Genomic DNA, 68,047 nt, shown 5'->3' on the forward strand with positions numbered 1-68,047 from the left:
TATCCTATTTATTAGAAGTAAGTCATGAGCTCCAGACCTTCAAGGGGAGAGGTACACATGGGTGTGAATCCCAGGAGACAGGGATAATTGGGAGCCATTTTAGAAGCTGTCTACCACAAGGAGGAAAAAGCAATAAAAGGACAACAGCTAGGACAGCAGTTACCTTTGAGAGGAAGCAGAGGGCAGAGAGGCAAGAAGCATGCACATAAGTTATTTGTAATGTTTTAGTCCTTGGGCAGGTGGTGGATTTATAGGCGTTCATAGTGGGCTGTTTAGAGACAAGCAGAAGAGAGTGTCATGAACTAAGGAGTATGTGCAGTCCAATTCTGTTCACCTGAGTTCCTAAAATAATAAACATAAAAATTGAGAACGACTCCTGACCTTGATCTGAGCCTCTTCCCTGCACTCAGCTTGGTCTTAGGTTAACACTGTCTTCAGCCTGATCTTCTACCTTCCCCAAATTAACCACCAGCCCTCATACATGTTGACCCCAGCTCTAGCACTATTATTCTGCTATAGTTTGTCTTGAGTCTCCAGAGTTTTGTTCTCTGAATCCATTGTCATGGAGCACACCTGTAGACTCCTGTGTGTGGAGCTGGTAGGAATGGTGTGTAGAGGGGCTTGGGGACCAGGAAGTGGGGTAGGGCATGGATCTGCCTGACAGGGACACAGTGGGCCCACAATACAGGTTTTGTGGCAGGAGTCCCCACTCAAGAGTCTGCTAGCTCCCTCCATGGCAGAGGCTGGGCCAAGTCCTGGAGGTTCCTCTTCCTTGAGTTCCTCCCCTGACCCCAGCTATTCCTAGTATCCAGATATGCCTGAATCTAAAATCATATTTGACACCCTACAAATTAAGTTCCCAAAACAATGGAGAATTTTATTGAATGTTTCTTGGGAATAAATATGAAAGTGGGTTACATCACACATTATAATCCTATAACTCTTCTTGAAACATCCCTCTTGTTCTCCAAACTTCCCCTCTGATAGACATTGTCATATTTCTCCCCCTCTGATCCTCACATTCCTCTTCACTTTCTGACCCACATGAAATCTGATTTCTTCTGGATCATTCATTAATTCATTCATTCCTCTAATGTTTATTTAGTGACTACTATGTACTAAATGCCAGGAACACAAAGATGAATATAAAACATGATTTGTCTCCCCCAGTGTTCACAATCCTAGAAGAGAATGCATGCAAAGTGGTACTTAACATTTTTTGTTACTCAATGTTTTAAACAGATAAAATACACATAATTAAAACACACATAAAAAGTAAAATGTCTCCTTGATGCCCACACAACTTCAATAGGCTTAACTTTTTTATCTTAGTTTTTGTACATTCTGCCAGAATGTCTTTTTGTGAATACAAGCAAATATGCACATTTATTGTTATTCTGCATCCTCCTCTTTTTTTTTTTCTTACCATAAAGGGGAAGCATATTACCCACACTGTTCTGTGTCTCGATTTCCATTCAATATGATCTCTTATAGATATGTGATAGCCAATATATGCCAACTTAACTGGGCCACAGGATGCCCATAATTTAGTCAAACATTCTGTGAGGGTGTTTTCAAATGAGATTGACGTTTAAATTTAAAAGTAGACTGAGTAAAGCAGACTGCTCGTCTTCATGCGGGTGGGCCTCATTCAATCAGTTGAAGACCTGAAAAGAATAAAAAGGATGTCTCTTCCCTGAGTAAGAGAAAATTTCTTCTTCTTGATGGCCTTTGAACTAGGATTTGCCTTTTTCCCCTGCCTTTAGACTCTGAGATATCAATTCTTCCTGTGTCCTGAACCTGCCAGCCTTTGGATTTGACTCTCCTAGTTTCCAGTTTGCTGACTCATTCTGTAGATCTTGCAACTTGCCAGCCTCACTCATCACATGAGCTAATTACTTCTTATAAATCTCTATCTGTATCATCTATACCATCTGTCTCTATATCATCTCCCCTTAGTTTCTCCAGAGAATCTCAACTAATGCAAGATTTTTCTATATCAATACATTGAAAATTTCCTGTTTTTAAATCCATATAAAATTCTATTGTCTGTACAAAATGTAATTAATCAGTCTTCTATTTGGACATTTAAGTTGTTTCTAACCTTCTGTTATAGCAATATAACAGTTCTGTTAGTAGCAATAATGTAAAAGTGAAAAACCTCATACATTCATAGTTCAGTATTCTTTGCAAGCATATCTGCATGACCAGTGCCAGAACTGGGTTTGTTAGGATGAAGAATATGTGCATTTGTGATCTTGATATTGCAAAATTTCCTCCAAAAGGGCATGGTTCAGAGCAGAGGCTGAAGAGTGATGGCCCATTGCCCTGCTTTGGTTTGCACAGTGTCATGTTTTTACAAAACTAACTGCTAATTTTTATATTGATAAGGATGTGAGGCAACTGGAACTCTTTTACTCTACTGATGGAGTATGAGTAAAACCATTTCAGGAAACGGTTTAGCAGTTTCATATGAAATTAGACATATGCCTATGCTATTGTATTAGTTTGGGTTTAATTGGAGAAGCAAAAAGCATTTGTTACAGGAATTTGGCTTTGGGTAACTGTTAAACAGTCCTGTAAGACTGTTGTTTTACATATGATGGTGGAGCTTAAAAGTCCCCAAGTCAGGCCACTGGGAAGGAAAGATGGATATAAAGTGGGGGAGAGAAAGAACAAGCTGGAATCCATGAACATAAGCTGGAACCTTTGATGGCACACCAGAACTCGTGTTGGTTCCCACTACCTCCAAACTTGATGTGTGTGTCCTGTAGGAGAGGAGGGTGCCCTCTGTTATCTGGCCCAGGAGTCAAAGAAGCTGGAGGAGGATCTGGGGAAAGGGGGAGTAGGTGCCAGCCTGTTATCCCAGGTCAACGACGTGTGCCAGCAATCAGCAACAAAGTTCATGAGCTGCAAAACTCCTGTCCAGATTTTGCAAGTGTACGGGACACAGCCGCTGCTTTTCTTCCACCCTCCAAATCTCCTGTAAAAATGCCTGTTGTGGCCCACTCTGCTTGGAAAGGAATTCTGGGAAATGTAGTTCACCATAGCTGAGTTGACACATTATACAAGAAAGTTGTATGTTATAGCCCCAGCTATGTTCCATCAATTTCATTCCTCAGTATATACTCGGGAGAAATACATATGGATGCTTATGAAGACAGGTATTAGAATATACAATACAGTTTATACTATTATGGGCCAGGGCTTCTTTTGCTCAATATCATCTGTGAGAATCATTCAAGTTGTTGCATGTATCAGTAGAGGCTGTTCTTCGTCATTGCTATATAATAAGCCATTGTATTGCTTATATATAACCCACAGTATTCTTTAAAATTCATTCTATTGTTGTTGGACACTTGGGTCAGCTTCAGTTTTATTACCGATGGTGCCGGCATGAATATTTGTATACCTGTCTTTTGGTATGTAACCAAACCGGTGGATTGCTGGGTCAAAGCGTTGGCATTTTCAGCTTTATTAGATATGGCCTGGAAGTTTTCCAACAAGGTTACTGTTGTCCAATTTTTATTAAAAAGAATAGAGTCCATAATACCACGTTTGGAGCTGGAATAGGTGTTTTACAGGTGTTCAGTCTGTTCGCCTAAACTGGAGTTGTTCTTAATTCCTTCCCGTACCGCCACAATCTCCAGGGGGCCTATGGCTTCCCTCAAAGCTCTGTTAAGCCCCTCTGCACAGAAAGGCCCAGAAAGGTCTGGGCACCACTCTGATGTTTAGCATCTCTTCTTGGTGCACAGACACACTGAACTGCAACGGCGCAGCCACGTACCATCCAATCTAGCTTCCTCCCGGCACAAAGAATCACATTTTCTCTTGGAAGCTTTCCAGAATCATCTGCAATTACTGTGGCCTTGGGGCCTTCCCTGGGAACCTGTAGTCTCCCCAGGCATGGACAGCTCTGTATTGCAGGACCTTCCAATTGGCTAGTCAGTGAGACTGTCCAGCACCTAGGAGTATGAGTGTTTGGCAGGGACAAGAAACCACAGCTCTTTTTTTGTGGTGTACTTCCTATCCTGAACTGCGAGTACCTGTGATTCCAGAGCCTAGCACAGCAACTTGATCATCATACACACTTAGTAAATATTTGTTTAAAGGAGTTGACAGGGGCACCTGGGTGGCTCAGATGTTAAGCGTCTGTCTTCAGCTCAGGTCATGATCCCAGGGTCCTGGGATCGAATCCCGCATTGAGCCCCGCATTGGGCTCCACATTGAGCCCCGCATCAAGCCCGCATCCGGCTCCCTGCTCAGAGGGAAGCCCTCTTCTCCCTCTGCCCCTCCCCCTGCTTGTGTTCCCTCTCTCCCTGTCTCTCTCTCTGTCAAATAAATAAAATCTTATTAAAAAAATAAATGAGTTGACTGTTAGGAAATGGCCCCAGGCAATGCCCAGTTAGCAGCTAGTCTCTCTGTTTTAAAGAGCCCACCCTGGGGTGAGTTTTGAGGAGAGTTGTCTAGAAAGACATAATAAAGGCAGGCCTTCACTTGGTGTTGAAGGGAGGGTGAATTTTGCCTATGAGAGGAGAGTGGGAAGGGCACTCTACGTAGAAAGATAGCATAAGGAGGGCATCAGGAAATCAATGCCTGCACAGACCCAGAAGGTAAAATCAATGTGAGAAAATAGGGATTGGCGGGCACAACAGCAAGGTGAATGTGCCAGTCTCTGGTCCCAGGCTATATAATGTGAGCCCATGCAGTTAGAGCTTCTGATATTTCAAAAGGGAATAAGAAGGGAAAGAGGGGGAAGAGGAAAAAGAGAAAGAGGAGAGGAGAAAAAGGGAGAGGAGGAAGAAAAAGAGGAGACGAGGAAGAATTAGAATCTTAAAAAAAGCCCCATGTGAGCTAAACAAGATAGATCTGTAGCCTGCTTTGGGCCCGACTGTCTGCCAACTTCAGAGGCTGAAGAATAGAATAGACATGGGAATGCACTTTTGGGGGTGGTGGGGAGAGGATAGTGGGGCACATGGAATTGTGGGTTTGGGTAGTTAGAAAGCATCTGACAGGAGCGGATGGTCTGGGATCAGAATGCGGAAATCTCCCAGTGCCCACGCTGGAGGGCAGCATCTCAAACGCCAGAGTGCTCACCAATCACTCAAAAATGCTTCTAAAAAGTTTGTGAAGCTCTGCTGGACACAGTCCCAGCACACGGAGGTTTTGGAGCAGAGGAAGGTGTGATGGAAACAATAGCTTAGAAAGATTAATTTGCCAACAGTGAGGAGACCAGACACCATGGGATAGGTTAGGGACCATAGGGATCCAGCGGAGAGGATAGGAGCCTTGGCGGTTCCCCAAAGGCGGCGACAGAGGAGGTCCTTCTCGACCCTCAGCCCTGCCATACCATCTCTCCCATAGTTACACTGATTGGGAGACGGGAACCTCGTGCAACGGACAGCTCCCCGCAGGCAGTTTAGGGGCCCTGTCACAGCCTGCGAAATGGGGGAGGGGGACTATTATTCAAGGACAGCCAGGCGCTTGGCCGAGCGGCGGCTGGAACACTTAAAGACCCTGGGGCCACGCCTCTCGCTCCCGGGCTCTTGTGCAGGTGCCCACACATCGTGCAGCTGCGCTGGGCTGGGCGCTTCCCGCTGTCATGGCGACCGCCTCCATGGAGACCAGGAACAGAAGATGTGGTCCCCCGAGGCTCATCCCGCCTGCCTTCTTTGTTCTGATGCTTTTTCGGGCCGGCCGGGCTCCCAGGACGCGTTTCGAGTCAGCGTGAGAGCGCTTCCTCCAAGGAGAGGGATTGGGTGGAAGGGGAAGAGGCTGAAACCCCGGGGGTCGCCGAGTGGGAAGGATGGCGGGTTCCTCAGCTGCGGAACAGGACCTAGCGATGCCCATATCGATGGGCTTGTCGATGCGGGCTTGGAAGCCTAGGGAGAAAGGCGACCTTTAGGTGCCCCTCTATCTCTGAGTTCGCCCTAACGGCCGCTCTAGAAAACAGAAGCCAGGAGAGCCCCCTTCCGAATTGGGGCCCAGGCGGGAGGGCAAACTCCATAGCTGAAGTTGGAACGCAGGCGGGGACTACTCTAGACGCTCCTCCTTCCCTCTCCCCTTTCTGGCCCACGCTGGCCGCGGGCCACAGCTGGCGGCCGGGCTGCCTTCATCGCGAGAACTCGCGGAGCGGTGGATAGGTGTGGGCTGGCCCGGCGCAGCCGCGGGCCCCTTGCACACTGTGGCGCAACGCCTGTTGGCGGTTCTCTGGCGCCCGCTTATTGGTCGGAAGCGTCCTCGCCCCACCCCCTCGGCCGGCCAATGGGCGGGGGTGGGGGGCGTGCCTGTGAGCCGGGCGGCGGCGGTGGCGGCGCGGGGATCTTTCCTCGTGCTCGGCGTTGAGCCCCCGCAGCCGCTGCGACCGCCACGGCTGCGGCCGCGGTGGACCCTGCCCGGGCGGCCCCGGGTGCGCCCTGCACGGTGAGACTGCTTCTCCTCCAGACATCTCCCGGTTCCGCCCCGTTCGCCGAGGTCCCCTCCGGTCCTAGGCAGTTGGTAACTGGGAGCCCACGGAGCTGGGGCGGCGGCTCCGCACTGGGGCAGCACCCAGGAGCGCTCCGTGGCATCTGAGCTGGGGAAATGTCAGCCCGGAAGCCGCGGGTGACCGTTAGGTGGTGGAGCGGGGATATTTTCCGCGGCGCACTGTCGGGGGCACGTGTGACACAGGGCGGGGGCGTAATGGGGTCAGCACCGTCAGCATTCCCCTCCCCCCCCGCTATTGTCACCGCCTCAACGTGTGACCTTGGACAAATAGCCTCTGAGCCTCTCCTGCCTGGACGCCTTCGGGGAGGAGGGCGATGATGTCGGGCAGTGCGGGCTCCTGAGACTCCTGCGTCAGCAGAGGTGAGGGTGGGGAGGGCACAGGATTATCTCTAGGGGACCGAGCTGCAGCCTAGAAGCCCAGGAGGGGTGTGATGGAGGGGGAGCGTCTACCTGCATCTGTCCCCCTAGAAGATGAGAAAGGGGCGGTGATGAGGCACCACACCCACGGGAATGGAGGCATGAGAGGACAGGGTCCTAAATCTGGGCCCCTGATGCCTTTGGGGACTTGGCCAGCACCTCCCCATCACCACAGCAGAAGGGGTTTTATTTAGATTCTGGACTTGGAGCCCTGCTGGACTGAGAAGAGAATCCTTGGGTTGCCTTTACTCTTGAATCTTCGCACTGGCGAGTGGGGGTAGGGGATTTCTCTTCCTAGGGAGCTGAAGAAGGTCAGGGGCAAGTGCCATCCCCTAGACCTGGCCTGGCCTCTACTTTTTGGGGCCTTCAGGTGATGGGCTGAGGGCAAGACCGGGGTGGGACAGGCAATCTGGAGGCTGGAGGGGTCTAAGGTCTCTCAAGCTGGGGCATGGAGGATGGGAAGTTTTGAGGAGGGAATGGACATTTTAGGGAGACACCAGGGTGTGGGATAGTGGGAGTCTCTTCCCCAGTTGACCCCTGCTTGTGACAAAGAGAACACTGTACTTATCCTTGCACTTTTGGCCTGGTGGAAGGAGGAGGAAATGGAGTCACATCCAGAGACAGTGGATATAAAACTGCCACAACTAAACCTGACATCCAGTCTTGCCTTTTTAGGCCTTGTTCTAGGTATGCAGTCCCCTCACTCTGTGCCCAGACCTATGTCAGGTTCTGGGGTCAGCAGGTCAGTGTGGTCTCGGTGGGAACTCTCTTTACAAGCTGGAACTTTTTTTTTTTTTAAGATTTTATGTATTTATTTTGAGAGAGAGACAGAAGGAGAGGGAGAAACACTCTCTGCAGAGCAGGGAGCACAATATGGGGCTTGATCCCAGAACCCTGAGATCATGACGGGAGCTCAAGGCAGACACTTAACCCATGGAGTCACCCAGGTGCCCCTACAAGCTTGAGCTTTAATGGGAGACTGGACAGTGCTGCTGGACTGAATGCTTAAGCCAGGATTTAGCCCTGGGCTATGGTGAGGTGGGCAGCGGAGTCGGGGAGAGTGGAAGGTTGTGGAGTTTTGTGGCTCAGAAAGTCCTTGAACAGGTTGAGAATGGAGCTAGAGGAATGAATGAAAAATGAGGCCTCAAGGGTTTGGGGCTGTGCCCCCAGCCACAAAACAGAGGATGAGCTGGGGCTGGCCCTGTGGTGCCTGGGATCTGGGGGCTGCTTCCGGGGCAGGGAGGTGGTATAGGGGTGCAGCTGTGGGATGGGGGGCCAAGGTGGCATGTTCTGGAGCTCCACTTTGCCACGGACAAACTGTCTTGGCCCTCCCTCCAGTCTGGAGCTTTGGGGCTGGAGTCTAGGGGGCTGAGAACCCTGGGTTTCTGTGTAACTCCATTGGTCCATCTGTTTGCTCCCTTGCCATGTTCTTGGGCCTTCTCATGCCAGAAGTTCCCTGGGCCTGGCTGAGCCCTGCCCTGGATAGGGTAACCTTGAAACAGTCTTTCTCTCTAAAGCTTCGAGGGACCTCAGCTCTCTGTCTCCCAGAGAGAAGGTTCTTTCAGTTTTCCTGAGAGTAACTGAGAGCCAGAGAAGCCCCCAGGGCCCTTGTTCCAGCTTTCCAGCCCTCCCCATCCTGTGACTGTCCATGGTATCACAGGTGGTCTGTTGATAGCCCAGCTAAGCTGGGGAGGGGGTTCCTTTCATTTTTGTTGTTGGGGTGGGGGCATTTCTCACAATATATGCTCCTTTTACATCTTCTCTGATTGAAGGGGACAGACTCTCAGCAGTCTGCTCTCTGGCAATCCCTGGGGGACCCCGCTGGCCTGGGAGTAGGGGAGGAGGAAGGCAGGAAAAGGGAAGGGGGAGGGCAGCCCCTGAATCCTTGAGCTGTTTTCTGAGAAGCCTGAAGTCCCTGGGGCTCCCCCCTGAGGGCCATTCGTGACTGTTCCAGGATTAGCCTGAAGAGCCTCTTTACCAGTGCTGCCCTGAAATTGCTGTTGCTTCAGAAACCGGGCCTTTGGGGTTTGCTTTTGCAAAGATGAGGGCGGAGTGGAGAGCGGTGTCAGAGCTTCAGGTATCAGCTACACCAAACCCTCAGAGGAAGAGGTCACAGCTTATTCCTGTGGCACAGAGGAGGAAACTGAGGCACAGAGATTCGAAGTAACTTCCCATGCCGTCTGAATGTGAACCAAGACTGCCAGGCTCTGGAGCCCATGCTCCTGACCATGGCCTTGCTGTCTCTGTGGGGCTGTGCAGCTTGGGCTGCATTCAGGACTTGGCTGGCATGGGAGGAGGCCTGGGGTCTCCAGGGGAGTTCCTGTGGACACGGCTGCAGCAGGGGGAAGTGGATACCCTCTCTTCCTGCCTCTGATGAGGAATTGTGCTTGGATGAGGGTCTGGCTCCCAGGGGACGGCGACTGACAGGGCTCTCTGCTGAGAAAGGAAGCTTGTTTTTTCCAGCCTCCTCTGGGCCCTTTAAGTCACTTGGCTTCCATCTCAGCGTTCTCACTGCCCAAGGGTTACGGGGGTGCCTGAATGCCTGCTCTGTACTGAGCTCCGGGCAGTGTGTGAGACTCCGAGGCTGGTCTTCCCCTCAGCGGGCATTCCATCTCAAGGGGAGTAACAGATTGTGGCAAGGCCATAATAATGCCCAGTGGGAGGCCGCACTCTGTGAGTTGCGGGGAGGGGAGTACCCTCTTGGGGCAAGAGTTGGCTAAGAGAGTGGGGTGGGGAGTTCCTCTTTCTGAGAGCTTCCTGTGTAGAGTCACTGGCTTTGACATGTCACATCTATCTAGAGTGCTAGCCAAGGCGCATCCTTGGGTTCCCCTTAGTTTGGTCATTCATTCATTGAACAAATATAAACCAGACACAGCTGCTCCCTGCCAGGTGCTGGTCTGGGTCCTGGGGACACAGAGTTTGGCAAAAACATAGTCACTGCCCTGGTAAGGTGGGGAACATGAAGTGATCCCAGAGGTGGCAAAGGGGATCCTTTTAAAGATTTTCAGGTCTGTCTTGGGATAGGAGGGGGACTGAAACTAAGGTATGGGGTGGGGGACAGGAGATTGTTCCTGGTTAAAGGGAGGGCCTAAGTGACACAGGCAGCCAATTGGCAGTGGCTTGGTGGCGAAGACAGAGGGGGCCCTGCATGTCCTGGGTCAGAATATTTGGGGAAGGAGTGCCCTGGAGCCTTTGCCCACCAGCCACAGGTTAAAAGTTTCACCTGGGCCTCCAGGTAGTATCTTGGGTGCTGGGGTGGCGGGGACCTTGTGGACATTGGTCTGTCATTCCCATGTGGCTAGAACAGCTTCTGCTCCCTGTGTTTGGTCATTTTTCACTTGTCCTGAATCCACCGCTTCAGGGGATGGCTAGAGTGGGTGGGGTGGGAGAGGCTTCTCTTCAAGGGTCAGGCTCTCTGGGGATAAGCTGAGCATTCCAGGGCTAAGGGGGTGCCCTTCTGGGACTGACCCCAGATTGGCCCTGACCAGAGATAAGTCAGGGCACAGTTCCCTTCCCTGGACCGTGGCCTGGAGCTAGTTTCAACAGTTGGGGTGGGGGATGGTGGAGTGGCTGCTGGCCTGGGACCTGAGACCCAAACCTTGCCTTTCTCTGTACCTCCCTAGGCCTCCTACCTGGGGACTCTTGAGGTATTTACCCTGCCCATGAGGCCTTTGGGGCTGGGTGGGCTTCTCTCACACTGGGAAGTGAAAAGGGAGTTGAGACCTGCTCCCAGGGCAGCTTGGTACCTAAGAGACCTCAAGGTCATGTCCTCTACAGGCCCAACCCCCAACTGTGAGGCCACCATGTGGTTTCTCTTCTTTCCCTGAATTAGCCGAAGTCATTCATGGATTATTCATCCCTAAATACTTCAGTGGACATCTCTGAAAAATAAGGACATATGTGTCTATACGTTATAATTCCATTATTTCACCTAACAAGATTAGCTTTTCTTTCTTTTTTTTAAAGATTTTATTTATTTATTTGACAGAGAGAGACCCAGCAAGAGAGGGAACACAAGCAGAAGGAGTGGGAGAGGGAGAAGCAGTCTTCCCACTGAGCAGGGAGCCCAATGTGGGTGGGGCTCGATCCTGGGACCTTGAGATCATGACCTGAGCCGAAGGCAGATGCTTAACAACTGAGCCACCCAGGCGCCCCTGCTTTTATTTCTTAATGTCACCATCTAAGATCCATGTGAATGTCCTATTCACATTTCCCAAATATCTCCTAAACGTCCTTTTTCTTTCTTTTTTTTTAAGAACCCCCCCCACCCCATTTATTTTTCCTCTTGTAGCTGATGTGGTAGAGAAAACCAGGTCAGTGTCCCATCGAGTCCGCTGGCTTCTTGGTCTCTTTGTGTGTTAATTTAGAGCAGTGGTTGGCAAACTTTTTCTGTCAAGGGCCAGACAGTAAATATTTTAGATTTTGCAGGCCATGTGGTCTCTGCAACTACTCAAAGTAGCTTCGCTTTAGTGCAAAAGCAGTTTTAGACACCACGTAAACAAAGGAGTGCAGTTGTGTTCCAGTAATATTACAGAAAACAGGCGGCCGCCTCAGGCTGCGGCTCGGCCAGCCCCTATCTAGACCAACTGCTGCTCCTTTATTTTTCTTGCAGTTTGGGGGAAAAACCAAAATGATGGGTCAGTTGTCCTGTAGAACATTCTGGCCTTCTGGGTTTGTTTTGTTGCTTTCCCCAGGCGTCATCTCCTCAGAGATGTCACTCACCTCAGCGTTTTCAATAAGCCAGAAGCTAGGGGTTTCCTTAGATCCAGGTCAGACATTTCAGGTAGGACCCCCTCGTCCATGATGCTGTGACTTCATGCCCCCTCCCCTCAGGAAGCCTCTGTGTGTCAGGTTGTCCCACTGGGAGTGACAGGAGATTGAAGAGTGCGTGTCAGTACATCGCCCTGTTGCACACTTGTTTCGGTCCCCTGATGTGTCCATGGGGCACTGGGCATCTGTGAGCACCTGCTTCCTTGACCTTTGCCCTCAGGGTCGAGATTCCCCTGCCTCCCTGCCTCTAGCTTTTGTTTCTTTGGTGGTTGCAGAATTGTTTAGCATTTGTTCTTTCTTTTGTTGTTGAATAGTGAGAATTCTTCTGTAAAGAAGGGTTTTCCTTTAACCATCAGATGATTTAGTTACCTGAAAGGCTAAGAGGCAGGCTGAATGATTTCTCTTTATTGCCAATTTTCTTTCTTTCTTTTTTAAGATTTTATTTATGTGTTTATTTTAGAGAGAGAGAGCTCCTGCGTGTGGGGGCGTGTGGGGGCGTGGAGAGCAGAGGGGAAGGAAGAGGGACACCAGCAGACTCTGCACTGAATGCGGAGTCTGCCTCAGGACTCTGATCTCACGACCCTGAGATCCTACCCTGAGCAGTAATCAAGCAAGAGTTGGGTGTTTACCCCGACGGCATGACCCAGCCACCCATCCTTATTGCCAATTTTCAGAGAGAAGACTTAGGGTATTGCTACTGTCAGTGGTGACAAATGAGGGTTTGGGTTTGTTTATTTTGGTTTCTCTTTCTGTAATCTCTGTGAATGTTCCAATTTTATGTATTCCATCTGTTTCCATCAGTTGGACTCATTCTTCTTTTTGATGCTTATTAGATGGACCATCAAGGGCCAGGCTGCTCACACAGGCTTCCTGGAGATGCCTCCTACTGCCCCTGCCCTGTGGCTGCCCTGGGGGAGCTAAGCCAGCCCAGTGAATCAGGCCAGAGGCCAAATGTTGCATTGCCATGGGACAGCCCCTTCCCCTGGCCCTGAGCCATCACCTGGAGGGAAGCTCCAAGGGCCCATCTTATGGGGGCCCCCATTCTTACTCTGGATCAAGCATCCTGACCCAGCTGCACTGGGTCTGTAACCTGAATAATGTGGCGTCTGGCTGCAGGAGGGGAGAACCCCTGAGATTACCAGCATGAGAAGTGGCCTCTGAAAAGTGCCAGTCATGTCCCCTTCCTTTCCAAGCCGTCCTTCCTGCCAGCTTCGGGTGGGTTGTGTACTGGCGCTTTGGCACCCAGAAGTTGCAGTTCAGCGCATGCTGGCAAGGCTCTGGGTCAGTAGGGCATCAGGCAGGCATGAGGGCTCTTGGGGAATGTGGGGAGTGGGAGTAGAAGCCCCCCCCATGCGAGAGGGTATAGGCAGCCCTTGGCTGTTGAAAGCAGCAGGGGGTTGGGTCTTAATGTCTTCCCCTGAAGGGAGGTCTCTGCTTTGCTTTCCACCAACCATGGGCCCTTGGGTGGCCTTGACCCCTGCCCTCCTGACTCCCCACCCTTCAGGCTCCTGCTGGTGTCCCCGGAGCATGGGAGGCTGCTGCGCTTGAGCGGCGGTGCCTGGCAGGAGCTGCATCTCTTACCCCGTGGCAGGGCATGGCGGCAGCCAACAAGGGTGAGTGCCTTCCTGGCTGGGCAGGGTTTGCCCCAGTCTTCCAGTGGGCCCTGGCGGGAGGGCTGTTGTTGCATGTGGGGCCTGCATCGGCTGTGTGTGTGTGCGTGTGTGTGTGTGCGCGTGCGCGTGTGCGCGCGCGTGCGCGTGTTGGAGTGAATTACATTACATCAGTGTAATTATACCAGTGTTTGTGCTGGGTCCCGGCACTCACCCAAGCCTTAGCAGGGAACCAGAGACTCCAGCTGGCTCCCTGGTGTGCTGGTTTATGGAGGTGTCTGTCGTCTAGTCCCCATGTTCCAGCTTCCCTGTTCTGCTGTGGGGACTAGGGGGCATTAGAGCCTTGGGGTGAGCCTGGAGGCTGACGGGGTAGGTAGGGCCACAGGAGGCCACAGAAGGGAATTTGGGTTTCATTCAGGGTCCAGAAAGGCTCTTCAAGGGTTTTAGGCAAGGGAGGCCAGGTAAAATTTGAGGGTCAGTTCTGGGGGGAAGCTCAGCAAGGAATGTGTGTGGGGGGGTCAGGCTGCCCCCTCCTGCCTCCCCAGACCAAGCCAGGCCTGGCCTAGTCCCACCAAAAGGGCTCTGGGCAGAGGTCTTGGGAGGCCTAAAGGCTGTGGCTGTGGGCCAGAGAGGATTGGGGTCCTGCTTATGGGAACATGCGCCTCCCCCAGCCCAGGCCCTCCCCACAGCTCCAACTGCTCTGCCTGTCTCAACTCCCTGCCTCCAGGCCTCGGAGAACCGGACCCAGCTAGGAACAGCTGATGGCCTTGTGTGTGTGTGTGTTTGGGAGGGGGGGTGGTTAAGTAGAGGAGGGTAGGGTGTGTCTGGGAGGGGTCTGGGAGGCTCCCCTGGATACCTCCATCTTCCTTGCTGGTGATCAGGGATGAGGTTTAGAGCCTCTTCTAGGTGGGCTCAGTGTGGTTTTTGGCCCCCTTTGTTTCTTCCACCTCCAGAAAGGTCCCATGGAGCCTGCTCCAGTCCCTGCCCTGCTTCTCTCTCAGGTTGGGGTCATCAGGAGGGGCAGGCAGGGGCCTTGGCACTGATAGACCTGGAACCCAAGGCCTGGGGCTGAGTCTGCACTATCTGGGGCTTGCTGAGAGTCTGCAGGACTGCCTCATCTCCTCTAAGTAAGGGGTCATACTAGCAAATCCCTGACACACCCATCCTCAGGGTGCTTATATTTTGTGGGAGGACTGGAAAGGTAGAGGGCCTTAAGCCTCATGACCTCCAATATCCATTAGGATGTGGCTTAGCCCTGAAAGGAGCCCACCCAGTGGGTGCTGAGTGATGTCAAGGGCAGTTGTAGGGGGTGGGGGGGGCATGGGGATGACATGGGGGAGTCGTCTCCTGGGGGTAGAGGAAGCCAGCAGCCCCTGGAGCCCTCTCCTCTTTCTCTTCCCAGGCAACAAGCCCAGAGTCCGGAGTATCCGCTTTGCAGCAGGCCATGATGCAGAAGGCTCCCAGAGCCATGTCCACTTTGACGAGAAGCTGCATGACTCTGTGGTCATGGTCACCCAGGAGAGTGACAGCAGCTTTCTGGTCAAGGTATGTGCCCTCCCCCCACCATCTGCCTTGCTCCCTCGGCCTTTGCCTGGCCTTGCCTGGCTTCCTGGGCCTGTTTGTTTCGTTTGCTTTAAGTGGGCTTCCGAGGCACATCTTGGTCCCTCCCTGGGCCTTGGTTTCCCTGTCTGTAAAGTGGGAGGTAGCAAGACTGCAACGAAATGAGTGCCTTTAGGATGTTACTCCAATAAAGTGGGACAGAGCTGTTGTCATCAGTGTCACCCCAAGAGCAGCGGTGGAAGGTGGTGTTCAAGCTTGAGGTGCCCAAGGCCTGGGTTCAGGTCCAGGCCTGCTGTTCTGGCACTGGGACCCCGGGCAGGTCACCTCAGTTTCCTCTTCTCTGAGATGAAGAACGTTCACACCCCATTGAGTTGGTGCAAGCATGAGGTGAAAGAATGTGTGTGTCATACAGGTGTGACACATAATTTTGCTGATGACAGGGTGTGACTTCTGTTACCCCCCTTTGCCAAACCTCTGGTGGCTTTAGGCTGTCTGTGGTTTTAGTGTTTTCTTATCACCCTGTGTCTCCTGGTGGGAGTCCCACCTCACACACACTCCATCGTGGCTTCTCTGAGTGCTGGGGCACCGGCAATCCCACATTCACTTGGGAGGGGCAGGAGGAAGTGTCTGGAGGGGACAGATTGGTGGCGAGACAGGGAATGAGGCCCTTAGGTTGGACAGTAAGCCAGAGCTCTGGAGATGAGTGGGAATGCCCCAGCCAAGGGGAAGGCATCTGGTCCATCGGGGCCTCCCTGAGGAGGGGCGCAGATTCATCATTTCTGCCCAACTGTAAAATCCTCACTCTTTCCCTACAGCTGGCAACTTCCTCCAGGGAATTAACGGAAGGAACCAAAACTTGAAAGCATAGCTCCCTCTCCCCTGCCTCCCCGTTGCAAAATCCATTGACGTCCGCTAGGGAAAATTTGGAAGCTAGAGAAAACTGTAAAGAAATTTAAGAGCGTACACAATCATACTCTCCAGACAACAACCACAGTTAATAGTTAATATTTTGATGTGTGCCATTTCAGGACTTTTTTTTTTTCCCCTTCATTTCCAAAAACAAAAAGCTGGTATCCCAACAGACATGCTGTTTCTTGCTTGCTTGTGAACCGTCTCCTGTCTAGGTCAGTAAATAATTTTCTATGAGATTTTCAAACTGCCTGATAATTCCATTAAATATATCATCATTGATTTAGCTGGTTCCCTATTCCTGGTATTATGAACGTTTCTATTTTTTACTTAAATTGGGCAGCGATGAATGTTTTTTGAACATCTCTAAGAGTTCCTCTGGAAAATTCTGTAGTTGGTGCAGCTGGACCACAGGGTCACCATTGGCAGGACAGCCAGAAAGGCCTCTTGAGAAATGTGTCCTCCACCTGCAGAGTGTGGGAGCCTCTGGGCTGACCTTTATCATGTGGTGATGTCTGTCCCCCTGAGCTAAGTGCTTCCCGCAGCGAGTCCTAACAAGCCCCGAGGCCTGGACTGTCCGGCCCTTGCCACTGTGAGCACACGCACCCCCGCACCCCCCAGACTGCACTCTGGCTAGCCTGCCTGTTCAGCAGCCACCCCAGCTTGTGTCCCGTCACGCGACTGGACTTAGCAAGGTTGGCATCTGTTTCAGGGGGCACTGCTTGCCAGTTACTGTGTATGAACAATGGAAATGGCTTGGGCCCGGAGTTGGGGCTCTGGGCACACTGATCCTTTGAGTGGTAGGCAGACATCCATGTTCAGGTGCCGGTGGGCCAGCTGGAGACTGACACAGATGGTCTTGTGTCTGTTTTTCTAATTCTATCTCCTCCTCCTTCCTGTGCAATCTGTCTTGCCCATTATCTCCATGCGAGTGATGAGAGGACCAGTGCCCCTGACCCCAGGCTGTTGGTTCTGGGCAGGTGCTGGCAGGGGTGGGGCCAGGTGAATGGCCATCTTGTGGGACTTTGAACTTCCCCTTATGGGCAATTCCAGGTGCTTGCTATGTGGCTATGTGCCACAGGTGGTAGGAGTGGCTAAGAGGCCTTGGGAGGGCTTTATCCAGGCCACACTGTGTGGTGTCCCCGCCAGTCATTGTCTGGCTTCCATGTCCTCATCTATAAAATGGGCTACCATATACTGTGGGGCCCATGAAAGAGATGTTGAGTAGCAAGCTGGAGGGATGAGGTCCTCAGGCAAAGGGCTTGGAGCCACTGGGCTTGGGGTGTGGCCAGGCTGGAGTGCTGGAGGGAGTTAGTTCCCCCTCTGGGATTCCTAAAGCAGCAGGTACAGGGGCTCACAGGATCCTAGGTGGAAGGAGCTGCCAGGCCCTGGGGGAGGCTGAGAGTGAAGGTGCTTCCCTCTCTCCCCCGTCTTCTTGCTACAGGTTGGCTTCCTGAAGATCCTGCACAGGTATGAGATTACCTTCACTCTGCCCTCAGTGCTCAGGCTGAGCAAGGATGTCCGAGAAGCTCCAGTCCCCAGCCTACACCTCAAGCTCCTCAGCGTCCTGCCCATCCCAGAAGGTGTGTCCCCTGCTCAGGGTGCTGGAGGCCTGCTGTCCTCCAGCAGGGCCTGGGTGGAAGTGGGGGTGAGTGCATGGGGTGCTTCCTTTCCCCCTTCCAGGGTGGATGGGCAATTCAGCAATTGGGGGACATGAGGCCTCTTTACAGGCTTGGAGTGTCGCATCTTGGCAGGTCCCATACCCCAGGCCTTGCTCCTGGACAGAAGTCCGTAGGCTCGCACTACTGGCCTGTGCCTGTGCATCACGTGGTAGTTCCCTCAGTAAGGACGGGCTCTGGGCCTCCAGCTCTCCCTCCTGCCTGCCCCTCAAGAAAAATCTGCCAGCGCCCCAGGAATCCTGGGCAGCTACGTCCTAGCACCTGCCAGTCACAGGCTTTGGACTTGGGGCTGCTTCTCCCTCCCCTGCCCCCGCCAAGAGGCTAGGGTGTCAGTTTCATAGTATGCTGACACCCCAGCTTCAGTTTCACGTCCCCCGACTTCCTCTTCAAGACCTTGCCCCTGCGGGGATTTGGCGAGCTCCCTCAGGCCTTTACCTCTTGCCACCTGATCTGCTGAGGGCTTGCCCTATCCCTCTTCCCCATCACCCCCTCTTCCTGTCTGCCTTTTTGGGGAATCAGCGGGCCCTCCTCCTGGAAACCTGAGTTTGACCCTTGGAGCCCTAATGGGGTTGTCCACAGGCTGGAGGCATGTAGAGCTCAGTGAAGAGTGGGAAGTTTCCAAGGCCTGTTTGCACAGCCCTGGGGATGGCGGGGGATAGGTCCTGGGCTGTCCTCGCTCCTTTGGAGGAGGTGGCCAGTCTTGGTGGCAGGTTGAGGCCAGTGACTGCTGGGCGGGGTGGGGTGGGCGGGGGGAGACCATGGAGGTGCTGATGACCTGGGCAGGTTACAGCGTCAAGTGTGAGTACTCGGCACACAAGGAGGGTGTCCTCAAGGAGGAGATGCTGCTAGCCTGTGAAGGAGGCACCGGCACCTGCGTGCGAGTGACAGTGCAGGCGCGCGTCATGGGTGAGCTTTCGAGCCTTGGGTCTGGCTACAGGAGGGGGGTGCCAGCTTGGCTGCAAGGGCTTTCCGCTCTGTCTGAAAAAGGTGTCCTTACCCTGGCCTAGGGTTCGCAGGCGCCTTTCTCCCGACTCTCCTAGCAGAGCCCACAGGGAAGCGTGGGGGGTCTCCTAAGAGTGGGTGGGGCCAGGGCCCAGCCTGGCATTCTGATCTGTCACCTGCCTTGCAGACCGACACCATGGCACACCCATGCTGCTTGATGGGGTCAAGTGTGTGGGTGCTGAGCTAGAATACGACTCGGAGCACAGCGACTGGCATGGCTTCGACTGAGGCCTGTGGCTCTGCGCGCCTTGGGGCCTCACAGCCTTAAACCCCACCTCATCTCCCCGAATGCTGTGTGATGTGGCTTCCTCGCCCCTCCCTGGGGTGGGGGCGGGGGTGGGGTGTCCAGGGGCCTCTCACCTCTGCCTTCATTGTGCCACCTCCCTGCCTCTCCTGTGTCCTCCTCTCCCACTTCCTCCTCTCCGTGTGCCTCAGTCTCCTGCTGGATGAATTGGGTTGAGCCCCCAGGGAGGCTATCTGAGGAGGGGAAGGGGGGGCCTGGGGTGGGTTCTGCCCTCCCCCCACCCCAAGCCATAGGGGCTGTAGCCAGGGCTTGGGAGAGGAGGGCGCTGGCTCTGTGACGCCGTTGTCACTCCCGTTATTGCTGCTGCTGTCTGGCTTTTGCCGTCCTGTGCCCCCTCCCTCTTTCCACTGCTGGCGGAGCTCAGTTGGAGGGAGGCACAGCCCACATGTCCTAACCCCCAGGCCTGTGTTACTTGGTTTTTAAAGGACTGATTGGGATAAAACCCTAAAGAAATAAAACTTTCAGTGGATACCGGAGGCTCGCTAGTGTTTGTTCTCCAGGGCTCTGAAAACACCCAGTCCTCCACAGATGGGCTAAAGAACAATTTTGGCTGTATTATTCTTTTAGTTAGAGATGAGGGCACTCCATGGTATTCTAGCACCTAGCCCCCAAAAAAGTATGCAAGCTAGGTATTTTAAGCCTGGGTATAACTCGCTAGACTTCAGATGGGGATGGGGTCTTCTCCCTAGGCCAGATAGAAGTCTTAGGGAGTAAGTTCTGTTTGGGATGTTTGCGACAGAGACAACAGCACCCCCTTCTGGTCAGTTCCCAGAGCTGCGCAGAGTGGAAAGCACTCTCCCCTTTTTGAACCCAGTCCCTCTCCACTACTCTATTGAGGTCCCCTCTTGTGAGGTACCAACAGGCTATACCTTCACCTTAAGCATAAACGCTTTATTGTCACCTTAGGGTTCTTAGGCAGGTGTGGCAGATGCATGTCATGGGTGGGCAGGGAATGTCCCAATGGCACATTGAGGTGATTGGAGAGCCAGGATCAGCCCTTAGTTCTCCTTCTGTCTCCCTACAGCCCCCCAACCCCTACTGCCCTTTGATGGCTGGGACAGGGTGCAACTGGGTCATTCATGGGCTGCCCTTGGGGTCTTCTTAGAAGAATTAATCTGTCCTGAAGGTTCCCCCCAGCCAGCATCCCCCACATCCTCTCATAAGTGCCTTCATCCTGCATCCTCCTCTTTAGCCTGTTAATTGAGAAAGTTTAAAAATTAACAGTCACACTTGGATGGTCAGTACCACATCCAGGAAGGTCCTCTACCCCTGTGTTACTTGTGCCAGTCTCCAGCCATTTTTCTGCCCCATAGGGCTTCTCTGCCCAGCGCCCTGTGCTGGCTGAGCCTATCAGTCCATGCACTGGGCCCTTCAGGCCCAAGCCCTGCATATCCTCCGTCCTCCTGCTCCCCCTCCCGCAGCAGCCCTGCTCTGCCTCTCCCAGATGCCTCCACCTCCCACCCCTCTACCCTCATCCCCCCCCATCCCCAGTTCAGGCCAGGACTTGGTCTTCTGGTGCATTCTGCCTTCGGGGTCACCCCTTATGGGCGCACCATCTTACAAACCTCTTCTGACTCCTTTATCTCAGCCCTTGCTTGGCAGGGCTCTAAAGCCTTCCAGTCAGCTGCCCCGGGCCCAAATCCAAAGCGAGAGTCTGTCCCCGCCCATCCTGCGACTTCAGCTCCCCGGACAGGAGGGCGGGGGGTGGGAGGGAAGAGGCGCTGACTTCAGAACCAGCAGCTCTGTCCTCCGCAAGCCGACGCCCCAGACCCCCAATCGCAAGAGGGCGGGGCCTGGTACGGGGTCGGGCTGGCACCGTGTCGTCAGTTGGAAAGAAAGTCGATGGCGGCACGCACGGAGCGGTTGGTGCTGACGTCGACGGCGGTGACCTTGATCTCGGTGTCGCCAAACTGCATGGCGGCGCGGATCTCGCGGCGGCCGGAGGACGCGCCCTCGGCGGGCTCCAGCTCGAGGCTGAGCGCGCCGCACTTGCGCACGCCCGGGTCGGTGATGAAGCGCGCGTCCTCGGCGGCGCAGCAGTACAGGTTGATGAGCACGCGCCGCTGGCCCGGCCGCGCGGGACAATAGCTGCGCCGCACCTCCTCGCCCAGGGCTACCGACTGCTCGGCGGCCACGAAGCGCTCGAAGACGTCGGTGCACCAGCGGCGGCCGTCGCGGACCAGCAGTTTTTCGGGCGGGTGGCGCCCGGCCACGAAGCGGTTGAGCACGCCCACGCCGTAGGTGAGCGGCGAGCGGCGCACGCGCACCACGCCCGGCGCCTGCCCGAACAGCACGGCGCCCTTGAGGATGGTGAGGCCCACGTCGTGCGGGACCACCACGCGCAGCCCGCGGGCGCCCAGCGCAGTCTGCACCGCGTGCTGCAGCACAGCCGACTCCGCGAAGCCGCCCACCAGGAACAGCAGCTTCACGCCCTGCACCTCTGGCCTCGCCAGCAGCGCCTCTGCGGGAGGGGGCAGGGTGGGGTGCAGAGAGGAGGGAACGCGGGGTGAGAGCGAGCCCCAGCCTCTGAGGCCGCCGCGGTGTGGCCACAGGCACCTCCCCTCTGCAATCCCGTACCCAGATGGCAACTAGACACTAGCTCCTACACCCTCAAACGGTAGCCACGTTCTGGGGAACATGGAGCGTTTTCATTGAGCGCTTCTGGCAGTCGTCACGGACTCTGCTTCCGTGGCACTCTGCCCCCTTTCCTCTCCCACCACGACGTGGAGGGCGACAAGGATGTGCATTTGCGCGTACGAAGTGCTCCTGCCGACTGTGCACGTCTCTAGATACTTGAGGTCATTTAAATCCCTGGGATGACACTTTTGGGAACCCGGTACTATTACCCCATTTTATAAACAAGGAAACCGAGGCACCTGACCTCGGTCAGAGAAGAGACTACACACATCATCCCGCCTAGTTCTTAATACCCACTACACTGTGTCCTCCAGGTGTTTCAGATGATTCTGGGTCTCATTTCAGTGTATGGGTGTGTGGAGGCTTCCAGGCATTATTTCGAGGTGGAATCATTCCTGCATCGAGCGTGAATGTCGGGGTTAGTGGAGGACTCAGGCAGGCACTCACCTATATGCTGGATGATCCCACTGACCGTGGGCTGAAAGAGCTCGTTCATGGCCTCGCAAGACATCCTGAGCATCCCCTGTGAGGACCATTTCACGAAGTTCACACTGTTGGTGAAGGGGGCACAGGCTTATCGGTGGGGGTCTGGGGTTCTACCCCCCTACTCCAGGCCAATGTGCCTGGGTGCTGACTGCATAGTGTGTGTCCTCCCAGCCTCACTCCCCTAGGGGCTTTAGCCGCCTGCCTGGTCCAGTTCCAGGCATGAAGTCCCAGGATAGGAGCCTCCCTTTGTCTCTGGGCAGAAGAACCAAGGCACACTGGCTGGCACTCTGTGTGTGTGTGTGTGTGTGTGTGTGTACGCGCGCACGCGCACCTGTGTCCACTGTGGTGCGAGGAGGAGAAAGATGTCAGCCCTTCCGCCAGGGCTCAAGATACAGGTCCCAGTTCCCGCCATGGATTCTAACTGGGATGTTCATGCCCCTCTCCTGCTGTCCGCTGGCAAGAAATGCACGCGGGGCAGTGGGGGCAGACTCCCACTGTCCTCTGGGGCCCACGTCCTCCCTTGTGGGGGCCTACCCCACCAGCAAACCCTGCTTGAGTCTGTGGTCCCCAGACCCACCTGCTCCGACGCAGGGCTGTCTCCACGTTGTGGCCTCGCTGTTTGCGGTAGAAGTCGATGAAGGAGAAAGGCAGCGAGATGTTGAGCGCCCCTGCACGGTGCGGGCCTGCAGTGCGTTTGCGGGCCTCGAAGGCGATGGTTAGATCCACCCAGGCTGCTGGCCGTTGCCTTTTGAAGGTGGTGATGAAGTCCTCGCCGAAGATGCGGCCCAGCAGCTGCTCAAAGGCCAGATCCACGCCCACCGCGCCATAGGGACCGCCTGGGGTTTGGCAGGGGTAAAGGGGGGGCATCAGCGCAGACTTCACCGCCCAGGGGGCACAGGCGGGTCTGGGCATGCTGGCTATGAAGGGTGCTGCTGGCTGGCTACTCACCAGATGCCTTGTAGAGCTCCTTGAGGGTGCCATGTGGCTGCTCCAGCTGGTGCACGGTCAGGTCCACCGTGCCTCCTCCGCAGTCTGCCACCACGTAGCGGTCTCCTGCGGCGCAGAGCGTGAGCACACACTCCTGGCCTGCTTTGCACCCTCAACTCTGCCTCTTCCAGATTCACCCAGCACCCAGCCCTGCCCCAGCCCAGAGCCTTGCCTTCAGGGAGGATGGGGGGGTGGCTCTAAGGGGCTTCAGGTGCTTGGACCTTACGCCACCAGGTAGGGGCACCAGGTTTTGGGGGAAAGTGTTTCCAGGACTCTGCAACCATCCGCGGAAAATCCCAAGGAGAAGTGGGAGTTAGGGGGGCGGCTGAGTGGGATGGGGCGCAGGTGACAGTGAGGAGACGGCCAGATTAGAGGCAGCTGATGGAGGAGGAGGGGTGGGATTTTTAGGGTCTGACACCCACTTCGCGAATGTTACCTTGCCCCCATCAGTATATGTTCCCCGCAGGAACCAAGAAACGTCCCTCGGTCCCTCCTTTCCCACCTGCTTGCATCTCTGCCCACAGCTCTCCAACGCCAGACTCCACCAGGAAGGTGCGGCTGTGGCGGGAACGGCGCAGCTGCTCACGGGCTGGGGGTCAAGGTACAGCAGGACGGTGGGGTTAGAAGGAGGTGCCTCAGCTACCATGCTTGGCCCCCGTCCTCTCACCAGCACCCTCCATGAGCATCTGGACCAGCCAGTTCTGAAACTCCTGCTCTACTCCTAACTAGGAGAAGGCAATGCTGAACCTTGAAGGGTCCAGAAAAACCCTATGGGGTAAACTCAGGTGCTGTACCAATAGCTGAGGGGAAGTATTTCTGGCTGCAGGACATTCCCTTAATGCAAGCTGGCTCACAGCAGTGCAAGATTGGGGTAAGACAGTTTGGAGGACCTTGTATGGCCAGGGGAGGAGGTCCTGAGGGGTCCAGGGGGGTCATGGGAGATGGCATCTGGGAGAGTGACTAAGATTGATCATAGCTATCTCAGTGCCCAGTGCAGGCACTGGAGCTTGAGCTTAGTAGCAGGAGCTCAGGGCTATTGTGGGGGGAAGGGGGATGACAGCTGATGTACTAGGATGGGAGAGGTGACTGGTTCAGGGGCTGTTGAAACTCTTGAAGACCACCTTGGATCAGAGTGGGGGCTGGCTTTCTCCTTTGTTAGTACCTGAGTACCTCCCCTCAGGACACGTGGTTTCCCCTACCTTCAGATTCAGGACTGGAACTGAGTCCTACCCTCCTCAGACAATGATCTCCTAGGGCAAGGTGAAATCTCTGTCCTCAGATTGGACTCCCCCAGGTCAAGGCTGTGCCTCCTCCCTCAGACTGAATTCCACCAGAGACGTTTCTGTCCTCTCAGACTGGGCTGGAGAGGGTTGGGGCAGCGGGGGGGGGGGGCGGGCGGGGAAGGTTGTCTCTTCTTCATGTCGGACATGGCTGAGCCTCTGGCCTCAGTGCCCCTCAGACCTCCCAGGGCAAATGTCCTACCATTGGTCAGTGCCCCTGGGGGCAGCTCACCCTGCCGGAAGCTGGAATCGATGGAGCGGCGCTCACCCAGGCGTCCACTGCCCGGAGCCCGGCTGCTTAGGTCCAAGAGCTGGTGTAGACGCAGCTTGCGGCAGTAGACAGAGGCAGCCTCTGGCTCCAGGGCGATGAGTAGTTGCTCTGCATCCTCCCTGGACACCAGGCCAGCCTGGGGATGGGGGGGGGGGGCAGGTCCAGGGAATACCATGGGCCAGGTGTCACACCTAAGACGGCACCTCTGGGAGGGTAGCCAGAGCCTGTGCGGCTCCCAGTTCCTCCCCATCACACCCCACTCATGGTAGGCCTCTCAGGCCCCTCCATGGCACTCAAACTTGGAGCTGCCTCACAGCTACCCTGTGACCAGCCTAGGGAGGGGCACAGCCACAGCAGAGAATACCATGGCATTGCCTAGCAGGAAGAGACCTTAGTGAAAACCTAGAACACCTGGGATCTGCCTCTCCAAGCTGCCCAAGGTGGCCCAGGCTGCAGCACGGTCCCCCTCACAGGTGCAGGATAGCCAGCTGAGCACTGGCTGAAGGTGTTAGCTCAGACCCCAGCACAGTGGGTATGGGGATATAACGGCCAGACGGTGTGTGTGGGGGGTGGTTCCCCTTTGGCTCACTGAACCATTTTCCTTCACCAGGCTGGTGCCAGACAGTAACCACAGGACTCCCCACTCCCGGGAGAACTCTGTTCCCCAAGAATCGATCTAGGCACCAGGAGACAATCAAACAGTGAAATTGCAGGCACCAGGACAGGCCAGCTGAGGGGAGAAAAAGACTTGGGATTCGTTATTTCCTGTATCAGGACAGGGGATCCCTGTGGGAAGTACTTTAGGGTTTTGTGGGATTCCCTGGATTCTGACGAGGTGGGGGTTGGGGATGGGTGGGTGTAGAGACTTCCTGCCCAGGGTCAGCCCTTCCTGAACTGGCAGCCAGGGAACAGTGTGGGAGGAAGCAGGGTGGATAAACCGGCAGGGGGCACGAGGGTGGGGGGTGTTTATTCTGGCTGGGCACAGCCTTGCTTTCATCCTGGTCTCTGCAGGGGGGATGCCCACTGCCTCAGGGTTAGCTCCTTCCGGCGACAGACCTGGTGCCTGGGCATGCCTGGTTGAGGGTTCTGGTATTTTCCAGGGGTGTACCAACAGGCCTTTTAGAGGTCCTAGGGCATCTTGCTCTGGGAGAGTGTGCTCCCCTTCTTCCCCACCCCATCTCACTGGAGGTGGGGGGACTTGAATTGTGCATCGTCTCCCATTCTCCAGACCTTTGGGCATCTTACGGTAGGAAGCCCAGCAAGCATTGGTCCAAATCACCTCCCTCCATAGCTGGCGGCTTCTGTGTCCCAGCTGCCCCCTTCTCTGGAGAACTGCCCTTAGCTGAATGGAAATCATGTCCCTTGGAGAACTTTCTCCCACACCCCAAGGAACCAATGACAGGCTGATAGGGTTGCATGAAAAGCCAGCCACCTTGCCTCACTGTGGTCAGCTGCTGGGTACAGTTCTTCCTCCAGTGCTCTCCATGGGATCAGGCTGAGGCTAGACTCCGGTTGAGACCACATTCCTGCTCAACTCTTTCTCCTGTCCATTTCCCTCACTCTTGCTCCTGAGAGCCCTTTTCCAATACACCCCATGCACAAGAATCCCTATCTTGGGCTCTGCTTCTAGGAAACCTGACTTAAGACACAGGTTAAGCTGGCCTGGGCTGTGCCTCTGCTCTCTGTTCCTGCAGGCTCACACCCTCTCCTGGTAGGAACAACCCTCCAAAATGCCCAGCAGGGGAAGGCCAGAGGTCTTTATGCAATGACTGGTCCAGGGTTATGGGTAAAGGATGGTCTTGGGGGCCTCCCTGGAGCCCTCCCGAGTGACTGCCCCCTGCTCTGCCTGCCCATGCTCACCAGGTAGGCAGCCTCACGCATGAACTGCTTGGCGGGCTGTTTCCAGATGGCGGGGACTGTCAACACCCAACGCACAGTGTCCTTCTCTGGCAGCGATGGGCACTGCTCCCTCAGCTCCTGGAGTAGGAGGGGGCAGTGAGGGGTGGGCTGGCTTGGGTTAAGGGGGTGTCTTCAGCCTTCTTTGTATGGGATCTGGAGGAGCTAATCATGCCTCAGGAAGGACTTCCCAGCTGAACTGGAAGAATTCCTAATGCCCCCCCTCCCCAACACCTGTACGTCCCATGCAGTCTCCATCAGACGGGAAGGCAGGGGCTGGAGAAGATGGCTTCTGAGCCCTGATGGATAGGCTGAGAGGAGACGATGGACCTGGGGGTCCGTGCCCCAGTGGGGAGGGATGGGGTCGCAGCGCACCTGAAGGGCATGCTCCTTGAAGAAGCGCAGGGCGTGGGCGAACACCTCCAGGGCAGGCATTTTCTTTCCATTCACAGCCTCTAGCTGGGTCTTCAGGGTGAGATCCTGGCAGGGACACAGGCAATTCGGCAGAAGGCCATAGCTCTGCCCCCACTTCCTGACCTCTCTGAAAATCACCCCATTTCCTGCTGCTTCGCCTCTAGAGTGTCCCCGCTAATCACACATTAGTTCTGTCTCGTCAGCACCGCCTCTCCTCTAATCCTAGCCCCACCCCAGCCCCGCCCCCACTGGCTCCCAAGCTCCGCCCCCTCAATCCTCGCCTCTCCTTTTACCTTTGCTCCCCTTCCGTGAGCCCCTCCCTTTCCACACATGGCCCCGCCTCCCTGACTGGGGCGGCCCCGAGTCAGGATGTGCCTTACAGTAGCGCTGTGGATCTTCATCTTGAACTTCTCGAAGTAGAGCCAGTCTCGTGCCTCCTCAGGGTCCAGATCGTGGTAGTAATCGCGGGCGGTGTAGCCAAAACTGTGAAAGGCGCCCTCCGGGGTCAAAAGCAGGCAGGTGGGGGTCTTCTGGTGGGCCACTCCTGGGTCCCCGCCCTCCCATTTTCTGTGGAGGCACAGGGCTGTCAGTGTGGTCAGCGAAACTCTCGCTTCGTGGGGTTGGGTACTGGCTTGGGGATCAGCTATGCGACCTTGGGCAGGCCACCTAGCCTTCCTGAGGTTCAGTCTTCTTACACGTAATATGGAAATAATAATAGTACCTACCTCTTAGGGTTCTTGTGAAGATGGTGCTGGGCATCCAGTTAAATCTCCATAAATGGTGTTCATGGCATCCGCCCTATCCCTGGGGCCACAGCACCTATCAACATCCTCAGCTCCTGCTTCCTCCCATGAGGTACACCATTGGACTTCGCCTCCCGGTACTCTTAAGCAGAAGCAAGCCTGCCTAGGTCTGGCCTCCTCATGGACCCCTAGAGGACCCTAGCAGAGGCTTTCTCCCAGCCAGACTATTCGCCCTCCTCCAGGCTGTCTTCCACCGCCAAGCTCCTTCAAGGTATTAATCATTCCTATCTGACCCACCTCGGCAGCTACACCCCAGCTGACTGTACCTCCAGCAGTACCCTAAAACCTGAAACAGATTCCAAACCTCCCCATCTGCAGGTGCCATCTGGATCTCCACCCAGAACTCCCTGTCTAGTTCATTGGCCTGGCAACTTCTTTCTCCCCTTCCTCTGCCTTTTCAGAGGCCCTGACGCCTCTAGGCCAAGCTTATCCCTGCAGGCTTTAGGGGAAGGAACTGGGAATCCAGGCAGAAGGAACAGCATGTGCAAGAGTTTAGAGGTGTGAATGATCTGGGAGAACCAGCTATAGGTTCTATGCAGCCAAAGAAAATCCAGGAACGTTAAAGTCAGCTAAGGAAAAGTGTCAAATGCCATGTCTGAATTCTGTCTTGATGGGTCTTAAGTAGAAGAATGAAGAGTCAGAACCACATCTGCCATTAGAAAGGTCCCTGGTTGATCTTTGTGGTGGCCGCAGTGGTGACCACTGTTCAGCTGCTGGCACATAGCTTTCTGTTCATGCCCAGGGCCTATACACCCTTGCGGAGACTGGCCAGGGCATGATAGCCCAGATCAAGGCTCATGCAGACTTGTTGGAGAGCATCACTCCAAGGAGATCAAGTCCTGTTCCTAGCAGGCACAACTCAGAAGATGAAGCTTCCAGGGCCAGAATCAGGTGGAGGCTCTGACCACTCTGGAGTAGAAGTGATGGATGGAAGTAACGATCCATATGCTTGGAGGGAAAGTCCGTGGTTCCGGGAGAGTATGAGGGCAGACCCAAAGTGGCCAGACAGGAGAAAAAGAAGACAGGACAGGCCAAGCAGTGGGTGCAGAACTGGTGTTTTGTTAATGCTTTGCCCACCTTTGGCCAGAAGAAGGGCCCCAGTGCCAACTCTTAAATCCTTAATCCTGGCTTTCGCTAATAAAGCCACTTAGCCAGTAAAAAAGAGAGAGAGAGGAAGAGATAGAGAGAGAGAGAAAGAAGAAAGAGAAAGGAAGGTCACTGGTCCCCAAGTGGCAACAGCTTGGAAGGGAGGAAAGATGGAGAAGGAAAACTGGAGACGATATTTATTGCTCCCATCCAGGTGAGAGAGGGTGAGGCTGAACTTAGGGGTGGTGCCATGGAAAGAAGGGACTGGGTGTTCCAGAGATATTAGGAAGATAGAGATTACAGGTCTCGGTGGCTGGTAGGGGTGGAGAGGGTATGGGAGGAAGCCAAGATGTCCTCCAGTTACTTCCAGTGACTGTCCCCTCCACAAGACAGAGGGACAGTGTCCTTCCTTGGTCCTCAGCCCCAGCATGGAATCCAGCATGGCCTCAGTCGCTTATGCTGACAAGCCTGCCAGCTGAGATGCCCTGTAGCTCCTAGAGGGCTGTAAGTGCCCGGAGACTGTGTGGCCTTGTGTGGAGATGGATGGAGCAGAGAAAGGGGGAGGATGGTTCCTGTGCATACAACACAGGTCGGTTGTATCTGTGGGGAAGTGACCCTTACGTTTGTCTCTCCATCCACCCTGCCATCTACCCTCCCAGGTCCAGGGGAAGCCCCTCAGCTCCCCTATCCCAGTCTAGGTTAGAGCTTTGGGGTCTTCTAGAAGGCTCTTCCACCTATTGGCTGCAGCTACACTAAGACACATTCAAAGGATCAGGGTCTTGAGGCCTGGAGGGAAGTGTCAAAAAATGGACTATTCAGGGGCACCTAGGTGGGTTAAGTGTCTGCCTTTGGCTCAGGTCATGATCCCAAGGTCCTAGGATAGAGCCCCACATTGGACTCCCTGCTTGGGGGAAGCCTGTTTCTCCTTCTCCCACTCCCCCTGCTTGTGTTCCCTCTCTATGTCTCTTTCTCTCAAATAAATAAATAAAATCTTTTTAAAAATGTGTTGCTCAAATAAAGCTCGGCTACATCAGAATGGGTTCTTTGCACATCTCCTTCCCAACAACTGTGTGACCTGTTACCTCAGTGACCCCTCTGATCCTTCACGTCTTTGACCTCCACTGAGGGGCTCACCCTAGCAATCTGCCTGTCTCCCGCGCACACATCCTAGCACAGGTGTTCAAGGAAGGCTAGTCATCACAGCACTTTTTGTAATAGTGAACAATTAGGGGGAAGAAGCCTCTTAAAACCATCAACAGAAAAATGGGCGAATTATGACACACCTGTACTGTGGGATACTAGGCAACTATTAAAAGAAATTGTGGCTTCAACAGAAGCTGATACAGAGAACAGGTGTGTCAACCAAGATGCATGCTCAGAGCCCAAGGGAGCTTGAGCCCAAGGTGGCTGCCTTGTTTGTGTTGTTTGCTTGGTGCCTTTTCTTTTTCCTTTTCAATGAAAAAATAATGCAGGTGGATTTGAAAGCAAAAGAAAGAAAAAAAGAAAGAGGGAAAGGAAAGGAAAAGAAAAGAAAAAAGAAATGAAATGAAATTGTGGCTTTATGTGTTGACACAAAACATCTACAAAATAATGTTGGAAGTTTAAAGTAAGGCAAGTTGTAGGATATCCCACTTTTATTTCTTTATTTAAGATTTTATTTATTTATTAGACACAGAGAGAGAGATCACAAGTAGGCAGAGAAGCAGGCAGAGAGAGAGGGGGAAGCAGGCCCTCCGCTGAGCAGAGAGCCCGATGTGGGGATCGATCCCAGGATCTGAGATCATGACCTGAGGCGAAGGCAGAGGCTTAACCCACTGAGCCACCCAGGCGCCCCTCCCACTTTTATTTAAAAAAATACATGTATATGTATATATGCGTGTGTACTAGGGATGGAGGGAGCTCTGGGCAGACTCCATGTGGTCCTCAGGGAAAGTCCTTCTGAGACCAGGCCCAGCCCCGGGACTGAGGACCCCTGACCCCATCTCCCAGCCCAGCCACCCTCACCTCATCATGTGGATGGCTTCAGGATCACTGGCGAAGCTGAAAGCATAGCCACTGGAGGTGGTACCAAAGTCGATGGCCACCACCACGGAGAAGGGAGCGTGCTGGGGGGCCCGGGTCTCGGGTTTCTGTGAGGGCGAGACCCAGAGTTAGGCAGCAGCCAAGGGCTGCGCGCCCGAGCCCCTCCTCTTCTCTGGCTGTGTTCCTAACGGGCGCTGCCTCCAGTTACCTGCCCGGGCTCCCCTCCCTTCCCCTCCCCAGGCTCCAGGCTGAGCCCTGAAGCTGCCAACTACCCAGAATCCCAAGGCCTCTCAGGTCGCCCTCTGCAGCTCCTGCTTTCCTCTTTGGGTTCCCGCCTGGCCGGCCTGACGCCACCCCCAGCTCACATCTTCTCAGGGCAGCTCCAGTAACACATGGACCTGTGTGTATTTGACCCCCCAGATGTCTGTGGCCACAGTGAGACAACCAGACGCTGTCGGTTTTATGGCAGAGGAGAAAGGACAGTGCACAGGCCCACTGCGGTTCCTTCCCTCTCCCAGGCCAGGCCTGGGCTCCTGAGAACAAGGGAATCCCGAGGCTGGATCATCAGGCGGAGGCCATCCTGGGTGGGGTGACCCAGGGATTTCGAGGGAGGGTTACATCCTGGATACTTCAAGCTAGTAGTTTCCAAACTAATTTTTAGCAATGTGTCTTGTCTCTCCCAGATATAACTTGTATTCAGGGAGGGCAGTGGTCGACAGGAGGGGGAGCAACTCTGGGAGGCCGAGTGCTCTAAGGACCTGAAGTCACTAGAGGCTCAGAAGTCCCCCAGCCCTAGGCAGGCTCTGGTCCACGGATGGCATCCTGGAGAAGGGCTTTTTGGGTGGTAGTTACGTGGGGCTCACAGGAGTAGAACTGTTACCCCTACAGTCCTAGGTCGCCGGAGGCTAACTCTTCTGGGGGGGACATGAATGGAGTGTGCAGGGGTAAGAGGCATGGTGCCACCCCCAGCCCAGCCCGGTCCCTGCCAGGCCTCTGTCAAACACCAGGCCTTGTTCTCTGGAGCATGACCCATCTCCATAGCACCCAGGCCACCCACCACTGGGAGCCCTGCTCCCAAGCTTACTGGAGACTGCGAGGGTGTGAGTGGGGCAATGCCACAGCTTTCCTGGGTCCTTGGGGAGCCGGGCGGGCTAGGCACGGGGGACCGCTCAGGGCTGGAGCCTGCAAAGAGAGGGCAAGTCACTCTAGCACAATCAGGGTAGGGGTGGGTGACCAGGCCCTGGGAGGTTCTCCATCAGTCCTTGCTGGACTGAGGCAAGGGACACCCTGCAGGGGAAGGGGGACTAGTGGGGGAGGGGAGGAAGGACAAGACTGAGGCAGGGGCAGACTAAGGGTCTGTTATCCATCTGAGGTGACCTTCCCCTACAGGGTAACCCATACCTCACCTGGTGTCTTCCCCAGCATCCCTCACACACAGCAGGGGAGGGAAGAGACAGAGAAGCACTATGGGGGATGGGGGGGAGCGACCTAAGTCCAGAGACAGAAGGGCAGGAGAGATGGGGTAGGTGGAATCCTGGGGTGGAGGGTAGACAAACCAGAAAAGGTGGGGAACTGCAGATGGAACTGAGGCTGAGGTGGGGCTGCTCCGCTCCCCAGTAGAGTTTGGCCAAATGGTTCTAATCAGGACCCGAGGGAGTCTGCCTCCTTCCCATCCTCCCTCCCTCCCTCCACTAAGGGCCAAGCATAGGCCCAGCTGGCTGCTTGGTGAGGATCGAGAAGGGGAACAGTACTTCCCATGGCCCAGCCCTGAGCTGGGGGGTGTCCACAACACTAGGAAGTTGGATTCTGAGCCTCCCTTCCCCATGACACACAGGAACCTGGAGCCGACATTTGGGGGCAGGAGGCCACACTGAAACCCTCTCGCAGGCTCAGGACCGAGCTGGATCTTTGCTGGGAGGGAGCAGAGCACCTCCAGAAGGCAGCCCAGAGCTTGGCTTGGAGGATCAGGCAGCTTAAGGGCCTGCCTGGCTGGTCATACCCTAGGTGTGGGCTGGTGGCTCCTCACCACCACACTGGGCCCTGAGAAGGCCCCTGCCCGGGGTACTGGGGCGCCCTGAGATTCAGGTGTGGGGACAGGAAGGCTGGCCCAGGAGGCTGACAGGGTCTGGTGTGAAGACCCGTGGACATGTTGAACTGGTCTGACAGGCTTCAGGCTGAGCCAGGCCTGGGGCCTGTGTTCCTTCAGCAGCTGTCCTGCCTTGTGCCCTACTAGGTCCCCACTCTCCCTGGCGTTGGGGTACCCCAGGAACATATGTGAGGCATGAGGGGACTCTAAGAAGTGCCTGGCCAGGGCCAGAGTCTGTCTTGAGGTGCCGGAGGGTTCTCCCAGGGCTGCTTTTTTCTAGGTAGCAGGTCCAGGCTTGGGCCCTGCCAGCAGCCCCAGCTTGAGAGGCCGAGCTGCTATGGCTTGAGCCTGGGAAGGTAGGCAGGAAGGAAGGCCCAGCCCGCCAGGGCTTTGTAATGGACTTCCTGAGGAGTGTCCCTCCTGCCTCCTGGCCTCCCACCCCTGCAGAGAATGTACAGGCTGCTCCCAGGCCAGGCCGCAGGCCACTGCAGGCATATACACGCAGAATTCCAGGCATGCAAAGCCACCTGCCAATACACACGCTCTCACACAAGGCCCTGCACACAAAGACCTGCCTGCAGGAAGACACAGACACACACACAGACACACACACTCATACCAGGTCCCAGGTACACAGATCCCACTCAAGACACCCACACTCATATAGTCCTGGGCACACCCCCCCACCGTGCACACACACACTCAAAGACCCACACTCACGTACACAGCCCTGTGTGCACCAACCCTCCCTGCACACACACACTTGCTCAGCAATCTCTTCTGGGAGAGGCACCCATGGGCAGACCGGGGGTGGGTCTCAGTGCCAGGGTGAGTGGGGTGGTGGGTCAGGGCCAGGGTTGGGCCGGGGGAGGGGAGACTTACCAATGTACAGCCCCTGCAGACCCATGTCTGGGACCGCCAGCATCTTTGCAGGCCCTGGGACTGTGAGCAGGGACAGACAAACAGAATGGCATTTATTTGTTCCCTTGTTTCCTCCCTCAATGCTTATTTATTTTCTTTGCTCGCTTTCGGCTGAAGTTCTTTGAAGCCAGTCCCAGGCATCGTGTGGTTTCACCTATAAATTCTTTAATACGTCTCTCCAGCAGATAAAGACTTTAAAAACAGGGCCACCACGCCGACCTCACGTTTAATAGTATGAACAGTAATTTCTCAGGCTCATCTAACGTTCAGTCCCACAGTCCCCACTTGTCTCAAGAAACCTCTCAACAGCGGCTTTGTTGGAATCAGGTTGTTCCTGCATGTTTTCAAGTGCCCACTCTGTGCCAGGTGCTGGCGGACATCTGCAACCCAGAGAGACATTGCTGCTGCCCCAGAGGCCCACAGCCTGGTGGGGAGACTGATAAGGGTCAGAGAATCACCCAAGTGCATTTGAGGTTACAAACGATGCTGTCAAGGTCACAGCTGGATACAAACCAGGCAGAAAGGCTTGGTAAGGCTGGAGAGAGAGGCTGGGCTGGGCTGGGCTGGGCTGATCCTGTAAGCAGGCCCCTGGGGACCCTATTTCATTTATTTATTTACTTTTATTTTTGAAGATTTTATTTATTTATTTGAGAAAAAGAGAGAGAGCGAGCACGCGTGAGCAGGGGGAAGGGGCAGAGGGAGAGGGAGAAGGCAGACGCCCCTGCCAAGCAGGGAGCCCGAGGAGCTGAGCTCCATCCCAGGACCCTGAGGTCACAACCTGAGCCAAAAGCAGACAGACAGCTGAGCCATCCAGGCAGTTCTTGGGCCCCCTATTTTAGATCTGGTTTTATATGAAGAGCAAGAGCAAATCTGGAAAGGTCTGATGTAGCAGAGTAGAGATGGGGATGTGACCTGCGTTTTACAAAGCCCCCCAGGCTGTAGGGGGGGTGCAGATCGCAGCAGCTGGCTGGGAAGCAGAAGCCCCATCAGGGCTCCAGGCAACAGAGGATGGTGGTGGCTGTGTGTCTTGAGACAAAGGTGGAGTTCTGAAGATAGAGGTTAAAAGTTAGAGGTTAAGGTTAAGTTAGAGGTTAAAATCAACAGGGCTGGGCACCTGGGTGGCTCAGTGGGTTAAGCTTCTGCCTTTGTTCGGGTTGTGATCTCAGGGTCCTGGGATCGAGCTTGGCATCAGGCTCTTTGCTCGGCAGGGAGCCTGCTTCCCCTCCTCTCTCTCTGCTTGCCTCTCTGCCTACTTGTGATCTCTCTCTCTCTGTGTCAAATAAATAAATAAAAATCTAAAAAAACAAAAAAACCAACAGGGCTGACAGAAGATGGCCAGACTGGATACGGGGGCTTTGCGAAGAAGCAGGTGTCAAGGGTGACGTTGTCTGACTGGAGCTTGGAGGTGGACAGTGAGGTGGAGAATACTGGTGAAGGTGGGGCTGGCAGGGCCAGGGGCAGAGTTCTGGGTGCAGTTTTGCAACCATGGAGAGAATAGCCCAAGGGGCCGGCTGGTGTATGATGCAGAGCTCAGAGAAAGCTGAGATGGGCGTCTTTGGGAGTCTTGGTTCCCGGGGGGGCCTGGTGGGGAGTCGTGCGGGAAGAGAAGGAAGCACCAGCACAGAAGGCTGGCTGGGGGAAGGCTGGCGGCCCGAGGAGTCCAGATGCCTGCTATGGTTTCAGGAAGATCTCAGATCTAAGAGATGCGCACGAAATTAGATACCTTTAGAGGTTATTTGATGAGTCTCGAAACACCTGTTTTAATGGCCCAGGGCCAGCATTTCGGCAGAATGATGGAAATGGGGTACAAGTCAAGGGAGCCTAGGCAAGAAGTGAGCAAAGTTAAGGAGAACACAGTGGGCACTTACAAGAAACTTGGCTGAGATCAGGAGCTGGTGGGAGGGCAGTAGCTAGAGGAACAGAAAGCTCGAGGAGGGGGGGATGGGTTTTCATTTTCCTTTCTAAGATGGGAGGAACCTGAGTTTGTATCTCTGAAGTTCTAGGGGCTGGGCTAGAGGCAGCAGCATTGCAGCCCCTGCACTGCAATCAGAAATGCAGAACCTCAGGTTCTGCCCAAGAACTACTGAGTCAGAACTTGCATTTTAACAAGATCCTCCGTGGTTCTGGGCGCATTCGAGTTCGAGAGGTGCCCCTTGACGTGTCCCTGGGCCAGTCATCACCCATGCCACTATCCTCACCTGTGGGCCTGACAGTCCCCCCAAATTAAGGTGAGGCTGCTCAGAGCCCACTCCCTCTCTGTAGTCAGTGGCCTGATCAGGAGATTCGCTAACAGAACACAGGCAGACACAGATCTGGACGCCATGACATGTAAGCACACGCATGAACATGCATGTGCATGCTCTTGCTCACACACAGTTGACACAGCCCAGCCCCAGGGCAGACGGACACTCAGGCATGTCCAGAATATTCCCCCATGGCCAGTACCATAGAAATTTCCAGATACCTACAATCGTGCTGCCACACTGTTGTGGCACACGTTGGAGGCCCAGGAATGAGGGAAGATAGGGGCTGTTTGTGGGCACTCAGAGTAGCAGGGTGGTGCTCAGAAAAGGGAGAGCAAATAGTGGGCATGGGTATGAGCCTTGAGAGCCAGACACAGGCTCAGCTCAGGGGAAGGGAGTGGTGTGCAGGAGGTGGTTCTCCCCAGCCCCAGCAGCTGATTCTGCGTGTCTTCCCAACTCTGCACTGATTGACAGTACCTGGGAAACTTGAAACCAGCCATGATGGAAGCATTTACACCACCGAAACTGGCAAACACTATATATCAGGTTTTTCTTTCTCTGAGAGAGTTGACAGTGAAACATTCACCAGCACACGTGTGGCTGGATCAAGGCCACAAGGGAGAAGCCCTATGCATGCTTGTCTCGATTCTTCAGCAAACACTGAGCATTTCTTTCTTTGTGTCAGGCTCTGTGCTAAGTGATATACATCACATGTGGACACAGAGTGCCCCTCCTCAGGGGTCTCAGGGCAGGCAAGGGCCTATTACGGCATCTGGTCAGAATACATCATGTCACCTCTCTGTGCTCCAGTGTCTATCCTATAAAATGGGTCATACAAGGGCTTGTTAAGACTGACGAGTTCAGGGGGCACCTGAGTAGCTCCGTCGGTTAAGTGTCTGCTTTCAGTGCAGGTCATGATTCCGGGGTCGTGGGACTGAGCCCCACATCTGGCTCCCTGCTCAGTGGAGACCCTGCTTCTCTCTCTCCCTCTGCTGCTCTCCTGCTTGTGCACGCCCTCTCTCTGTCAATCAATTAATAAAATCTTAAAAAAAAAAAAAAAAAAAGACAAGTCCAGGTAAGGAAGGTGGTTGATAAAGGCAGGACTTGGACAGATGAGAGCAGTTGTTCTTTTCCTTCATAGTATGGATTCTGAATTTTCTCTTGTTATAAGTTTTTGGTCTTAAAAAAAAAAAAAGATTTTATTTATTTATTTGAGAGAGAAAGATAATGAGAGAGAGCATGGTGGGATGGGGGCGGGTGACAGGGAGACAGAGAAGCAGGATTAGCAGGCTCGTGGAGCAGGGAACCTGACACAGGGCTTGATCCCAGCACCCTTAACAGTTAACACTTAACAGTTACCTGACGAAGCCACCCAGGTGCCCCAGAAATTTTGGTCTTATTGAGACTTATTCTAATCATTCTGAGTTCTTTAGCGAGGGAGGGAGGACTTGAATCCATCTGTGTTAGGGAGGATCCTGATGATTTTTTTAAAAATTAATTAATTAATTTATTTATTTTAGTTTTTATAAACATATAATATATTTCTATCCCCAGGGGTACAGGTCTGTGAATCGCCAGGTTTACACACTTCACAGCACTCACATACCTTCCCCAATGTCCATAACCCCACCTCCCTTCTCCCAATCCCCCTCCCCCCAGATCCTGATGATTCTTTGAGAGGTGGGGGTAGAAGGGGGTGGCAGCCTTATGTGTCTTTGGGACACCTCCCCACCATGCATACACAGCCAGAAACATTTAAGGACAGTGCTAATCATGAGGCACTCTGAGTGGGACTCGGAGAGGCACTCTAATCATGAGTGCTAATCAGGACAACACTCGTTCCCCAAAGCTAGGACTGGGCAGTAGCCACAGCTGGAGATGGGGCAAAGTAGACCCCCACCCCAGGGGCCCACTAATTTCAGACTGGTGATGCTTATGGGTTTGAGCATAACTGGGTAGGGCAGTTTGATTTACACAGAAAGTAACTTCATTTCCTGGCAACAAGCACAGGCTAAACTCTGGCCCTAGCCTGACCCCTACCCTGCTCACAGACAGCCCCTTCACCCTACTATGGACTGACCCCTAGCCCTTGGCTTCATATTGCTCTCTCATCTCCAGCTTCATATTGACCCCTGGCCCTGACTTCTACCCAATAGGTATGACCTATCATTCACCCGGGGCCAGGACAGGGTGTGGCTCAGTCCAAGAACTTGGAAACCGAGACTCCCATTCCAGAATGCTTCCCAGACTCACAAAAGCCAAGGACTTTGGGCCTGATGGAGAATATTCTCCAAGAATCTCTTCCTGGAGAGGGGAAATTAAGGCTGGATACTTATGCCCCCAAAGAGCACTGAGGGTAAGTGGTGTTGCTGGATTTCAGTGCTCCACACATACCTGTCCTCTGCCCATGAGGACAAAGAGCCCACCCAGATCTTTACAGTACCCCTCTCTCCCCTGCACACTTCCCTTCACTGGACCCTGCCTCTCCCATCCACTGTTTTCTGCTCAATATCCTGCCAGCTCTTTAATGGAACAGGACCCTGTCAGCCCGCAGAGAGGCCACAGGTATTTCTCCCAAGCCACAGACTAGACCAACCAGGGCCAAGGATGGACGAATGAGAAATGGCACCCAAAGGGCTGTCCCAGTCTGTCTATGGAAAGGAACCCTCAAGGAAAGGGACCATGAGGAGGCTGTGGGGTAGGGGGGCTGCCTCCTGGGCTGGGGCATGGGGAGGCGTAAATGGCTTCCCACGGGGCCCCTCCCTGTCCTCAGCTTTTTCCCCCCATACATCCTGCCACACCCCCGTTGGGTCCTCATCACGGCAGCAGTCAGTTCACAAATCAGTTCACAAACAACCTCTGTCCGGCAGAGCCCACTGAAGCCCCTCCCATCCTCTGCCCACCAGTACCCCCTCACCTCCCTTACATTATGGGGCTCCAGGGCTGCACTTGGTCTCACAGGGAGACCATATTTTAGAGCTCACCCCCTCCCAGTCTCTCTGCCCCACAGGAGCTTGCTTTACAAACTGGGTCCACTGCCCAGACATGGAGCCCAGACGCCTGGCCACCTGGGCCCCCCAGCCGGCCTCACAGAAAGAAACCAGAGGTCCCTGTGCGGAGGCCTGCCCACAGTCAGGAACTGCAGCATCCTGGCCACTGTGCCACTCTTGAGCTTCCCAGACCATAGGCCCTAGGAACCCCCTCCCTCGACCAGGTGATCCCCACCCCCACACTCAACCCCAGGTCTGGCGTAGGCATTGTATCCTCCACAAACTGGCTTACTGGAACAGACCTCCCAGCTCCCAAACCCTACCCCTACCGCGGCACAGGGGTCTACTCAGCCCCCCCAACTCCGCAGAGCCGGTGTGGGGTCCCGACGCCAGGGTGGGAGCCCACGGTCGCCGCTCCAACTGCTATTCTGAACCCGCAGCCCCACTGGAGAGAACGACTTGAAGGATCTGTCCCCAGCCCGGCTGCCCAGGGTTAGGAAGTCTTTCGAGGGACGGGGGCGCCCTCAGCCGACAGCCCGGGACCCCCAGGACGGCACACACCTAGCCGCCGTTCTCCTCTGGGAGCCCCCCGCTCAGAACTCACCTCCGCCCTCCCGACAGCTCGACCTCCGTCCAGCCGCCTCGATCCCGGGCCCGCAGCCCGTGGTTGTGCCCCGCCGCGGCGGCCGCTGCCCTCGACGTGCGCCCAGCCCTCGCCTCCCGCTCGCCCCGCGCCGCCCACCCCGGCCGCCGCCCCCTCCCCCAGGCCGGATGGCGGTGCGCTCCCGGCCCAGATGTGCGAGGCCGGGGCGGGGCCTGCCTGCGCGGGCCTCTCCGAGGGGCCCACCCCGGCCCCGCGTCCCGGCCCCTCCCTGCGCCCCTCCAGCGCCCCGCCGCTGCTCCTCCCCACTCCGCCCAGCCCGCAGCCCCGGGGGTGGGAGGGAAGGGTGAGGAGGGGAGGTGGAGGGAGGGAAGAGGAATTCCAGACCCCTCGTCGGCCTCCTGCGGCCGGCAGGCGGCGGAGGGGCTCCCCCTCCCCTCCCCAAAGGGCCCACCTCGGGGCTCAGCTCGGGCCAGCCCAACTCGCGACTCCCGAGCCTAGCCGCTGGTGAGGGAGGGCCCTGGCCCAGACCCCTCCCGTCCCCTGGCCCAGACTCCTTTCAGTCCCCACCCCATCCTACTCTCCTCCCCGCCCCTCCCCCACTAGCCCTAGCCAGGTCTCCAAGGGTCAGACAGAAAAGGCGGAATCGAAGGTGAGGTCAGCCCCTTGATGAAGCTTGGGGCATTGAGGAAGGGTTCTCGAAGGCTGGGGCCCCATTTCTGGCAGGGGGCTCACTGGAAACTCACCCAGCCTCCTCAAAGAGCACCCAACCCCTTTCCTTAGAGCACTCACAGCCTTCCAGTCCTAACCAGGTCCTGGGTGGGGGTGGTGGGGTGGGGAGATGCTTGGACATGGCTCCGAACAGGGGTTTGCCAGATGGAGACCCCTCTCAGCTAGGCCCCTCTAAGGCAGCTAACTTACCTTGCCCTCCATCACCTCCTGGTTCTGGAGGGCCTAGGCCCGGCCCACTGCCCATCTAAAAGCTCGTCAGCTAAAGTGTCACATCTCCTGGGCTTGTTGCCGTTCTTATCCAGGTCACTGCCCTGGAGCACCCCTGCAGCAAGGCTGGGGTTGGGATGTGCTGCACCAGAGGGCTTGGGATGTCAGTAGCTAGTCAGTAAGCCAGCAAAGCATCCAATCAGCAGCCTCCACTGGCTGCTCCGGGAAGTGTGTGCGTCTGCATCTGCGAGAGTGACTGCGGCTCTGGATGCCAGTGACTCCATGTTCATGTGTTATGTGCGTCTCTTGGGACGTCTGTGTGACTGTGTCTTTGTGTCTGCGTATATGATAGATGTGTGTCTTTGTGCATGTATTTGAACTTGTCTGGGTGTGTGACAGGTGTGTGATGGGGGCTGTCAGCCCTTCATGTCATTTCAGAGGCTGAGAGAAGCCTGGGACGGCAGAAGTGGCTGCAGGGGAGTATATGGGGACAAGGCAAAGGGTCTGGCCCCTCCAATGAAGCCTGTCTCTCCTTTTCCTTTGCCCTTCCACTGTGCTTTCATTCCCTCCCCACCTGGAGCTCTACCTATTGGCTCATCTCTGAGGGCTTCGCTCTGAGCAGGAGTAAGAAGACTCATGGTAAGAGGTTCTCAGCCCACAGCATCCTCCCACTTGGCAGCCTTCCGTCCCCACCCCCACCCCCCTTTTCAGGCCCTCTCAGTCTGACTTGGGACTCACAGGCCCCACCCTTGGGCAGCTTCCCGTCTAACAGAAGAGAAGGATGGCAAATAATCCCAGTGAATCCTCAAATTCGAGAATGTTTGACTCAGTTGCCAGCAGGTTTGGGCCCTGGAGGTCATGCACAAGGATCCTGCAGAGCCCCTGCCTTTACCACCCTCTCTCTGTGCACTTGCAACACCTTCCTCTCCCCTCCCAGGGCCACTGTGGGCCCACCCACTGACCTCACCGGCTTTCTGCTTCTCCCGGGGTGGGGAAGCTGGAGGAAGGTTCAGCCTCTGAGAGTATCCTCCCAGGAGCAGCCTGTCTCCAGGCCAGGCTTTCCCACTCTGACCTTGGCTCATCCACTCTCTTGAGGACGCCCAGCCCTTCCAGCCCATTTCTATGGTGCAAGTGAAGGTGATTCTCCAAAGTGCAAGCCTGGCCCCATCCCTTCATCACTTATATTCTCTGTGGCTCCCTATTACCTACAGGAGAAGATCCAAGTGATCCAAGGTGTGGACTGCCCTTGGTCGACCTCTCAAGCTCTCCTTCCCAGACCTAACCTCCAGCCTCATCTCCAGCCCTTTGAACACAAGCTCCAGAGCTCTGTTCCCCCTGGACCAGGCCCCTAGCCCTGACCTGCTCAGCAACATTCTCCTTTCCCTTGAGCCCTCGGGAAGAAACTGGCCCCTTGGACCCTGCTGTGGGTGCTGTGTCAGTGTGCCCCAGCCCTGGTGATCACTAGGGGTCTCTCAGGAAAATGCAGGATTGAGAAGGCAGAAGCAGGGCTCTCCTTTCCCAGTGCCCACAGCCTGGCCCAATGTGGCAGACCAGCAGGAAGTTTTAGCCCAGGGCGTCTCAGTCTCCCCTCCCTCCTGCCCAGGCCTGGCTGCTTGCTCTGCCCCAGCTCACACCGCCCCCCCGCCCCCCACCATGCACAAATGCACACCAGCGGGGAGGGCAGGTGCCGGAAGACTTATTCACCAGTAGACTTTGTTGACTGAACCCCACAGTGTGCTGGTGCCTAGCTGGCTAGCTTATACTGCCACCAAACACTTGGCGACAGGGCCCTCCAACCTCATTGTACAGAAGAGAAACTGAGGTTTCTGGGAGAACTGGGCACTGCCCCATTCGGACCCAGCAATGGCCTCAGGATCTATGTCCTTTGCCGTGTCCCATGCTGCAGGAGGCTGGCAGGGGAGGATGGTACCTAGGCACCCAGAGGTGGCTCCCTGATGGTTGTCTGGCCCTGCCTGCCCCTTCCTGGGCACAGGAGGGCTCCTGGGACAGAGGCCTCTTGAGTGTTCCTCTACCAGATTCCTGAGGTGCGAGCTTCCTTCCAGGAATTACTCCGCCTGCCCCCACCCAGCTGCACTTCCTCTCTGTGGCCCATAGCCACATCACTTTCCTTATCGGAGATGGGAGTGTGGGAGGCCCGGCCTGTGGCCAGCTTTGGTAGTGCCCTACCTCCACTGTCATATGGGCAGCTGGCGCCTCTTTTTTCATAAAAAGAAAGCCCTGAGGTTGCACCTTCCTGCTGAGCCTCTTCAGCATCCTGCCCCCAAAGGACACCCAAAGGACCAGAATTGGCCCCTCTTCTGGAACTCTGCACCAACACTGTCCCACTTGCAGCCCCTTCTCCATTGTGATGTTATTAGGGTTCCCAGCAGGAACATCAGGAAGACTTCTTAGAGGAGGTGACCTCTGATGTGAGCCCTGAAGGATGACTGAGAGTTATCCATGAGGAGAAGTGGGAAGGACATTGCAGGAGGAGGAAATGGTGCAACTAAAGGCAAAGAGGGCAGGGTTTTGTGAGGAAACAGAAAAGGACCAAGACTGGAAGGGAACAGGACATGCTGGGGGGAAGATAATACCTCCATGTCAGCCATGTTAAGCTGAAGGAGACTGTGAAGCTGCCCCCTCCCCGGATATCTATTTTCTTGTTCTTAACTATACAATCTTCTCTTTTTAGCCATGCACATGGCCACTCAGCCTAAAGAAGAGATATCCCAGCCTTCCTTGGGGCTAGGCATAGCCACATGACTAAGTTCTGGATCATGAGACAGAAGCAGAAGCGTTATATGGTGTCTTCCAGGCTTTAAATGCTGGTGGGTGCCTGTTGTTCCTTGTTCCTTGTTCTGCCTTTCTCCATCCCACTGCCTGGAATGTTGATGGGATGGCTGGAGTGCAAACCACGATTTTGGAACATAAGATTCCGGGGTAACGAAATAATGCCCTGCAGAGAGACGGGCACTTGAGCAGTATTCCCATGACAGCCTCGGGCTGTGCATATCCAGATGTTTAACGCGGAAGAAAGAAACCCTTTTGTGGAGGACGCTGTGTTTTCAGGCTCGTTACTCACAGCAGGATGTAATACTATCTGATTCACCCCCAAAGAGAAATGTTGACTGGGCAGTTGGTTTATGGATCTGGAGCTCAGAGCCGAGTTTTGGGTTGCGGGTAGAAATTTGGCAGTCGCCCTCATGGAGATGGTAATTGAAGCCACGAGAGTGGATGAGATCACCCAGGCAGGGTATGCAGTGTGAAAGAGAAGGGTAGAAGGCTTCCCAGGAGGCAGCCCACCCCACCCTTTTGCCCACAAAAGATGACCCTCTCTTTGCGTCTCAGTGTCACCCCCTTCCCAACATCACATTAGGAAGGTTCTGCCTCCCAGAACACTTTTTGGTTTTTTTTGTGATGCAGAGTCAGGATGGAAGGGGGCTAGCGGAAAGATGTGTATGGATGGGGTTGGGAGAAATTTTAGTTTTTCAAGTTTTTGCCAATGTGTGGCAAAGTGGGTGGAAGAAGAAAGCGTTTTATAATGTGTTGTTATAATCTAAGTATCCCTTTCATGGTATTCAAGAAACCACACAGAACTTGAAATTTGTTGAAATGATTTTTTGGTTGCCAGACTGGACCTCTTCTGTCATAACATCACCCAGAGACTGGTCCATTTGGATAATGGCTTTAGAAGGGTTACACGAGTATCGAAAGCCATTAGAGCAGTGTAGGTGAAGGAGAAGCTTGGGCCAAGGACACAGGGTTTGTACGTTATAGAATCCAGGGGCAGAAAAGGGTGCACTGGGGCCTCACGAGGGCCTGGAACAAGGAACTGGAAATATTTCAGTAGCCATCGAGCTGTCACCTGGCCACAGGGAGTCTCCTCTCTGCTGCTCTCAGCATATCTGCTAGATTCTTCTCTTGTTACAGATTACCTTTTAAAAAATAATGAATAGGGATGCCTGGGTGGCTCAGTTGGTTGGACGACTGCCTTCGGCTCAGGTCATGATCCTGGAGTCCCGGGATCGAGTCCTGCATCGGGCTCCCGGCTCCGCAGGAGTCTGCTTCTCTCTCTGACCTTCTCCTCGCTCATGCTCTCTCTCACTGTCTCTCTCAAATAAATAAATAAAATCTTTTAAAAAAATTAATAGATTTTAGCTAGTTTTATTTTTTATTATTTATTTATATAGTTTAGTTTTATTATTTATGTAGTTTATTTTATTATTTATTTATATAGCTTAGTTTTTTTTTTTTTTAATACTTTATGTATTCATTTGCGAGAAAGAGAGAAAGCACCAGCAGGAGGAAGGGCAGAGGGTGAAACAGACTCCTCGCTGAGCTGGGTGGGAGGTGGGAGCCTGATGTGGGGCTTGATCCCTGGACCTGGAGATCATGACTTGAGCCGAACACAGACACTGAACCATCTGAACCACCCAAGTGACCGGTTTTTGTTACATTTTAATTGAAGTATGTTGACACACAGTGTTACATGCACCACAGTGATTTGACAGGTCTGTGCATTATAACTTTTCACCACAAGTGTAGCTGCCACTGGTCATCACACAAGGCTATTACCATACCACTGACTATATTCCCTATGCTGTAGTTTTCATCCCTGTGACTTGTTCATTCCATAACTTGAAGCCTGTGCCTCCTACTCCCCTTTACTCCTTTTTGCCCATCCCTCACCCAATAGATTTTATTTATTTATTTGGGGAGGGAAGGGGCAGAGGGAGACGGGGAGAGATAAGCTTAAGCAGGCTCTATGCCCAGCCCAGAACCTGACACAGGTCTCCATCTCATGATCCTGAGATGACGACCTGAGCCAAAATCAAGAGTTGGAGGCTTAACCACTGAGCCACTCAGGTGTCGCCCAATATATATATTTTTAAAGATTTTTATTTATTTACTTGACACAGAGATCACAAGTAGGCAGAGAGGCAGGCAGAGAGAGAGGAAGGAAAGCAGGCTCCCCACTGAGCAGAGAGCCTGATGCGGGGCTCGATCCCAGGACCCTGGGATCATGACCTGAGCTGAAGGCAGAGGCTTTAACCCACTGAGCCACCCAGGCACCCCTAGATTTTGTTTTTAAAAATAGTTTTAAATCTTGTTTTTATTTTTATTTTTTTTTTAAGATTTTATTTATTTATTTGTCAGAGAGAGAGAGAGAGAGAGAGAGCGAGCACAGGCAGACAGAGTGGCAGGCAGAGGCAGAGGGAGAAGCAGGCTCCCCACAGAACGAGGAGCCCGATGTGGGACTCGATCCCAGGACGCTGGGATCATGACCTGAGCCGAAGGCAGCGGCTTAACCCACTGAGCCACCTAGGCGTCCCTAAATCTTGTTTTTAAAAATAGTTTTAAATCTTCAAAATATTGAGTGGATAGTACGAAGTTTCCATATATTCCTTGTACAGTTTCCCCTGTAGTAACATCTTGGGTTAGTTTTGTGTATTGGTTACAATTACTGAACCAGCATTGATACATTATTAAGTACAGTCCATAGTTTCCATTAAGGTTTACTCTTTGTGTTGCCCATCTATAGGTTTTGAAAAAATACATAATATCATGTACTCACCATTACAGTATCACACAGAGTAGTTTCACTGTCACAAAAATCCCCTGTCCTCCATTTATTTATCTGTTGAGGGCCTGGCATCCACAGGCAAAAAAATTTTTGCCTTTTCCAGAATCAAATAGTTGGAATCATACAGAAGGTGGTCTTTTTTTTTTCCCCCCAAAGATTTTTTTTAAAGATTTTATTTATTTATTTGACAGACAGAGATCACAAGTAGGCAGAGAGGCAGGCAGAGAGAGGGGGAAGCAGGCTCCCTGCTGAGCAGAGAGCCTGATGCAGGGCTCGGGCCCAGGACCCTGAGATCATGACCTGAGCCGAAGGCAGAGGCTTAACTCACTGAGCCACCCAGGCGCCCTTCCCCAAAGATTTTATTTATTCATTTGAGAGAGGGAAAGAGAAAGAGAGGGAAGAGGGGCAGAGGGGAGGGTAGAAAGAATCTGAAGCAGACTCCACACTGAGTGCAGCCGACGCCGGGCTCGATCCCACAACCGTGAGATCATGACCTGAACCGAAAATGAGAGTCAGACACTCAACTGTCTGAGCCACCCAGGAGCCCACAGAAGGTGGCCTTTCCAGACTGGCTTCTTTCACTTGGTCATATGCATTTAAGCTTGCTCTGTGTCTTCTCATGGCTTGATGGCTCATTTCTTTTTGTCAATAAATTACATTCCCTTGTATGCGTGGAACAGTTTATTTACCCATTTACTCATTGAAGGATATCTTGGTTGCTTCAAGTTTTTGGCAATGATAAGTTAAGCTGCTATAAACATTTGTAGACAGAGTTTTGTGTAGACTTGAGTTTTCAGCTCATTTGGGTGAATATCTAGGAGTGTGACTGCTGGATCATATGGTAAGACTAGGTTTAACTTTGTAAGAAACCCACCAACTGTCTTCCCAAGTAGCTGTATCCTTTTGCATTCGCACCATAAAAGAATGGAGGTTCCTGTTGCTCTGTATCCTCATCAGCATTTGGTGTTGTCAGTGTTCTGGATTTTGCCATTCTGATAGGTATGTAGTGACATTTCATTGTTGTTTTAACTTGCAATTTCCCAATGACTTAGGGTGTTGAGAGTCTTTTCAAATGGTTACTTGCCAGCTGTGGATCTTTGGTGACATATCTGTTCAGATCCGTTGTGCATTTTAAAAAGACTTTTTAAATCTAAGGTAATCTCTGCACCCAACGTGGGGCTCGAACTCACAAACCTGAGATCAAGAGTTGCATGCTCCACTGACTGAGCCAGCCAGACACCTTACCCCTTTGTGCATGTTTTTCTGCGGTTGTTTGTTTTCTTTTTGTTGAGTTGTAAACTTCCTCATATATTTTGGATACAAGTCCTTTATCAGATACGTGTTTGCAAATATTTTCTCCCAGTCTATGGCTTGTCTTTTCATTCTCTTAACAGATTGCCTGTTATTTATGTTTTTCTTCTCCATGCATATGAACATTCCTGAATTTATCTACCCTCTTTTCAGCTATAAGCAGAGGCCTAATAGTGTCACTTTGTCCCAGTTCCAGAGTTTTGAGAGACACTATTATTTGACAGTCTGGTGAAGTGGGAAATTAATTTTGGCTGAACGGTCATGTGGTGGCATTAAGGCAGCTGGAAAGGAGTCTGGGAAATGCAAATGTGGTTTTCCATCCCCTTCAGTACAGGCAGACAAACTAGAAGGAGGTGGGAATGGTGCCTAGTGCCAACCCTCCAAAGAGACACAGGAGGTAGAGGGAGGTGGGTGGTGGGGTTCGGATATGGCATAGTCTGTGTAGACAAAGAAATTCAACCGGTACAGGATGGGACAAAATGGAAGACAAAATTTCCTACACCCGTTCCACTCCTCAAAACTTTTTCTATTTTTAGATAGTCCAGAGTTTTAACATTATAGTTCTAAAGAATATGCTTTACCTCTATTTCTCGGGGTGCCTGAGTGACTCAGTCGATTAAGTGTAATTTCAGCTCAGGTCATGAACTCAGGGTCCTGGGATTGAGCCCCATGTCGGGTTCCACTCTCTGCGGGAAGTCTAGTTGGGATTTTCTCTCTCCCTCACATGTGCTTTCTCTCTCTCTCAAAACAAAACAAAACAAAACAAAACAAAAAAACAAAAACAAAAACAAAACAACCCCAAACAACTACCTCTGTTCCTAAATTTAGTAACTCTAGAGCATCTAATGATACCTCATTGTTAATGCAAGAATTTAAATCACACTAGCTCCCATCTCCCCCACAAGCCCACTTTTTCCAATTTTGTTGGCTATATTATTATCACAGTCTCATTTGCTGTTATTTATAGTTCTGATCAATCTATATTTAAGATTTATTTATTTGAGAGAGAGAATGTGCACACATGAGCAGGAGGAGAGGCAGAGGGAGTAAGAGAGAGAGAAATCTTCAAGCAGACTCCCTTGACTTGAAATCTTCAAGCAGACTCCCTGCCATGGGGCTTGATCCCAGGACCCTGAGATTGTGACCGGAGCCGAGATCAAGAGTTGGTGGCTTAACCTATGACTATGCCACCCAGGTGCCCCTGAACAATCTATATTTAAAACATAGACAACTTCTTGCGCCCCATCAATACGTAAAGATAATTAACCTCTCTAGTCCACCTGCCATCTTCCTTCCCTACCCCCATCTAATTTCTTTTGGTTTTACTTTCACATTTCCATGGCCAAAGTTTACAACATTTACATTTTGTTTTGTAATTATAACTAAATCTCCCATTCTTTATCTTCAAGTTGATCCAGAAAACTGAAAATCAGCCAATTTTATGATTATATAAACATCATTTACTACAGAACCAAGTAATGGGATAGCTCCATTGAGAAGGAAACGTAAAGCCATTCTCTCCACCCTCTGCTGCCCGAAGAGCATTTGATGTCTCAAACATCAAGGTCAAGCAGATTTTCTTTTCTTATACTTCACTAATTGTTCAAAATCATGCCTCACATGTATTTGCTTCATATTCAGTGCCTGGAATAGATTTTGTTGTTTCTGGTTTTCTAATTGCCTTTCTTTTTTCTTCCTGAGAGAAGAAACAGATGTTGTTTCCATTATGTTACTGCAAAATCGACTTGCCATGCACACATTCCCATGCCTGGGCCCTTTGTCTGTGTAGTGAGATGTGGTAACTGCTGTCATGTTTATCCAGCTCTCCTTTTCCCACCCCTTTCTTTCAGTGAACTGCTGCTTCCCCAGTCCAGTTTTGTGATTTGATTTGTTTTTGGTTTTGTTTCCAATTGCTGTGCCTTCAGGGGTGGGCTTGTACACCAGGCCAGGGAGTTTACCTTGATGGGGACTCATCTGAGGGCTGAAAACACAACCGAGGCAAGGATAAGTGGAGTCTTTCTATAGGATTTGATAAGTGGATATTGGGAAAGAGAAGCATTCACTCCTTTAGCTTCAGGTAAGTCTTGATCCAGGGACAGCAATGTCATCAAGGACCCAGGGTCACTATACATCTTTCCTCAGCCCTCAGTGTTGTCTCCATCCCTGGCTCCTCAGAGTGGACGGTCAGCAGCAACATGTTTCTCTTGTGTATAAAATGGGGGAGGGGTGGTCAATTCCACCCAATCCACAGGCTTCAGAAATCAGAGGGAAATCAGAGTGTTTTAAAATTTTGTTATTATTTTTTTTCTAGCAAAAGAAAAATTTTGGACACCCAAACCACAGATGCTCACACTCCTTTCTATTGAGTTTGGTTTTTCTTAGTGATTCTATTTTAAATTTCTAAGAATTATTTCTTGCTTTTTTTCATAGCTTCCTCTATTTGTTTTATGAATATAATAGAATTAGACTCTTATTAAGTTCTCTTCTGTTTGAATTATCTGTTTCCTCTGGGATCAGTAAGTCACTTTTTTTTGGTTTATTAAAGAGGGAGTATCATTGGAAGCAGCCCAAGTGTCATCAAAAAATGAATGGATAAAAAAATGTAGTATATGTACACGATGGAATATTATTCAGTCATAAAAAAAGAACGAGATCTTGCTATTTGCAGCAGCTTGGATGGAGCCAGAGGGCTAAGTGAAATGAGTTAGCCAAAGAAAATTCATGTGATTTCACTCATATGTGGAATTGGAGAAACAAAACAAACAAGCAGAGAGAGAGAGAGAGAAACCAAGAATCAGACTCCTAACTCTAGAGAGCAAACTGATGGGAAACTGGGAGGAGGACATGGGGCAAACAGGTGAAGGGAATTGACACTTATCATGATGAGCACTGAGGAATGTATAGAATTGTTGAATCACTATATCGTACATCTGAAACTAATTTAACTGTATGTTCACTGGATTGGAATTAAAATTAAAAGATTAATAATAATAAGAAAGAAGCAGTAGAGTTGAGTAGTTCAGGGTGCAGCGCAGCAAACAGACTGCCTGGGTTCAGATTCTGTGTCTCTGCCCCTCACGAGCTGTTTCAATCTTGACCAAGCTAATGTACTGTTCTGTGACTCAGTTTCCTGCAAAGTGGAGGTCACAAGAGCATCTAGCTCAGGGCATCGTTACATGGTTACTGAATGTTGAGGCTTAGACCACGGCCAGGCACACTGTTGTTGCACTCAGTTGTGGTTTGCTCTGCTTTTCTGAATCTTGCTTTTGTTGGGTTTTCTCAACTGGCAGGTAATACCTCGTGGCCAGTTTATCTTTAGGAAGGGAGGGCAGGGCTGGCTGGTATTGGTATGGATGGAAGGGATTTTCTCTGCCCTGGAGCGTTAGCAGGGGCAGATGGAGAAGTCCATATGCCTTCACACTGTCGGGGAGCAGAAATGAGTGCATGAGCAGGGAAGGAGAGCCAGAGGGACAGACCACAGGCTCTCGGGTGACTGAGGGAAAGCCAGGGTGTGCTTATGGGAGCGGTCACCTTCGTGGGGAAGTGGGAGCAGTCTTCGGCTACTCTTACGGCACCCACAGAGCTGTTCTGACATTCCAGGCTTTGTGGCAGGCTCTTCACACTCACACACGCTGTCCCGACGTCTCCGTGTTCAGAGTGGTTGAGTGACTTCCCCCGGTCACACAGCTGGTGAATGATATGTCTGAATTTGAACTCAGCTCTGTGGAAGGCCCAGGGTCCTAACCACTGAGCTATGTGACTCGCATCTGTCCCCAAGCTGACCACAGCAGGCCCTGAGGATCTTCTTTGGGCCACTGTGGGCTGAGCTGGTCATATGCCTCGGATATTGCTGTTGGATCCGAAAGGACAAAGGTGAGGAAGCAGAGAGCTCTGGCGCCCTCTATGGGAGATAGGAGGCTCTACAGAGATGCTGTCATAGTTGAGCAGGGGCCTGCGGCTGAGATCCCAACAGTTCCAAGGAATGAGAGATTTAATTAGGACCCTGGTTGCTCCATAAAAAGGCAGGGCTTCATCCCTCCACCGCCCACTTCTTAATAATGAATCTCTAGTATTTATCTGGGCACATCATCTATTGGAATAAAGACAGGCCATGTGACTAACTTCTGGCTTGTGTGATGTAAGCAGAAATGAAATATGCAATTTAAGGAATTATCCTTAAAAGACGGGGGCATGGCCTGCTTTGTTCCTTCCTCTATCTTGCTTTCTGGAACGCAGATATAATGGCTGGTTTTCCAGTAGCCATCTTAGACCATGAGTGGAAGCGGCTCATTGAAGATGGCAGAACACAAAAATTAAAAGGGTTCTAGCTTCGTGACGGTTGGGCAGTTGCCACATCAGCCTTGATGCTAACACTTACTTTTATTTAAATCCCTATTAATTCTAATTTTCTGTATTTTAGCCAATATTTTTCTCCATTAAAAAAATATATATATATATGCTTGGGGCGCCTGGGTGGCTCAGCCAGGATCCTCAGGGTTCTGGGATTGAGTCCCACATTGGGCTCCCTGCTTGGCAGGGAGCCTGCTTCTCCCTCTGCCTCTCCTTCTACCTCCCCCTGCCTGTGCTTGAGTGTTCTCTCTCTCTGATAAATAAATAAATAAATAAGATCTAAATAAATAAATAAATAAATAAATCTTTTAAAAAATTATGCTTATTTATTCCAGAACAAAAGCAAAAATAAAACACGTTATCCACATTTTACTAAGAGTAGCACCATGAAACCATGAAATAAATTCATTTATTAGCAAGATTTAATTTCATATTCAAGATTTCCCATGTCACGCATTGTCACTAAAAACATAATATGTGGCATCTCTGCTCATGCTCTTTCCTAATTCTGCAAGGTTCTATTATTTTAAGATCTGTTATTCTTAGGACAGATTTTGATCTGATAGTTTTAATTGCAAAGAGATGGAATTTCAGGATACAAAAGCCTGAGAATTGTTAAGAGAGTTTCTTTTCACCGACCTTTACTCCTTCTATTTTACAATCTCCAAACAATAGGGATATGAAAGTGGCTTTGCATGCCACCTTCAGCCACCTGCCTGAGGCTGAAACGTCAGCTTCCCGAGTCAAGGGCCTGAGCTGGCATTGGCTTCAGGGGATGGAAGGTGGATGCCAAAGTTGTGGGCCTACGAGTTACAGCCAAAGTCTTGAGAGAATTTCTTTCTTTTCTTTTCTTTCTTTTTTTTTTTTTAAGGAACACATTTTTTTTTAAGATATTTATTTATTTGACAAAGAGAGAGGGAACACAATTCGGGGAGCGGCAGAGGGAGAGGGAGAAGCAGGCTCCCCACCAAGCAGAGAGCCCGATGTGGGGCTTGTTCCCAGGACCCTGATATCATGACCTGAGCCGAAGGCAGACACTTAACGACAGAGCCACCCAGGTGCCCCTTGAGAGAATTTCTGAGCTCTCACTCCAGTGGCTGGAGTGAATGGAATGAGCTTTGTCCTTTCTATTATTTTCTTTTCCTTTTTCTTCTTCTTTTCCTTTTTCTTTTTTCTTTCCCTTTCCTTTTTCCTTCCTTCCTTCCTTCCATTCTTTTGAACTGTTTTAGGGTCGCATCAAAACGAGAAGAAGACACACAAATTTCCCATATGCCTCTTACCCCCACCACATGAATAGCTTCCCCCCATTATCAACATCCCCTGCCAATTTGTTGTCACTGATGAACCTGCATTGACATCCTAATCACCTGGAGTCCACAGTTCACATTTGGATTCACTCAGTTCTGTACAGTCTGTGGATTTGGGCAGGTGTTTAAGGACATGCGAACGTCATGGTACTATACAGAACAGTTTCACTGCCCTAAAAAATCCCCTATGTTCCACCTAGTCATACTTCCCTCCCCACTAACCTCTGGTAACAACGACCTTTTTGCTATCTTCCTAGTTTGGCCTTATCCAGAATGTCATATAGTTGGAATCAGCTGCACAGACCTCAAGCTCAACCAGCAAGTCTCATTTTGGGGTTGGAGGGGGAAACAATGGAAGAACACATTGTGTTTTGGTCAAAAGAGGAAACGACTCAAAGTTAGGAGAGATATGGGGGGCTGCAAAGAGGCCAGAGTAAGTGACAGAGCGCTCATTTTTGTGGGACTTGAGGATTTCAGGGCAGAATGTCAGGAGACAGTTGCTTTGGGCCACTGTGACCTGGGATCCTGGGTTCATCCTGATTCAGCGTTTCATGTCCTATTTAATCTGTACCTGTGGGTTTGCCCCCAGGGTCCAGGGGGCCTGATCTGCCATGGTTGGGCTCTCCACTGCCATAAATATGTAGGGGCTGAATTGAATTAAATTTGGGCTGTGAAATGAGAACTGTGTTGTCACTTGTGGCTGCCATTGCTTGGAGCAATGAACACCCTTCTCCATGTGCTATGTATCTGGCAAATAGTAGGCCATCAATGAAATGGGCTCCAATTAAAAAAAAAAAAGTCATTACTAGCCATGGTGGAGGGTTTCTTTTTCTGCCTCAGCAGGGGTTGGGGGATGCTGAAATCACATGTGGGTGTAGTAGGGGTGTGGGGGTGTAGGAGAGACAATGGGGAAGGGAGGGGGAACCAGAGACACCCTTCCAGCCTAAGGAGTATCCTGGAGGTTAAGGGCCCTGTGATTCCCATGACTGGGGCCTGCTTCTTGGCAGGGTGGGGGTGGGGGGGTTCTCGGAGAGTCCTGGCAGCATTGGGATACTGAGAGGTTCCCAAAGGGCTTGGAGAAGCAATACTTGCATCGGGGTGCTCTGTAAAGCTCCCTCACCCCAGGGCTTGTCTCCTTCTCAGTTGTCAGGAGGACCATGGGTAGAAAGTTCCTTTCCTCTTCTCTTGGACTCCCTAAAAAGGCCAGTGGCCGCAAAGAAGAGGAGAATGAACATGGCCGGTAAACAGGACACCCCCCCACCATTTCATTTTGTCTGAGAGTACACCCACCGTGGCCCCAGATCCCACTTCTGCTTGCTCAAGTCCTTAAGGGCCGTCCCGGGGCCCTTCCCCTGCCTAGGAGGACTTTCCTGTCTTGGTATTACGCAAGGCCTCCAGCTGCCTCCCTGACCAGCCTCCAGACTGAGGCTTTGGGAAAAGAGGAAGCAGCCTCTGAGCCTGGATCTCCTCTCTTGGGGTGGCAGAGCCCTGGGAAGCCACCAGCACCACGAGCATCTGGCCCTCGTTCCTGTTCTTCTTCCTGTGGTTCACCAGCCTTGCAGCCCCCTCCCCCTGCGGAGCAGGTACCCCCATCTCCGGAGTGCAAGAGGAGGGCTGGGAGAGGGGTTGGGCTGAGACTTGCTGGGGGGCATTGGGAGTGGGTGCTGGGCCCCAGACCAACTCAAGCCCGAGATACTAATCAAGGCTGCAGTCATTACCAGAACCCCCAAATCTTCCCCAACCCATATCCCGGTCCCAGTCCTCACACCTGTCAGCCCTCCCTCACCCTCAGCGACACCCCCAACATTTCCATCATTTCCATGCAGCCTCAACCCTGACCTTCATCCTCTCCTGACCCATCACTCTCCCCTCCACGTCCACCCAATTCCATCCTACACTGCAGCCGAAATTCATCTTCACGCCCGCCCTGGGGCCACCCACCATTCATCTTGGCCTCACAGGAGCCCAGTCCCACTCACTGCCCTCATCACCACTTTTTCCTCCCAGCAGGACCCCCAGCACTGCCTAGTACAGCCTGGGGAGCAGGAGCTTGGGCCGGAACGAAAAATGAGATGTGAAATCTCTACTGCCCATTTCAAAGCCAGGCGACTTCATTTATGGGCTATAGGGCTTTTCAAGCAAAACGTTTGGCTTATGTTTGGGGCTTTCCATTTTTATGAAGATCATATACTCTGGAGTCGCCCTCCTGTACCCTGATTTCTTATCTGTGGGGAAGGGCACTCCAGATGGCTGTATCCCCTCATTTCCCTCCTTCTGCAGCCTGATAGGGAAGTTGAGTGGGGAGCCCTGGTACTAGGAAATAGAAACTGAACACTACATAGCTGTCTGTAGTGAAACTACGTCTGTCCTTCCTTCCCCAGGCCAGACTGGGCTCTGGGCTCAGAGGTCAGGGTTCAGCCAGCCCTCCCCACTTATCATGAGACACTTGGTCTCACATAGACTCTACCCGCCCGCCCACTTGCTCTTGCACAGGCAGCAGCAGACTCGGGCACCCACCTTCCAGGCCATCCCAGTCCCACCCTGATGCAACATATACCAATTTTGAGAGTGGGGATTAAAGCCCATGTTCAGAGCACCCAAGACTTGAAGCTACAAAGATGAATCTCAGAGCTCTGAGCTTTCTGAGGTCTGGGGAACAATCCTCTCCCGGACGGTCATTGCCTAAGGAAGAGGTTGATTCAGGCTTGCAGGGCTCTGGTCCCCCAGGACACCCACCTCCTTTCCCAGGACTGGCAATCACCCCTTTACCACCAGGGGGCGCAGGGCGCCCACCAGTACACCCAGCTCAATCCAAGTCCTAGGAGCACCTACCCCCTAGCCCTGAGGTTTCCAAATAGGGACAAAGGTCTTCCTTTCTGGGGCCTGTCTTGCCCCTTCTTTTCCCAGAAAGGTTCTCTAGGACGAGGATGGTCTTTGGGGTGAAACAGGTTGAGTCAATGAGTTGGACTCTGGTGGGACTTACCTCTTGGGTGTTGGGGCTGGGCTAAGTGTAGGTGACACCTACATGATGTGATTTGGGGTGGTTCTAGAAGGGGTCCTCTTTCATGTTTCAATAATCTCTGCTCTGTTCTAGGGTCAGTAGGTCTAAAATCCCACCATTTCTCCTGTAGTTTCAGCATTGTCCCTTCCATGGCCCCAAACAGGAAGAGCAGGGGCCCTGGGGCCGACATGCCACCCTCTCCCTCGTGTCCCTTCTGTAGCAGAGTTGACCTTGTTACCCACCCACCCCAAACATGCCCTGAGCTGCCTTTCAGCCCAGCATCTGGGCCCTAGTTCCAGCCTGGGCCAGCATGAGCCTCTCCTGTGGCTCCTCCATCCTCCTGGGAGAGGGGCAGGCCTAGAGCCGCCTGAAGAACTGGGGACAAGCCACTGGGCCTCAGCAAATGACCAGCGCTGTTGGCTGGGTTCCCTGAGGAACAGTGCTCTTCCTGGCCTTCCCATGCCTTCGCCTTTGCCCCACTCCCTGCAAAGACAGCCCTGCCTGCTTCACACTTGGCCAAGTACTGTCATCCTGATGGACAATTCAGATCCCATTCAGGCCCTGGGTGTCTGCTCAGCCCCTCCCCAGGAGTGCACCCTGGTAGCCACCAGAATCAGCTGGGCCCCATCCTGCGGCTGAGGGGCTGGGGGCTGGGAGATGTTATGAGTTTCCTGTCCCCACCCTCAGGCTCACCCCCTCACTCTGCCAAGTCAGCGTTTAGGACCAGGGAGGATTGCGAAGTTGGCAACATGGGTTTTTGTTTGTTTGTTGTTGTTTTAAAGATTTTTTTTTTTTAATTTGAGAGAGAGAGCACATGAGTTGGGGGGGGCAGAGGGAGAGGGAGAAGCGGGCTTCTTGCTGAGTAGGGAGTCTAAGGTGGGGCTCGATCCCAGGACCCTGATATCATGACCTGAGCCAAAGGCAGATGCTTTACCGACTGAGCCACCCAGGCGCCCTAGCAACATGGGTTTTTGTATGCATGTTGTAAAATATACTTAACATAAAACTTACTGTTTTAACCATTTTTTAAGTGTTCAGTTTAGCAGCATTAAATACATTCATAATATTGTGTAACCATCACCACTGTCAATTTCCAGGAATTTCTCATCATCCAAAAGAGGGACTCTGCTCTCATTAAACATGAACTCTCCACTCACTCCTCCATGCTCCATTCCTTGTCCCTGTAACCTCTAGTCTGCTTTCTGTGTCTTTGAACTTGCATACTCTAGGTACCTCATATAAGTAGAATCACGCAATATTTGCCCTTATGTATATGGCTGGTTTGACTTAGAATAATGGTTTCAGGTTTCGCCCTTGTCACACAGGTCAGAATTTCGATCCTTCTTACAGCTGAATAATATTCTTTTCATGGATGGACCACCTCTCTTTCATCCATTCATCTGTGATGAGCGCTTGGGTTGTTTCCACGTTTTGGCTATTGTGATTAACGCTGCTATGAACACAAGTGTTCGATTATCTGTTTGAGTCCCTGTTTTAAAATCTTTTGGTTGAGGGGCACCTGGGTGGCTCAGTGGGTTAAAGCCTCTGCCTTTGGCTCAGGTCATGATCCCAGGTCCTGGGATCGAGCCCCGCATCGGGATCTCTGCTCAGCAGGGAGCCTGCTTCCTCTTCTCTCTCTCTGCCTGCCTCTCTGCCTACTTGTGATCTGTCTGTCAAATAAATAAATAAATTAAAATCTTAAAAAAAAATCTTTTGGTTGGTATCTGGAAGCAGAATTGCTGGATGTTACGGTAATCTATGTCTGACTTTTTTTTTTAAAGATATTTATTTATTTATTTATTTATCAGAGAGAGAAAGAGCACAAGCAAGGGGAGCAGCAGACAGAGAGAGAAGCAGCCACCCCCCTAAGCAAGGAGCCTGATGTGGGGCTCCATCCCAGGACCATGAGCTGAGCTAAAGGCAAATGCTTAACCGACTGAGCCACCTATGCACCCCTATGTCTGACTTTTTTTCTTTTTTAAGATTTTATTTATTTGACGGAGAGAGATCACAAGTAGAGAGGCAGGCAGAGAGGGGGGAAGCAGGCTCCCCGCTGAGCAGAGAGAACCCGATGCGGGGCTCGATCCCAGGACCCTGAGACCATGACCCGAGCCGAAGGCAAAGGCTTCAACCCACTGAGCCACCCAGGTGCCCCCTTATGTCTGACTTTTGAGGAACTCCCAAACTATTTTCCACAGGGACTGTGCCATTTTACATTCCCACCAGAATGTAAAGTGGGGAAACGGTGCATGGGGCTTCCCATTTCTCCATGTCCTCATCAACATTTATTATTTCCTGGTTTTGTTTGTTAATAGCCATTTTGATGGGTATGAAGTGGTAGCTGGTTGTGGGTTTAGTTTGCATTTCCCAAATGATTCATGATGTTGAACATCTTTTTATGAGCTTTTTGGCCACATATATCATCTTCGGAGAAGCGTGTATTGAAGTTCTTACCCCATTTTTTTATTTTGGGTGGTTTGGGGTTTTTTGTTAGCTTGTTACTGTTCTTGTTGGGTTGTAGGAGTTCCTTACATATTCTAGATATCAACCCCTTTATCAGATAGATGATTTGCAGGTATTTTCTCCCATTCTCTGGGTTGTCTTTTCACTCTCTTGATAGTGTCCTTCGATGTGTACAAAAGTTATAAGTTTTGATCAAGTCCAATTTATCTATTTTTTCTTTTGTTGTTTGTGCTTCTGGTGTCATACTTGAGAAGTCATTGCCTGATCCCAGGTCGTGGAGATTTTCACCCATGTTTTCTTCTCACAGCTTTATAGTTTTGGTTATATGTGTTTCTGGGATCTCTTGCCCTCAGATTCTTATCCGTGCCACCCCCTTAGAGCCTCATCTCCAGCAGGGCCCCCCAATGGCAGAAAGCCCACCTTCTTGTACATGGTAAACAGTAGGCATTTAACTCTGGGATATGTGTTGTGTGGGGCTTGTGTCCCCTGCCCAGACTTGCCCTGCCACCAACTCCAGACGCCCAAGGACCACACCCCTCTCTTGCTCACTACTGAAAGGCCTGGCGGCTCTGCTCTGCTTCAGGGTGCATGTCCTCAGTCCCAGCTCCTGAGAAATGGGGGTCACAAGCTGCCAAAAACAAGGCGAGCACAGAGATGGCTGTGGGGTGGCTCCAGGAACCCCACGGGGGAAGTTCCGGCTAGAAGCCACCTTCAAGCTGCACCTTGAAGACTGAATAAGGTTTCAGCAGGCAAAGATCATTTGTGGTGGGGGCAGAGCTGGTCAGCTGGAGAGCCCACATGTAGATGGGACTTGGCCACAGACCACGTGTGTGGCCAACAGGGAATGGGGGCAGAACTGGGAGTAGGAACCCTGAGGACCTACCAGGGATGTAAGTAGCTCAAGCCCCAGCTGGTAAGGCTGGTGGTAAGGAGACAAGTTTCAAGCCATCATTCTTGCTGGGTGCCTTGGAGTGAGTCCCTGGGCCTCTCTGGGCTCCAGTTCCTGTTGCGCTGGGTAGTGGGGAAGAGGTGGGGAAGTGGGAAGAAAGAGAAACAGATGTTCATCTGCTCTGGAGGAGTGTCCTTGAGGGGTTGGGAAAGCAGAACTTGGGGTGGAGCTGAGGGACACACAGAGGGCTTTCTGGGGCACGACACCAAGTGAAGGTATTCCTGGGTGTGGTCCGCGCCAGGAACGTGGGATCCTGGCTCCCTGCTGCTGGCTGGGCTAGGAGTCCTTGGCCACCCAGCCCTCTCACTGGGGTTAGGTGGGGGGCAGCAGAGCATGTGGGGACCGAGGGCTGGACTCTCTGCAGACTCTGAGGCTGAGGTGCCCTGAGGTGCCCTAGGAGGCCCTTGTGTACCCAACCAGCACACAAGGTATGTATCGCCTCTTAGGCACCAGAACCAGTGTGAAGCCTGCTATGGACTCCCTGTTCTGGCTTCTCCAGCTGTTCTCATCGATTTCAACAGGTAAGCTGTGCTGGTCTCGCCCGGCTCGCAGGGCCTGGCCGTGGGCAGACCGCACTGGGCCTGGTCATAGGTTTGTCTGCTGAGGTCGAAGGAGGGCTCAGGGAGGCAGTGGCTGGGAGGGCCCCCCTGCTAGGGGGCTGCTCCGGGGTGCCCGGCTGGGGGCTCATCTGGGGACAGGTCTGAGGGCTCTGCATGATACCAGGTCTTCATCACTCTCCTCTCCGTCTCGCCCCACCCTCAGGCCTGTCCTCATGGGGTGTCTCCAGTCCCCAGAATGTGAAGGGCGTGAGGGGGTCCTGCCTCATCATCCCCTGCGTCTTCAGCTTCCCAGCTGATGTGGAAGTGACCCGCGGCATCACGACCATCTGGTACTACGACTATGCGGGCCAGCGGCAGGTGGTAAGCCACTCGGAGAACCCCGAGCTGGTGGAGGCACGCTTTCGTAACCGTGCCCAGTTCTTGGGGCGCACAGAGCACAAGATGTGCAGCCTGCTGTTGAAGGACCTGCGGCCTGAGGATTCAGGTTCCTACAACTTCCGTTTTGAGATCAGTGAAGGCAACCGCTGGTCAGATGTCAAAGGCACTGTGGTCACTGTGACAGGTGAGGGGCAGGGTGAGCTGGCTATGGCCTGGAAGTGTCTCCCAAGCTGCTACTGGCCCCATTGACTCACAGCCCCAACCTTCAGTCTAAGCCCATCCCCGGCCTCTCCCAGCCCTGCATCTCCTTTGCATTCACCCTGAGTGGGGCCGGGGGTCGAAAGTAGTCTCTCCTTCCTCTTGAAGGACCCTGCCCAGGTCTCGCCCCTCAGCAGGGCTTTCTAGGGTAGGAGGCCTCCTGTGTGGTGAAGGGGAGTCCTGAGCCTCTGGTCTTTGTCTTCAGAGACGCCTGAGAAGCCCTCCATATCCTCCCTGGCGGAGCTCCATGAGGGCATGGAGGCCTACTTCAACTGCTCTACTCCCTATGCATGCCCGGAGGAACACATCAGCCTGCAGTGGGAAGGCCAGGACCCCGAGCGCTCGGTCACCTCCAACCTCCAGGATCTCAGGCCCACAGGCATCAGCCACCTGGAGTCCCTCCACATGGCCCTGTCGTGGCAGGACCACGGCCGGACCCTGCACTGCGAAGTCTCGGTGGCCAAGCAAAAGGCTCGGAGCGAGATTCACCTCCAAGTGCAATGTGAGTGTGCTGGGGGCCCCACCCTTGGGACTGAACGCATATCTATGGCTCCCCAGAGGAAACCAGTCTCTTCTGTAGCCTGTAGAAAGAGAGCCCTCGTCCCTGAGGCAGAGCCAGGTGCACTTGGACCTCCAGGCTCAGCCAGGGGGAGAGACACTGCAAAACCTTAAGAGCCACATTGAATGGCTCCCTTGTACCTCGAGTCCCTGAGGCCAGGTTGGGCAGAGAAGGGGAGACACGAAGAGCCAGAGAACTGGGGGCCGGGGAGGGAGGCCTTGGGGATTTAACCCAGCTCTGGAGGCTGCTGTGTGTCGGGGGGAGGAGGGTTCACCCTTTTGTTGCCTAAGGCTACTCAACAAAGAGGAGGTGGGAGGAAGCCTGAGTTTCTACTTGATTATGGAACTTCCCATCACGGTAAAACATGGCGGCCTATTCTAGAACAAGTGCTGTTCACAGGCATCATCAGGCTGGCTGGGTCCACCACTAGCTGAGCAAACTGGGCAAGTTACTTGACCCTTGGGGCCTCCATGTCTACCTCTGTGAAGGAGAGGAGTTGTTCTCAAGGAACTGTTATGGAACTTGAAGGAGTGCTTAGCACATACTGAGCACTCTAAGATATTAGCTTCTGCTATTTTCATATATCCCTAGATAAAGCATTTGAAAATAATAGCTTTTATAAGCCTATTTACATAGCCAGAGGCTTTGGAACAAGATTTCTAGAAATGCAGATGTGCTGTATGGTTGGCTCCTTCCTTCCAAACAGGTTAACCATCCTCTGCCTTTGGTCCCCTTCATGAAGTGTTTGATTCCTTGCCAACAGCTACCAAAAGCCGCCTAAGCAGGAACAATGGTGCTCATGATCCCTAGATAGAAGAGAGGGTGATGGCTAGTGTCACGCGGCAGAAAGCCTTAGAAGGCAGTGCAGGCTGGACGCTAGGCCTGCATTATTAGGCCCTTGGTGGAGAAGGAAGGAATCAGAACCTCCTCACGAGGTGGGGGGCAGTGCCTGGCGGGGCTTCTTGAAAGAAGAGAAAAGTGGCACCACTGTCTTCCCTGGGCCCTTCCTCTGACGCCACCCCCCCCACCTTGTGCCTTGCAGATGCCCCCAGGGGTGTGGAGATCCTTCTCAGCCCCTCAGGGCGGAACATCCTTCCAGGTGATGTGGTCATTCTCACCTGCCGGGTGAACAGCAGCTACCCCGAAGTTAGTTCTATGCGCTGGATCAAGGACGGGACACCACTCCAGGTCGAGGGTCGTATGCTGAGGTTGTCCCAGGCAACCTGGGATGATGCTGGTGTCTACATTTGCCAAGCTGGGAACGGCGTGGGCTCTTCGGTCTCGCCCCCCATCAGGGTCCACATCTTCAGTGAGTCCTGGGGGAGCCTGGGTCTTGACTAGAGGGTGGGGCGGGGTCCCCAACAGGCCCCTGTTGCTCAAGGGAGCTAGGCCAAGGTGCCTTCTGGGACACAGGTGTGGAGTCCTAGCCCTGCCCCAGATAGATGACAAACCTCCCCAGCAGGGTGGGCGGTTGCAAGAATCCCAATAAACAGGACAAAGAAATGCGGTGCCCACCCAGAAGGGGTCTGGTACCGAGCGTGCAGGGATTCAGGCTGATTGGCTACAACCCCAGGATGCTGGAAGATGTCTGGGTGTCCCCCAGCATGCCCTCTGCTGCCCCCACAGTGGCTGAGGTCCAGGTGAGCCCGGCAGGCCGCATCCTAGAGAACCAGACGGTGACACTGACCTGCAACACGCCCCAAGCAGCCCCCAGCGAGCTGCGTTACAGCTGGTATAAGAACCACGTCCTGCTGGAGGACGCCCGCGGCCACACGCTGCGGCTGCCCTCGGCCTCCAGGGCCGACACCGGCTTCTACGTCTGTGAGGTGCAGAATGCCTATGGCAGAGAGCGCTCTGGCCCCGTCAGCGTGGTGGTCAGCCGTAAGTGGCCAGGGTGGAGCTGGGGACAGGGGCCCCACAGGAGGGTGAGGAGCCTGGGCCTGGTCGACTCTGAGCTCACACCCCAGCTCTGCAACTCTGGGCAAGCTTTCACCTCCCTGGGCCTGGGTGTCCTCCTGTTTTAGACCACTTTTCATTTTGAATGAGTTAAGCTTACAGAAAGTTGCGAGAAGAATACAAAGAATTACCATACACCTTTAACTTAGATTATCCATTTATTAACAGTGTGGTACATTTGTTCTCTGTCTTTATTAATTTTTTTTTTTAAGAGTGTGGGGGGGTGGTGCCTGGGTGGCTCAGTGGGTTAAGCCTCTGCCTTCAGCTCAGGTCATGATCTCAGGGTCCTGGGATGGAGCCCCACATCGGGCTCTCTGCTCAGCAGGGAGCTTGCTCCCCACCACCCACACCCTCCCACCTGTCTCTCTGCCTGCTTGTGATCTTCCTCTCTGTCAAAAAAAAAAAAAAAAAAAAAGAGTGGGAAAGAGAGAGCACAGGTTCATGGTGCGGGGAGGGGCAGAGGGAGATGGGGAGATAGGATCTTAAGCAGGCTCCACGCCTAGTGTGTGAGCCTTCTTGGGCTTGGCCTCACCACCCTGAGATCATGACTTGAGCTGAAATCAAGACTTGGATGCTTAACTGACCAAGCTACCTAATCGATTTTACTTTATTTTTTTTTAAAGATTTTATTTATTTATTTGAGAGAGAGACAGTGAGAGAGAGCATGAGCTAGGAGAAGGTCAGAGGGAGAAGCAGACTCCCCATGGAGCTGGGAGCCTGATGTGGGACTCGATCCCCGGATTCCGGGATCATGACCTGAGCCGAAGGCAGTCGTCCAACCAACTGAGCCACCCAGGCGTCCCTCGATTTTATTTTTTAACAATAGTTTTATATTTACAAAAATATTGAGCAGATAGTACAGAGGTCCTATGTATCTTTCCTGGCACAGTTTCCCCTATCACATCCTGGATAAGTGTTGTGTATTTGTTATAATCACTGAACCAACACTGATACATTATTAACTAAAGTCTGTAGTTTACAGTAAGGTTCACTCTTTGTGTTGTACTCTTTGTATAATATCATGTACTCATCTTACAGTATCATACAGAAGAGTTTCACTGCCATAAACATCCCCCGTTCTCCATTTATTTATCTGTTGAGTGCCTGACAACCACAGGAAAAAAATTTTTGCCTTTTCCAGAATGTCAAATAGTTGGAATCATACAGAAGGTAGTCCCTCTCTCTCCCTCTCTTTTTTAAAGATTTTATTTATACATTTGAGACAGAGAGAGAGAGAGAGAGAGCGTGCATACACAAGCAGGGGGAAGGGCAGAGGGAGATGGAGAAGCAAACTCCCCACTGAGCGGGGAGCCCGATGTGGGACTTGATCCCAGGACCCTGGGATCATGACCTGAGTGAAGGCAGATGCTTAACGGATGGAACCACCCAGGCACCCCTTTTCTTGCCTTTCTTGACATTGAGACTTGAAGAGTACAGGCCAGTTGTGTGGGTGTCCCTGTTTGTGTTTGTGTGGTTTGTGTAGACTGAGCCTGCACACCCGGGCAGCAACAGCATGGGTATGACGCTGGATCCATCCTGCTGTGTCACGTCAGAGAGCATGTGATGACAGTCTGTCCCATTGCTGGTAGTTCCTCACCCTGGCCCCTTGGATGAGGTGCTACCCGCTGCTGCCTGGCAGTTTTCCCATCCTCATAGTGGGCCCCCGAGCCCCCACTCACAGAGTTGCCACAGCTGTTGACTGAGAAGACAAAGAGACTGGCTCCACTCAGGCACAAGTGTATTCTACCGGCCCTCAGGAGCTCTGGGGTTGCTCCCTTCATGGGGTATTGCACGGTCATAGCCTATAAAGGGGGATCTGGGATTGCCCCCATCTGAGGGTGACCAGCACCCCCTCATCTCCACGCAGACCCACCCCTTGCCCCGGACCTAACCGCCTTCCTGGAGACACGGGAGGGGCTGGTAGGTATCCTCCACTGCTCCGTGATCAGCGAGCCTCTGGCCACCCTGACGCTGTCGCACAATGGCCTCATCCTGGCCTCCACGCCAGGGGAGGGAAACCACAGCTCACGTTTCAGTGTCTTCTCCACCCCCAACTCCCTGAACCTGGAGATCCGAGACCTGGGGCTGGATGACACTGGGGAGTACACGTGCTCAGCTACCAACTCCCTGGGGAAGTCATCGTCCACCTTGAACTTCCAGGCCAAAGGTAAGACAGGCATGGGGAGGGGGGCTGGTGAAGGGACACCGAGGAGGAGGCCTGCTCTGGTCTTCATCCCAGGAGTCCAGGGGACTTAGCTGAGGGGACGAACAAGCTGGTTGGTTAAAAAAAAAAAAAAAATCACATCAAAGATCTGGGCTATAACCACCTGGGAAGTTCCTGAAGTCAAGGCAAAGGGGAAACATGGCAGGTTGCATTATTCCTTTTGTACACATTTTGACTCTGAACTTGAAGGGCCCTTCATATCCATTGGTTTTTTTATTTATCAAACGTCTGGGGCAGGCTCTGCTAGGAGTCCGAGGCAGGAGGAAAAATAGAAAAGAGCGGTCGTCCATACCTTCATGCATGCATTGCCATTCCCTCCTTCTGAGGCTGTGGAGGACAGAGCTAATCAATTGTGCCAGGTTTTTGATGGAAGCCCGGGCTCTGGCTCACAATCCTTCTCGATCAAGCTGCAGCCAATAGATTAGAATTGGTATTGAAAGACAAACTCTCCCGATACCAAGACGTTCATGGAGCTGATGCCACAGAGTCCAGACCTACCTACAGTCATGTGGGGAAAGGAGAACCCTGGGTGCAGCCGGATGCAGGGGACCTGAGCCTTCCTTACTCCCTCCTCTGCCAGTGGCCCACCTCCTCATCAGCCCCACAGCAGAGGTGGTAGAAGGCCAAGGAGTGACCCTGAGCTGCAGGAGTGGTCTGAGCCCATCGCCTGACATCCACTTCTCCTGGTACCGGAATGGAGCGTTGCTTCTTGAAGGTTCCAGCAGCAGCCTTCACCTCTCTGCGGCCTCCAGCACCGATGCCGGCTCTTACTACTGTCAGGCCAATGATGGCCACAGGGACAGCGGACCCTCCTCACCTGCCATCCTCACTGTGCTCTGTAAGTAGTCTTCCCACCAGCCCCTGCCTACCTGGGGAGGGTCAGCCCACAGGAGCCCGCCAGCCACCTCCACCTCCTTTAGGCCCTCCCGCCCCGGGGTCTAGATCAGGAAGGCAGCCACGGGCCTGGGCATCACAGAGCTGCCTGCCCAGGGCTGAAATGTGGGGAACAAGCCTGGGCTTGCTGTCTCCCCATATCCTGTCCCTCAACCCCAGCCTCTTTAGGGCCCTCTACTTTTAGCCTTAAAGGCACCATGGGTACCCTGTCCAAGTTTTGTCCTGAGCTGGCCCCTAGGACACCATAATTCCATATATGTGCACACACCCTTTGGCTGCGCTCTCACAAGCTCCCACAGCCTTGACAGCAGAACCTCTAAGCACAGGGACTGTGGCCTATCAAGGGTGGATGCTTCATATTAACCTGAGGGGTCAATCAGAAGCACACAATGTTATGCTAGCCCATACGACACCCTTGTCCAAGCTAGAAAATGATATTCCTTCCTCTGGGAAGACTCAATACAGCACTAGAGCACAGCTGAGCATGAGGGCCATGGGCCGAATTCCTCCGTCTTTGGTTTGGTTGTCCTTGTGCAGTGAACAACCTACACAGCTGTTCATGGCAATTCTGAGCACATGCCTTTGTTTGCTGTGTTGCGGGAACCTAGCCACCTTTGAGTGGATGTGGAGAACCCTGTGGAGGCCACGAGATGAATGCCTATGCTCTTCCTCCCTACAGATGCTCCACGCCAGCCCACGTTCACTGCCCAGCTGGACCCCGATGCTGCGGGGGTTGGAGGGAGACGTCAAGGGCTCCTCTTGTGCCATGTGGACAGCAACCCCCCAGCCCAGCTGCGGCTGCTCCACAGGGACCATGTCGTGGCCTCTTCCCTGCCATTGGGCTGTGGGGGCTGTTCCCAGCGCCTAAAGGTTACCAGAGCTCCCAACCTGCTGCGTGTGGAGATTGGTGACCCAGTGCTGGAGGATGAGGGTGTGTACCTGTGTGAGGCCAGCAATACCCTGGGCAACACCTCTGCTTCCACAAACTTCGATGCCCAGGGTGAGTCAGTGCAGGGAATGGGTGGTTCAGGGTCAGGGGCTGGTACGTTGGACGCTCCAACTCTCTCTGCCATCCAGGGCAGGTCTATTGTGTGAAACCACCTCTGTTTGGCCACGGGAGCTCGTTTTTCTCCCCTACCCCATGGGCATGCCAGGGAGGGGTCTCCTTCCTGCCTTCCCCATGCTGGGAGGCTGGGCCCCCACTCCAGGGGGGAGGCAGTCAAGGGGAAGCCTGTCTCAGGTGGCCTGTGCTGCTCGCCCTCCAGCCACCATCCTGGTCATCACCCCATCCCACACGCTGCTGGAGGGCACCGGAGCCAACCTGACCTGCAGTGTGAGCCGGGAAGCCGGCGGCCCTGCCAACTTCTCCTGGTTCCGGAACGGGGCGCTGTGGGCCCAGGGCCCCCTGGAAACCATGACGTTGCTGCCTGTGGCCAGAACGGACGCTGGCCTCTATGCCTGCCGCATCCTCACCGAGGCCGGGGCCCAGCTCTCCGCCCCGGTGCTCCTGAGCGTGCTCTGTGGGTGACGGGCAAGGGCAGGGTTGGGGGCTCGGAGGGTGAGGGGGTGCGCAGTGCGGGGGAACGGTCGTGAGGGGCAGAGCACGGCTTGGGCGTGAGCAAGGGCAGGCCTGGACTGTGTGGGCGGAGGGGCGGGGCACAGAGTGTGGCAGCTGCGCTGTGGTGAGCAGGACGGGGCGTGGCCTGAGCTCCTTCCTGTCTGCAGATCCCCCAGACCCTCCAAAGCTGTCAGCACTCCTGGATGTGGGCCAGGGCCACGTGGCTGTGTTCGTCTGCACTGTGGACAGTTGCCCTGCGGCCCAGCTGGCCCTCTTCCACGGGGAGCACCTCCTGG

General features: G+C 53.1%; 3 protein-coding genes and 1 pseudogene across 9 annotated transcripts in view; 3 read left to right on the forward strand and 1 right to left on the reverse strand.

Annotated features, from left to right (window-relative positions):
- The first annotated feature begins 6,272 nt into the window (after positions 1 to 6,272).
- ADISSP (adipose secreted signaling protein) lies at positions 6,273 to 19,208 on the forward strand. Of its 2 annotated transcripts, none has more exons than XM_047745036.1 (6): positions 6,273 to 6,423; positions 13,178 to 13,286; positions 14,686 to 14,828; positions 17,197 to 17,335; positions 18,215 to 18,337; positions 18,561 to 19,208. In XM_047745036.1, exons 2-6 carry the CDS (start codon positions 13,268 to 13,270, stop codon positions 18,659 to 18,661), a joined length of 525 nt encoding a protein of 174 aa, XP_047600992.1. In that variant the 5' UTR covers positions 6,273 to 6,423; positions 13,178 to 13,267; the 3' UTR covers positions 18,662 to 19,208. The 2 variants fall into 2 exon arrangements, with proteins under 2 accessions (XP_047600992.1, XP_047600993.1); XM_047745037.1 differs by lacking the exon at positions 6,273 to 6,423 and adding an exon at positions 6,828 to 6,846.
- A 399-nt stretch (positions 19,209 to 19,607) lies between these two features.
- HSPA12B (heat shock protein family A (Hsp70) member 12B) lies at positions 19,608 to 39,622 on the reverse strand. Of its 3 annotated transcripts, none has more exons than XM_047745033.1 (13): positions 39,464 to 39,597; positions 33,588 to 33,647; positions 31,704 to 31,801; positions 30,602 to 30,726; positions 27,089 to 27,191; positions 26,670 to 26,774; positions 26,259 to 26,375; positions 24,360 to 24,534; positions 23,350 to 23,436; positions 22,809 to 22,913; positions 22,438 to 22,696; positions 21,822 to 21,925; positions 19,608 to 21,198 (listed from the first exon to the last, which is right to left on the reverse strand). In XM_047745033.1, exons 2-13 carry the CDS (start codon positions 33,628 to 33,630, stop codon positions 20,561 to 20,563), a joined length of 1,959 nt encoding a protein of 652 aa, XP_047600989.1. In that variant the 5' UTR covers positions 33,631 to 33,647; positions 39,464 to 39,597; the 3' UTR covers positions 19,608 to 20,560. The 3 variants fall into 3 exon arrangements, with proteins under 3 accessions (XP_047600989.1, XP_047600988.1, XP_047600990.1); XM_047745032.1 differs by having other exon boundaries at positions 27,089 to 27,275; XM_047745034.1 differs by lacking the exon at positions 30,602 to 30,726 and having other exon boundaries at positions 27,089 to 27,275; positions 39,464 to 39,622.
- Positions 27,454 to 28,861, forward strand: LOC125108823 (FAU ubiquitin-like and ribosomal protein S30; annotated as a pseudogene).
- Positions 39,623 to 54,410: 14,788 nt separating the features above from the next.
- SIGLEC1 (sialic acid binding Ig like lectin 1) overlaps positions 54,411 to 68,047 on the forward strand; it is a 22,533-nt gene continuing 8,896 nt past the window's right edge. Inside the window, exons 1-11 of one of the 4 annotated variants that reach the window (XM_047745242.1) lie at positions 54,411 to 54,534; positions 59,811 to 59,885; positions 60,127 to 60,486; positions 60,766 to 61,062; positions 62,162 to 62,428; positions 62,746 to 63,000; positions 64,943 to 65,242; positions 65,880 to 66,137; positions 66,873 to 67,193; positions 67,459 to 67,713; positions 67,919 to 68,047. The exon at positions 67,919 to 68,047 is cut by the window's right edge and continues 174 nt beyond it. In XM_047745242.1, coding sequence (XP_047601198.1) covers positions 59,837 to 59,885; positions 60,127 to 60,486; positions 60,766 to 61,062; positions 62,162 to 62,428; positions 62,746 to 63,000; positions 64,943 to 65,242; positions 65,880 to 66,137; positions 66,873 to 67,193; positions 67,459 to 67,713; positions 67,919 to 68,047 — 2,491 coding nt within the window. In that variant the 5' untranslated portion in view covers positions 54,411 to 54,534; positions 59,811 to 59,836. Of the gene's footprint in view, positions 54,535 to 59,633; positions 59,886 to 60,126; positions 60,487 to 60,765; positions 61,063 to 62,161; positions 62,429 to 62,745; positions 63,001 to 64,942; positions 65,243 to 65,879; positions 66,138 to 66,872; positions 67,194 to 67,458; positions 67,714 to 67,918 lie in introns of those variants that run through there. The other 3 variants (XM_047745244.1, XM_047745240.1, XM_047745243.1) reach the window with 3 other exon arrangements.

This window comes from Lutra lutra, chromosome 9 (assembly GCF_902655055.1).
Source record: "Lutra lutra chromosome 9, mLutLut1.2, whole genome shotgun sequence".
Lineage (NCBI taxonomy): Eukaryota > Metazoa > Chordata > Mammalia > Carnivora > Mustelidae > Lutra > Lutra lutra.

What these genes read in the sequence shown, in the direction of transcription:
- ADISSP (XM_047745036.1), top strand. An exon ending in ACAGCAGCTTTCTGGTCAAG is followed by an intron (nt 14,829 to 17,196) that starts GTATGTGCCCTC and finishes TTCTTGCTACAG; the next exon opens with GTTGGCTTCCTGAAGATCCT. An exon ending in CGTCCTGCCCATCCCAGAAG is followed by an intron (nt 17,336 to 18,214) that starts GTGTGTCCCCTG and finishes TGACCTGGGCAG; the next exon opens with GTTACAGCGTCAAGTGTGAG.
- HSPA12B (XM_047745032.1), bottom strand. Translation starts at nt 33,630, where the DNA reads ATGCTGGCGGTCCCAGACATGGGTCTGCAGGGGCTGTACATTG. An exon ending in CGATTCCAGCTTCCGGCAGG is followed by an intron (nt 23,437 to 24,359) that starts GTGAGCTGCCCC and finishes CTTGACCCCCAG; the next exon opens with CCCGTGAGCAGCTGCGCCGT. An exon ending in GTGGGCAGAGATGCAAGCAG is followed by an intron (nt 22,914 to 23,349) that starts GTGGGAAAGGAG and finishes TCTGCGCCGCAG; the next exon opens with GAGACCGCTACGTGGTGGCA.